Raw genomic sequence first — 72,089 nt, 5'->3', positions numbered from 1 at the left:
TAAAATCTGACATGGATGGTATCTGATATGTGACCCCCAAAGGGGTCTTGACTCACAGGTTGAGAACCACTGATTTAAACTTTCATGTGTAAATCCTTTCTCATTAAAAAATATTTAATATTTCATATCCATTTAACCTTTAGTTACTGTTTTTTTCCTTAATATCATGAGACATAGGTGTTTGATCATTGAAATTAGTCCTTGAAAAAGTAAGTCTTTTTAAAAATCACCAATAGAGCACAAAGGAATAGTAAAAAGCAACTTTTAAGTCTGTAATAACAACATGGTAATTTTGAGTGTTTTTTTCCCCAAATCTGTTTATGAGCTTACTTATCACAGTAGGAAGCCTGTTAGCTCTAGGAAAAGGCAAGGTCTCATTTTTACATTTGAAACACTTAGAGGCCTCACCAGAATTTATCTTTTCCTAAGCCAACAAAACAAACAAGGTGACAGCAATCTGTTTACTATCTGGTTCCTGGAAGGCAACTTAGATTTGTTTCTCGGGGCCTCCAAAGCAACAGTAATAGCGTGCCAAATGCTACAGGATTTCACAGGCCTTAATTCACTTTGCTCATGTTTCTGTTTTACAGTTTTTTTTTCTATTTTCTGCCAATTCTCAGGATCTCAAACTCCCTTTTCTAGAAACCAGGTATTATGCTCAGTACTAGTGACTAAACTTTGATCTAAGTCACCCTCATTAATTTTAACTTCTTTTAACTTCAACATATAATTAAGCAAGGAGACATAATGTTTCCAAAGGTTTTTCAGAATTCCTCATGTTCTTGGGTACTAATGGATCATGAATCAGTGCGTTCCCCAAGCTTACACACTCTTTGTCTAAACCTAAACGGTTTTGCGTTTTGAATAGATGAACATCCTTCAAGCCCCATATTAGGGCCACTTTCCACAGCCAGTGCAGCCATGGGCACCACGGGGACCTCCTGGAAAGGAGAGCAGTAGTAGACAAAGACAAAAGGCTCTGGCTCACTTCCAGAATGAACAACTCTTATTTTTCCCACTGTTGCTTATGTTTTGTTTAGCTAGACACCAGAGGAAGCGTGGCCCGCAGAGGTTGATCAAACGGTATCTTTGACCACCTTATCTGAATTTTTCCTTTTGCATTCCCTGCCCTTGTGGCCTCGCTTTACACTAGGGGACATTCCTTCCAGGCTGTGTTTCCCACCATCGGGGCCACATCTGGAACAGGGTTTGTGCTTGAGAAAGAACTCCAGACCCTCTGGACTCTGAGAAAAATGAAGTGTGTAGTCCCAGCACATTGGAGAAATAAAATGCTCTTAAAATATAAGGAACTAATTTATCTGGACAATCATTGGTACTTAAGATAATCTAAATTATTTTGAATTATATGGACTAAATTATCATCCACAAAGTAACAGTTATTATTAGGTCACCGTATAATAAAAGTGGTAGAATTAGAATAACTTGAAGAAATACCATGATAATAGTGGAAATAGTCCAACACAAGGTTCCAGGTCAACTGGTGTCAATTAAGTAAGTTCTTTGGTTGTAAAATTCTGTTAACATTTCTGTAAAGAATTCCTTATCTTAGCCGGGTGGTGGTGGCACATAGCTTTAATCCCAGCACTCGGGAGGCAGAGGCAGGTGGATCTCTGTGAGTTTGAGGCCAGCTTGGTCTACAAAGTGAGTTCCAGGACAGGCTCCAAAGCCTAACAGAGAAACCTTGTCTTGAAAAACCAAAAAAAAAAAAATTCTTTATCTTTTTTTCTCATGGTTTCTGCACAGATTCAGATGAGGCACAAGGACAGACAGATCAGACACACACACAGCAGACAAGAAGCAAAGACAGGACAGTAACCACAGACTACAGACAGAGGAAAGACACTGGCCAAGATGTAGAGAATTCAAATTTGGACTCACTCTTGGCCAACCTAATCTGAGAGGAATTTGCTTTGTTTTAATTCCTTCATGTGACATTGATGCAGTGACTTTAATTATTTAGTATTTAGACTGATCTCTTTTCAATTTTTGCTGTTTAGTTTCTTGTCTTTTTTTAAGTGCTTTTAAAATATGAAACCAATGTAAAAGATGTACAGTTAAGCTTAAGTCATGCAGTTCACATGCATGGAGAAAGCAAGCAGAGTTCTGAAAGTAGGAGTTCACCCAAGACTTGCCACCAAGTGGGGTTCTCCTGGAGAGCATTGGCTCTCAGGTCCCGGGGCTGGGCACAGAAGCAAGAGGCACAGACTTCTCTTCCCTAGGTTCTCTTGGAAATCTGTGCCCACATTCTTCGTATTCTCAAGATTCCAGAGAGACCAGAGGTGCAGAGTCATTTTCAGCTCGAGCTACAGGAGACCTATGACTGTGACCTTCTCCATTGAGATTAAGCAGCCTCCCTCCAAGGCTTGCTTCAAAGGAATTAGTTCTCTGTGGTCCAATTGACCCTAGTCTTCCCTGATACCATGAGACTTGACAACCCCCCAGCTTTTTTTTTGGAGAGAATACAACATCCCTCTTCTTTTTATTTGTTTTCAGGGTCTGGAATGAAGGGTTGATGACCTAAAAACCTCAGGTGGACTGAGAAGCTCTGGACAGGAAAGCTGACTTCACAGAAAACATTTGTAAAAATTTCTAATCAGGAGAGTCACATAGTAAACCAGCTGGGATCATCCACTTCCCCACTGCAGGGGAACTGACCTGCAGATGGACTTTTCTAGCCCCACATTTCCCCCTTTTCCATCCTATAAAACCCCAACACCACCACACCACATGTGCATCATCTTCCTTCCATAGAGAGAGTCTGGATTTTCATTCTGATTAAAGGACAATTCTGCTTCCGGAGATGACAGTCTGCTTTCATTTCTATACCACCTCCATCAGAACCAATTGTACTGGCTGGTTTTGTGTGTCAACTTGACACAAGCTGGAGTCATCAGAGAGGAAGGAGCCTCAGCTGAGGAAATGCCTCCTTGGGATCCAGCTGCAAAGCATTTTCTCATTTAGTGACCAATGAGGGAGGGCTCAGCCCATGGTGGGTGGTGCCATCCCTGGGCTGCTGGTTCTGGGTTCTACAAGAAGGTGGGCTGAGCAAGTCATGGGAAGCAAGCCAGTAAGCAGTACTCCTCAATAGCCTCTGCATCAGCTCCTGCCTCCAGAATCCTGCCCTGTTTGAGTTTCTATCCTTCCTTCTGTGATGAACAGCAATGCTGAAGTGTAAGCCTAGTAAACCCTTTCCTCTCCAACTTGCTTTGTGGTCATTGTGTTTTGTTGCAGCAGTAGAAACCCTAAGACACCAGTCTAACATCCTCTAGTTCTTAGAGGTCTTCCTCTGACCCCACTAATATTTAGGGAGGACTGAGAGATTAAGTGGGCACACAAGTACAGTCTTCTTGCCTTAGAAGCAGGTTCTAGATTAGAATTTTTAAGGAAATAATCTGTAAGGCATTTCATGAAAGCTTCTGGGTAATTTCTGGGATCTGATCCTGTCTTGAGAGACACCCTGGATCAGAAAGGCAAGGAAATGGGGCACAAGCACCTGATCAGGGAGTAGTCAAGATGATCCTACTTAGAGTTGGTAGAAGAGGCTGCCTTCTTTCCAGAGGTGTGTAGTAGACATCCTGGATATGGAGAGTCTACAAAAGCTAGTCCCTAGATGTGGGTTTTTCATTCCAGCATGGTAGAGGAGCAAATAACATCAATGTTCTGTAAAGATAGATTATAGGGGTGTGAGGTGTGCTGCAATGCCTTGGTGTGTTGCCCTAGTACCAGCATCAAATCATTCTACAATCTGGGAAAGGTCAGAGAGGGAGAAAGGAGTGTGAGCGTGAAGGATATCCCTGATTATTACAACCTTGTTAAGGATTGCTTCCTGTTTAAACAGGAAAGTCTGTAGAAACCTGAGACTTGAATGTTGTTTTTTAAATAATATTTTTTATTAATTCTTTGAGAATTTTATACAATATATTTTGATCATATTCCTCCTCCCAGCTCCTCACAGGCCCAGCCCCAATTGTCCTCTCTCCCTCCTTTTTAATTAAAAAAAATTTTTTTTAGAAGAGACTGTCTTGCAAGAAGTGAGGCTTTTTTATTCATCTCTCATACATTATATTCTGACTGCAGTTCCCTCTCCGTCCACTTCTCCCAGTCACTCCTACCACCTCACCCCTCCTCCCCACCAGATCCACTCCTCCTCCATTTCCCTTCAGAAAAAAGTGGGCCTCCCAGGGATATTAACCGAACCTGGCAAAACAAGTTACAATAGGACTAAGCACCTAGCCCTCCTATCGAAGCTGGACGAGGAGATCCAGCAGAAAGAAAAGAGTCCCAAGAGTAGGCAAAAGAGTCAGAGACACCACCTACTCCCATTGTTAGGAGTCCCACAAGAAGATCAAGCTACACAACTATAACATATATGCAGAGGACCTAGTGCTGACCCATACTGGATCTCTGATTGTCAGTTCAGTCTCTGTGAGCCCCTATGAGCCCTGGCTAGTTGGTTAAGTGGGTCATGCTCTCATAGTATCCTTATCACCTCTGGCTCCTGTTCCTCCCCCTTTTCTGCAGGGTTCCCCTGGCTCTGCCTAGTCTTTGGCTGTGAGTCTCTGCATCTGCTCCCATCAGTTGCTAGGTGGTACCTTTCTGATGACAACTGGGCCAGGCACCAATCTATGAGTGTTATTAGGAGTCATTTCACTTACTTTTTTTTTTTTTTTTGCCAGTTGTGTTTGGTTCTATCCAAGGTCTCTGGACTATCCAGCCTCTGGTTCCTGGTCATCCAGGTAGTGTGAGGCATGGGCTCCCCCTCATGGCATAGGCCTCAAGTTGGACCAATCATTGGTTGGCCACTCTAACAAGTTCTATGCCACATTACCCCAGTACCTCCTGCAGGCAGGACAAATTGCAGGGTGAAGGTTTTGTGGCTGAGTTGGTGTCCCAGTTCCACCACTGGAAGCCATGCCTGGTTACAGAATATGGCCAGTTTAGGCTCCATATCCCCTATTATCTTTGCTAGGGTCACCATCATAGATCCATGCGGTTGCCACTGCAATTGTTCCACATTGCCCCTCAAATTCTAGTCAATTCTCCCCGTAAACCCCCTCCCCCCTGTCTGATTCCTCCTGTTCCCATCTTCACTTTCCCCCAGTCTACTCACAAGAATCTATTCTATTTCCCCTTCCCAGGGAGATCCAATGTGTTCCAAAATGGAAGATCTAGGTAAACAAACAAGAATTGAGTTTTTGAGAAAGTAGCAGGAGGTTAGGAGAATAGAGAGGCCATGAAAAGGAGTAGGGTAGGGGACTAAGCTGGTCTTCCAAAGCCCCTGCAAGAGGAAATCTACTATAGGATCAGCTTGGAATCATTGGTGGGACTGGAGGAGCAGGGCAGAGGGTATATACATGGAATCCATTTTTTGTGTCTGTTAGAGTAGGGTCAAAATTCAAACTGTTTTACTTTTCACAGAGTTCCATCTGTTCTGCTACCGCTTTACTCATTTAAAATTCATTTAAAAGTTTGTGAGTAAGCTTATAGGGCATCCATAAACACAGTTAAAGAGGCAGAACTGTACATCACAGAACCTTTCTATGGAAATCCAGAAGTTTTAACAATACTTATCAAGGCTTATATAGAAAATACAGAAAAGGGGTTGCAAAGACTGAAATAAGAAAATTAAAATGAAACAGTGACTAACTGGGTATCTGGATTTGATTTCATTCAGCACACTGCACAGTTTTTAAACCAATCTTTCCTATCCTTCCTTCCTTCCTTCCTTCCTTCCTTCCTTCCTTCCTTCCTTCCTTCCTTCCTCTCTCTGTCTCTCTCCCTCCCTCTCTCTTTCTCTCTCTTTCTTTCTTTCTTTCTTTCTTTCTTTCTTTCTTTCTTTCTTTCTTTCTTTCTTTCTTTCTTTCTCTCATTTGTTGGTCAGATCAGGGTTGTCTAGTTCTTTGCCATTTGATGCACACAGACATTGATCTTCTGACTTTCAAAACCATTTATGGCATCTGTGGGTTTTTGCTGTTACCGGTGGGAGTGGTGCTGGTTACAGAGTGGTACGCACATTAACTAACCGCTAGGTCAGCCAGGCACAGTTGATTTTCATTTGCAAGTGAGAATCTGATGATTTATCCAAGAGGAAACCATCTTCTTGTATCTCATTGTCTGTTTAATGAACCTCCCTGGCAAAGCACAAGGTTGTAACATGTATGTGTACCTGATGATGAGAGACTTAGATTTGAAACCCAACTCCAACTACGTGACCTTGGGTTTTCATTTCACTTCTCGATTGTGATTACCATCTTTGTTAAATGAAAGTGAGGGACTGTTTTAGAGATTAAGGAAAGTGTATGTGAAAGTATTTTGAAGTATGTACTCCCATAGTTCGTGACTTGTGTAGGATAAAAGCTCAGACTTGAATATAGTTCAAAGTTTAGAGCAATGTCGTTCTCTGCATTAACTACTGTGTAGCAACACAACTCTCTCCGACTTTTTAAAAATGGTCGTATCATATTTAAAGTTTTATACAGAGTAGGAGTAAGGTATGTCATCAAACTTGATTCATGACTTATGTTCTGTTTGTTTCAGGCACTATCACCAATGAAAATAACCTGGATTTAAATTCTTGTTGATTTGAACTTTCAGCGATAGCCTCTAGTTAAGGAAGTTCTACGGTTTCACTTGTGTCTGTACCTTACTATTTACTAAGCAATGGTGTTTGCCTTTGTGTTTCCTGGTGGCACCATTCAGACGGACCATGTACATTGTGAGTGACACTTGCTGGAGCTGCGCAATCTGGTGGCCCTTTTGTGTAAGGAAAACATTTTATTAGTATATATGTGAAAATTTATTTTAAAAAGATACTTCCCCAGAGAACCAACTGAGCACACAAAAGTGTGGTGATACATTGTATATCAAATAAAGCTTGCCTGAAGATCAGAGGACAGAACAAGCCACTAGATTAAACATGGAAGCCAGACAGTGGTGGCACACACCTTTAATCCTAGCACTCATGAGGCAGAGATCCGTCTGGATCTCTATGAATTCAAAATCACCCTGGGCTACATGAGATTGACTCAGTCTAGGAGGGAAACAGAGCCAGGCAGTGGTGACACACACCTTTAATCCCAGCACTTGAGATCTCACACCTTTAATCCCAGTATGTGGGACGTCATACACCTTCAGTTCCAGCAATAGGAAGTAAGTAATATGGTGGGTAGAGAAAGGTGTATAAGGCACGAGGAGACAGGAACTAAAGTTTTTCAGGCTGGAGAGTCCTAGAGGTAAGAGGTGGCTCATCCTTTGTCTCTCTCATCTTTCAGCATTTACACCAATATCTGGTACCGGGTTTTTTATTAAAAGACCATTTAGGAATTCGTGTTACACCAAAGCCTTTCTCCTTATTAATCAGACTCATTAACTATATTAATGATGGCAATTGATTTCTGTTACTAAAATTTATGGTAATTTTGGAATTGGATGATTATTTTTAATTTCAAGAAAAGCATATTTTAAAATATTGTCAGCTGCAGTGACAGCCAGGGAAACTTACCCGTGCCATTTGGGGTTTCTGTCTAGATTTTTTAATTTTGTTTCCTGTTGTTTCATCATCAAGCATGTCTTTCTAATCCTACCACATTTCTACAGCTGCCCATTCATCCGAGCTAACCACAGAAGCCATTTTTCTGTGTCTCTGGATGTTCGTAGCAGAAGGCTTTTATCCCAGGTCACAGTTTTTGTTGTTGTGTTGTTGATGTTGGACCCCACCTCAAGGTTTCTAGACCAATGTTCTATGACTGAGCTACATTCCAACCGTGGAAACCATTCAGTCAACCTGTTATATTTGTCTCTCAGTAAAATGTGCTTTGTTAAGAGGCACTTACGATGGCGCAGAAGTGGGCTGCGCTTATCTGTCCCCTTTAGTGAGTATTAAAGGCAACTGGAAACTATGCTTAATTCACATTCAAGAAAGCTTCATATTTATCTTGCAAAAATTAAATCTGGAAAAGGGATTTCGTTAGTAACAGATAAAATTATTTATAATCACTTTATTTCTTTTTTAAAATACATATGAAACAGTAAAATTATATTTCAAGTGCTTTTCCATTTCTTTTACAAAAGTAATTATGAGCTATCCTTCATAACAGCTTTGAGGTTTCTTTGTTACATAATTCATCTGATCCTGACAAATATGTTCATACACTCTGAAGAAGACACAGTAAAAATACCAAAATACAATGTGTAACATCTTTCAGAGGGTTTACAGAAACATCTGCTCTAAGTAATATGATTATAAGATGTCAAGGTTCGCAAATGACTGGTCACCATGTACAAAAGTTAGAGACGCAAATTTCAAGACTTCAATTTCTCTTCTATAATGTAGAAGTCAAAGATACTGTCTTAAACAATGGCTAAGTATTAAATCACAAACTTCACTTGAAAAGTTACATTAAGAACAATGACTTAAAGGTATTCAAAATAGATGAGCTATGATGGATTCAAATTGCCTGAGGCTCTGTGGGAAGAAGAACATCCGCAGTTCCTATCAGTACACATGGACTTGTAACGGAGTTAGAGGAAACACCACGCTTATGATGGGAGCCAGTTCTTTTCTAGTTTGACTTTTCTTAGTTCTGAACTCACAGTGTTCTGTGGTTTCTCCATGTTTGAATGTGAACCCAGTCATTGCTCTTTTGGGTTAATAGCAGCTAATGTTGACAACCTGCACGTTGTACTCTTTGTTTAAGGAACGAGCTAGAAGTGCAAATATTTTACATATTGGAGTTTCACCTGCTTCTCCTTTACGCAGTGAGCTGTTCACATTGATACTACTACATTCTTTAAATGCAAAGCTTAAAGAACTTTACAAGAAAAACAGCAAATCTTAATGAAACCTATGAGATAATTTACATAAGTATTTATAGAGAATGGTTATTTTGTTGTTTTATATAATCGGGGGGGGGAGTAGCAGTTATTTGGTGTGTACAAAGTTTTCAGCAAATCATGGAAAGATAGAATTCCCTGTCTTAATGTTCAGATGAGGCACACAAGAAGCAATATGGAAAGCCTCAGTGAATCTAACCATTTCATGCATTAACTTTGCAACCTCAAAACTTATTCTTAGTGAGTTTTGACTTATATCTGTAAATTACATCAATACAATAGTCAGTAAATTATTTTCAGGAAACAAAATCCTCATGATATTGAATAATTAAAACTCAATCTCATGTTCAAGAAGTAGGGCATTCTGTGCACAGTAGATGAGACTCAACAGAATGTCAGAAGACAATGGGTTATCAGACATAGTTTCACTGTTTGGAAAGGGTCTCATGGTCTGCATAAAAAATTATTGTTGGCTTGAGATGAAAACATTTCCATATAAATATATCAAGAGCAACTCATATTTCTTGTCACTATAGAGATAAAAATAGGATTTATATAAATAGTTCCCCCTTGGAGGAGTGTATTTAATCATCTCAGACATACAAAATACTATCATTTCTCTTAAACATTTTTTACCTCTTTTTTTCAGTCACTATTTTTTTAGTATTCAAATATTTTCATCAAGTAAATCATTAAGGCTTACCTTGGTCCTTAACTGAATGGTTTTCTCCATCTCTTTAGCACAGTACTATCATGCTACCAAATCAAACTTCTTTTAGTTACATGATAGACACAATGAAAGGAAAATAATGATTTAACTGCATTTTGATCAAATATGCAATGCCACTGTTCAAATGCATATCTTTTTGATTAACTGTTAATGCTAGATGATAATTACTTTAATCTTAATGGACAGATTATTGGATAAATATTGATCTTCTTGGCTAATAGAATACCTAGGAGATAAAGTTTTGTAAACAGCATTTTATTTGATTAATTCCTTTTCCTGTGTAAAATATTAAATTCATTTCCTCCTAAATATTAGATCCTTACAGCAGGTTCAGATAAATCGTATCCTGAGTTATGTCTCTGAGTAATGATTGAATGCTGAGTCATGGACTTTTGGAACATTATTTGAGAATTTATTGCCCACTAAGACTTAAAATACAAAGAGTTCCTTTTTTATGACATCTCAACATCTTTATTTGCTATGTTTTAATATCTTTTTCATTAACTATATGGTTTCTTTAAATTATTTTATTTTCAGGTTTTTAAAAATCTACTTGTTGATAGCAGTACAATTTTAGTCTAAAAACCACAAGCATTGAAACCAACTAGGTCGGCTCAGAAAAACTGTAATTGTTACAAGACCAAGTTGTGACACAAGGTGTCATTTTCTTTATGTTTAACAAAGAGGCCGAATGGTTTCTCAAGGCCATGCCAGCCCAGTTCTCTAACTGTTTGCAATTAAACTGGTTGGTAATGTCTGTTATGACAAAAATCAGACAAATTCTGCTCAAGAATAATATCAAGTAGACTTTTTGAAGAGGTAGAAAGAAATTGATTTGTGTTCAATGCTATGATTTTATGTTCCTATATTGTAATAATCCCTGGCTGCTCGGACATCTCATTCTGGAGTAAATTATTTTTTGTTTTATAGATAGTAGAGTTGGCATGGGAATGGAATTTTGACTTTTTTACTTTCGAAGTAGCCATTAAACAAAAGCTTCAAGAGATGGAGAGGTTTTTTTTTTTTATTGAGCCTAGAAACTTTGCAAAGAATAAACACTACAGGAGACCAAGTGCAGTTGTAAATATCAATTAAATATCACAATCAAATAGTTCAAATACATCTGCTCTAATATAAACCCTGAGTCAGGATCGATCGTTTGTGAGCTCCCTGCAGTAACTAGCATTGTACACATACCACAAAACCACATGAAGGTACATGATGGGCTCCGCTTCCTCCCACTACTTCCCAGGCATTTGTCCTAACATTTGTTCCTGAACTGAGTGTGTATGGATATGGTGAGTTTTATATGGGAAGTACCAGCAACACAGGGTAGCCTGAAGGGGAAAAAAAAATAACTCTTGAGAAAAGTGCATCAGGAAGCCAGTGATCATGCCCGGAGCTTTGGACTAAAATCAAATGTAGGACATCCATGAGGAACATATCAAAACCCCAAACAAATCAACTGCTGGTTTTGTGAAATGATTGTGCACTAGACACATACTGGTGTCTTTCATATCCTGTGTACTTAGCAACTGTGCTGTTATGCCCCAAAAGCAACACTGAATCTTATTTCCTAGATGCATATATTGGTAAGTCCCTGAATGTGACCCTGAAATCAGGAGTTTACTGTATACCTAAATTACAGCTTCATGCTGCATTGACCTACATTAGTTCATGCCATCCCACAAGTTTAGTGGAGGGCATCTGGAACACTGAACCATATTTTAAATACTGAGAAACTAACAGTACCTCACAAGCAGAGAGAAGTTTCTGTGTGTAGATGGGTAAAATGGGGGGGAGTGATACGTAAGGTGCATAAGGAATGTATTTTCTCAGCATGAACTGTTCTAATGAATTTGTTTATTACTCTGAGAGAAAACTCTCACATATTAGCTGAAAGTTTTGAATTTTTCCTCTTTAATCTCTTTCATAGGTTTAGCAAATGCTTTGACGTAATTCTCATGAGAAATAAATGACTTTAATCTTGTATAATTTTGGGTTTTAAATTTTTTTCCAATCTAATTTTTTTTTTTTTGTATTTTTTTTTTTTAAATTTTTATTTTGCAATACAATTCAGTTCTACATATCAGCCACAGATTCCCTTGTTCTCCCCCCTCCCGCCCCCCTCACCTTCCCCCCAGCCCGCCCCCCATTCCAATCTCCTCCAGGGCAAAGCCTTCCCCACAGACTGAGATCAACCTGGTGGACTCAGTCCAGGTAGGTCCAGTCCCCTCCTCCCATGCTGAGCCAAGGGACCCTGCATAGGCCCCAGGTTTCAAACAGCCAACTCATGCAATGAGCACAGGACCCGGTCCCACTGCCTGGATGCCTCCCAAACAGATCAGGCCAATCAACTGTCTCACCCGGATCAGGCCCTCTGAGTGGGTGAGACAGTTGATTGGCCAATCTAATTTTTATCTACTCGCCTCCTATTTAAAATATTCTGGTTATCTGATAGCTCCCTTTTGTTCCTCAGAAGGTTTAGCCTGTTCTCTTTAGGAAATAAGCTGTAATTTTACAAGGAGTAAGTCTGTAAGATCTCGTTTTGAGTGAAAATGCATACTCTCCTGACTTAAGAAATGTCACAGCTATATCTACTGATAAAATATTTCCCTAAATGTTACCACACGAAGATTATGTTTTTTCTTTCCATTTAGCAGCTTGCATTTTACAGTATAACAAAGACGTTCAGATTAGTTGTCTTCTTGACTCTCTCTGTAATGAGTAGGGTTTGTTGTTGGTTTTTTTTGGCTTGACGGGATAGTCAAGTGTTTTCAGACAGATTTATTTTTAATGAGAAAAAGTTTAGTAGTATATTTTCATTAGCTTGACATAGGCATTTTAGGCAGAACTGAGTTTACACTGAAAATCTTAATGTGAGACATGCTTATACTGGTTAACAGTAACTGAATCTTTATGAGAGAAATTTCAAGACTTTTAAAATATATTTCCTAATATTTGAAATAAAGGATTTTTACAAATATAAAAATTCATTACTTGTCAAAAACTTTCTCATCCCAATGAACTTGTTTTAAAATTCCAAATATAAATTTTCTTCCCTTTAAAAAAATCTTATTGTGGAATAAACTTTAAATACGGACACCTCAAAAGTAAGGTTAGAAAAATTCCACATAGATTCCTTCCAATGGGGTCTTAAAATGAGACAATAAAAAGCTGACGTGATTTCAAAGAAAGTTCTCTCTTGTAAAAAAAAAAAAAGCATTTGCATAGTTTTTACCACTAATGGTTTGATCATTAATCTCTTTGAAGGTCAATGCCTTTTATTAAAGGACTAGATGTTTGGTCCCTTGGAATGTATTTGTTTTTATTACGTGTGAAAGTTGTACTGTTTACAACATGCATCTGTATTTTGGTGAGCAACAAGTCCAGCTTTCCTGGAGACTCTCCAGCTCTGGTAATGAGCTCCTGAGAGGGTGGAGGAATCATCACCTGCCTGTCTAAGGACAATGGCACAGAGAGCTTGGCTAGACCTTTGGTTTCTGTGAAGTGTGATCCATCAAAACCATAGGAGCCACATGATAGCTCCAAGTCACGAAACAGACACACCACAGTACTGGAGAACCTTGAAAGACAAAGTTATGACTGTAGCTACTTAGGGATACCAATGCTACACTTGAGGTGAAGACTACTAGAAGTTTTAAAATTACCAACTAAGCATTACAGTAGGTGCCTGAACTAATGTGGACAGTAAGACATTGTAAGCTGGAAGCCTTGTTTACCAGCTACTCAACATAACTTTGTACATTTATATTCAAAATGACTTTTCATTTTGTAGCTTAGCTTAGTGTCCCAAAAAAGAAGCTTGAGGGAGGAACCTCAATGACAAAAATGCTGATTATGAAGGAAAAACTATTATCAGACAAGTGACATTAATTAGAATTTGAAGGAGTTGAACCTATGGAACTAATTTAAATATGTTCACTAAAGTTTACATAGAACTGTGTGTACAGTTGGAAATGACACATTTTACTATTTGATACAACACAGGAATAAACTATATTTAATTTTACACACATGTAGATTCTCTTATCAAATACTTATTTCTTTGCTTAAGCAAAGAATTAAAACATATTAAAACACTGTGCTCATAGATGACATGAAATATAGGACACCTTATGTAACTAAGGACTATTAGTACTCAGGTAAAATGTATTGATATGCTCAAAGTTAAAAACAAAAATAAACCAAGAGGTAAAACAAAAAGAAATTATACATCAAGTTATTCCTTATCATGGGTATATTTTAAGTGAAGAAGTCAAATGTTTTGTGTTTGTGTGTGTGTGTGTCTGATTTGATGAGCACATGATTCTAGGTCTTTCTGTGACATGGTCTTATTTGGAGGCTTTATGGTGTGGACGGTGGCCTTGGAGATGAACAGGATCCTTGACTATCAAAGCTGGTTGCCCGGCCAGGTAACTGAAAGAGAAGAATTTCAGAATATCTGATCCAATGAAGAAAAAGCATATAATGACAATCATGTCTCTCTGTGATTAGTGGATATTCAAGCACAATTTGCAAATTTCTGAAGAGAAGGTTCATGTAACCTCCACACTCTTCTGAACTCACCAAGGCAGAGAGAGAAAACACAAATATTTCCTGTAAAACACAGTGCTTGGAACATAAAAGGTACACAGAAAAATGTCCCATGGCAACTTTTATGTCTTTAGAAGAGTCCCACACTTTATGGGAGATGTTTAGTTTTTTTTTTCTATAATATGACTTACCATAGTGCAGGGTAAGAACAACAGGAAGTTGTAGACATAAGATACTTAGGACAGTTTGCATGAGAAATGACTCCCATAGGCTCACATATTTGAGGACTGTTTGGGAGGCTTATGGAACCTTTGGAAGGTATAGCCTTGTTGGGTGGGCTTTGAGGGTTTACAGCCTCAGTGCCTCTCTTCAAGTTTGTTCTGTTTCCTGTATGTGGATAAAAATGTGCTCTCTCTGCTTCCTCCTCTGGCCTCCTGGCACTGCGCTTCTTAATGATGTGGATATTCCTCGGAACCATAAGCCCAAAAGAAGCTCTTTCTTCCAGAGGTCACTTTTGGTCTTGGTGTCTTATTACAGCAACAAATTGTAACTAATTCAAGGCTGTCTTCCCTTTGCTTTGACAGGAAGGGATTTTCATCTGGGAAATTCATAAACGGAAAAGGCCAGTTTATGAGGTGGGAACCCCAAGTGATAAGAGTGATTCTCATGATCCTTACGTGTCTGTATCTTGAGAGTTTAATGGAGTTTAATTAATGAATTTGAAGTAAGTAGATTTTTCTAAATGAGGCCTTCATCTCTGCCGACCAACTTATTCAGTTCTTGAATAACTATTACTTTCTCATTTATTCTTTCTCTAACAAGAAAAATATAATTTCACTCTTAATTTTTCCTATAATGCTAAATTCAGGCTGTGCATATGTCTGTGGTCCATATAATCTGTTTGTCCACTGAATAGAGACAAAGGGGATGAGAAAAAGATATTTGTAGAGGAAAGTACATTCATCTTTTAATACCAGTTGTCCCTGATCCAGTTACTAGAAAACTATGTGTGATCTAATGCCATATTATGGCCTGAAAGGAGACTGAAAAGTGTTCTTTTATTCTTGTTCTTGATACAAACAATGCCTATGGTTCTTCAACAGACAAACAGTTCCATGTTTATATGTAATATATGTGTGTGTATATATGTATATATATATGTATATATATATATATATAGTTAATATACTTCAGACTGTATGCTTTTCTTTATAATTGTTTAAATCTTGCTCATATGCTCCCATTTCTCCTTGGACCATCTCATTGGCATGGAAGGGCACTCAGCTTCTCCAAGATCAGATATCAGAGGGACAAGTACCCAAGTCCACATCTCCATTCAGCGTGGCTCCCCATGTAGCAAAGCTTTCTTTCCCTTTCTATTCTGGAGCTTAGGGTCCATTTTCAAGCTAAAAAAATGAGACCCAGGGGAAAAAGAGCACAATTATATAACAAGCACTAAAGTGTGTTTTAGACAATACTTACCACTGAGACCAAATAAAATGTACTTTAGCAGGTATTGAGCTATCTAGCAAATACAGTTGTCTCTGCTTCTGAAAGATTTCAGGGGAATACCCTGTGTGATTGTGTACATGTGTGCATATATGGATTTTTGTGTGTATATGTGTATGTGTTTTCGTTTATGTGTATATATGTGTATGTGCGTGTCTATATGTTTCTGTAGATCTATGCCTGTGTGTATGTGTTTATGTGTCTGTGTATTGTATGCATGAGTGTGTGTCTGTGTCTGTGTGTCAGTGTATACCCATGTCTGTGTGCACATGTCTGTTTGTAGGTGGTGCTTGTCTGTGCCTATATATGTGTGTGTATGTCTCTCTGTGTGTGTGTGCATGCATCTTGTGTGTGTGTATGTGTCTATGTATGTGTGTGTCTGTGTGCATGTGTGTTTGTGTCTGTATATGTGTATATGTGTGTGGTGGTTTGAATGAAAATGGGCCCCATAGGCTCGTATATTTGAATGCTTGTTTCCAAGTGGGTGGACTGTTTAGGAAGGATTAGGAGGTGCTGCCTTGTTGGAGGAGATGTGCCACAACTTTGAGCCTTCAAAAGCCCACACCAGGTTACTCCAGTCTCTCTCTGCTGTGCTCATGGATCAGAAGTAAGCTCTCAGCTTCTGCTCCAGCACCTTGCCTGCCTGTCTGCTTGTCTCCATGCTTCCCACACCGATAAGCATAGACTAACCCTCCGAACCTGTACATAAGACCCAACTAAGTGCTTTCTTTTATAAGTTGCCTTGGTCATGGTGTCTCTTCACAGCAATAGAAAAGAAACTAAAATAACATGTGAATGTATGTATGTACGTGAGTTTATATGTCTGTGTATATATGCTCTGTAAGTATGTGGGTCTGTGTATGTGTGTGTGTCTGCGGGTCTTTATATGTGTATGTCTGTGTATGTGTGTGTGTCTGTGGGTCTCTATATGTGTATGTCTGTATGTGTGTGCTTGTCTGCTATATGTGTGTCTGTGTATGTTTGTGTCTGTATCTGTATTGTCTATATATGTGTGTGTCTGTGTCTTATGATTTACATTAAATTATGAAGTCAAGTAGAGTGTTTGGACATTTATATATAAATGGGATCTGTGATGGCAGTTTACCTCCATGGCCTGAGCATGACTTGTTCACTCAGTTTCCACAAAATGTCTTGAATAGCTCAGCCACGATCTCATTCTTGTAACTAAGCTGAGACTGAAACCCGGTCCTACTGATACATTCAGTCAGTTACAGTGCGCAGTCTCTCTCCTATTTTAAAACCAAAGCTTAGTGTACCAAACCGCAACTTACCCCTCAGAAAGGCTGTTATTATTTACTTATTTTGTGGCTATTATAAGTATTCATTTTATGGAAATTCACAAAGTCCTTCATCCTCCTGTGAACACATTATGTATCAGTTTATGTTGTGGCTCTTGAAGAGGCTCCAGCAACTGTCTTTGTTGGAAAGAAAGGCGTCCAGCCAAGCAATACTTAGTATGTCCAGTAGACTAACTCTGACTAAAAGTTCTAAGCAAAAATGGTTACTCATCCTTACTAACATAACTCAGGTGTGGACACAGCCGTTAAGACCTCATATTGAGTCAATCTGTGCAATACTGTGCTCATCATCATCACTGTAAGTTACTCCTATTGAACAGGCATCGCTAAAACTCAGAGGAGGTCAGGTCACTCACCAAAGCTTTATAATGAAAGCCACACAGCATGGCCAGGCCTTGAACGCAGCTAAGTTGGTGCCTTGATATTTTAATTTCTATATATTCTTTCTGACCAGAATTGGATAGGACATATGTGTCCCTTATACAGATGTATCAGACAGCAGTGCTTTATGAAGGATTTAAAAATGGACAGGGGCTTTAGGTAAAGTGGCTTTTTTCACAGAGAAGCAGTATCAGAGCTCAGTTCCCACTGAGTAATGAACTTAAGAAAATGGCCCCTGGTCACTGATGTAAGCCTAAGGCTATGGAAGGAAATGACACACTTCTTTCACAGGCTTACTGAATAAGAAACCCTAGACATCTAATCATTTTTTTAAATGCCCGAGGCAGACAGAACTTTGAATAGATGATGTGAGAGACTCTGAAAAAAAGTGAAAGCATTTTTTTGAAAGGTGAATAAGTGAAATGTCAAATGAAAGTTAGCAGATAAAAAATATTGAAGTAACATCAGTGTAACTGAGGGCAGAGGCAACATCCACATCCTTACCTCCAGCAAAGGGTGCCAATGTGTGATTGGTTTCCGGTGGTATGCCAACATTTCGTTCCAGTGGTCTCGCCCAAGACCCTCGGCATCTAGTCCAGTTCGACACACACCTATGACCTCATTGTGTCCCACCCTAGGATTGGTGGAATATCAAACTTTCACCATCATAATTCAAAGGTAAGTGGAATGTTCCACATTTCAGTACAATTTTTTTTTTCAGTACAATTTTTTTTTTTTTTTTTTTTTTTAGCTGAGGATCGAACCCAGGGCCTTGTGCTTGCTAGGCAAGCGCTCTACCACTGAGCTAAATCCCCAACCCCCCCTTTTTTTTTTGTTTTTTCGAGACAGGGTTTCTCTGTGTAGTTTTGCGCCTTTCCTGGAACTCACTTTGTAGACCAGGCTGGCCTCGAACTCACAGAGATCCGCCTGCCTCTGCCTCCCGAATGCTGGGATTAAAGGCGTGCGCCACCACCGCCCTTTTTCAGTACAATTTTTAACACATCATCAAGAGCAATAGATTCCACATGCTATGGCAGTCTCCAGACCCAGATTTCACTTTATATACTTTCAGTGATCCATGGCCAATCACTGTCTGAAAATACCAAATGAAAAGTTCTAGAAACAAATAACACGTCAATATTAAATAATGCTTTATACAGTATATTGCTATAATGGTCCTATTTTATCATTTGTTATTGGTAATCTCTTCTCGTGCACAATTTATAAAGTAGGCTTTATAAAGATGTGTACATGTAGGAAGATCTGTACATGTAGGAAGAACAGACTATCTGGGACTCACTACTGTTGGTTTCCATTATCTATGGAACATCATGGAACATATTCCCTACAGAGAAGAGATTGTTATGTACCAGTTTTGATTAAATGAAAATTCCTAAATAAAAATTAACTAGGCCAGGTGTGGGGCATGGCTGAGAGGTGGAGACAGGAAGATCAGAAGTTCAAGTTCATCATTACCTACAGAGAAAGTTTTGAGGCCTACAAATACACACACACACACACACACACACACACAAACACAGACAGACAGACAAAAAGGCCCACAGATAATTAACTAAATAACATCAACACACAAAATAAATGTATATTAAAACCTCACAAAGCTGTTCAGTTCTCTGCAATGCTGACAATGAAAGTGTGTGCACGGGAAACCAGCAGACCCCTGATTTTGACGATGCTGCTCTCTGGGAATGAGGCCTACTAAACCCCCACACTGTAAAGAAAATCCCACTCTTTTCTGTAACGGTGGTTAGACTATATGCCAAGAGGACAGTACTCACTTTCTTGCATAATAGTCTCTATTTTACTGACTCTAAATTATATGGGTAAGTATGCTCTTGCTGGCAATATAATTAGGTGGGGCAGGGTTGTGTTTAGTCTCACCACTATGATTTATCATTGCATAACAAAGCATACTGTTTGACGTTACTATTTTCTATTTATGCCCCATTTTTACTGCAACCAATAAAAATGATAGCTAATATTTATTTTTATTTTTAAAATTTTTGATATTAAAGTATAATTATACCATAATCTCCTTTTCTCCCTCCAGACAGTCTAATAGACTGCTCTCCACTCTCCTTCACACTCATGGCCTCTTCTTTCATTAATTGCTATTGTATGCATATATGTATATGTATATATATATATATATATATATATATATATATATATATATATATATATAAATTCCTAAATATAAGCTCTTCAGTCTGTATAATGTTACTTGCATGTGTGTTTCCAGGGCTGACCATTTGGCATTGGACAACTTATTGTTGTGCTCTTCCCTGGAGAAGACCATCTCTCCTGCTCTCTGCTTTCCTCAGTCGCCTATAGTTCTTGGTGTAGGGTTGGGGCCTAGTAGGCTCTTCTCTATCCTCTTTGGCAGATCAGCTGGTGTAGTCTGTGTTCGGCTCACATTTAGGCAGCCATGTTGGTGATATTTCATGGGTGTGGCTTCTGACATTACTAGGAGACAGTCTCCCAGCAAACTGCCTGACCCTCTGGCCCTTATGATCTTTCTACCTGCTTTTCTGCTTTGCTTCCTGAGCCTTGGGTGTGGAAGTATTCTGTAGATGTTTCCATTGGGACTGGGGGTAACTAATACATTTGAGAATCTTCTATGTAAAGATAGTTTTCCAAGAATTTTGAGTTTAATGACATAATTAATCCCAAGTCTACTACTCTGGCTCTGCATAACATTACTAACATCTCATTTCATAAACAAACAAATCAGATGCTCAGAAGAGTTCCTAGGAGTTAAAGGCAGAAGCTGGATCCCATCAGGAAAGTCAAAACAGCACCTGACAAGCAAGGCTTCTTTCTTCCTAATCTTTTCGAGACCAGGTCTTATGCAGCCTAGGCTGTCCTCGGACTTACTATGTAGCTGAGATGAGCCTCCTGCCTCTGCCTCCTGAATGTTCAGGTTACATGTCTCTGCCATCACCACTTCCTTCACAAGCTGGTTCTTGAAACAGTGTAATCTGAAAGGCTTTCTACAGAGTCACTCGGATAGGCCTCTCTAACTTTGGGAGTGATTTTAGGATGCTCCAGTACGTTTTTCTGGTCTCCTATGAAGTTTCCCAACAAGGCTATTTGGAGAAATGATTTCTATCTTCCTGATTTAGGTGGCATTAAGATCTATTGCCTTAACATCCGGTCAATGACAAGCTTAGCTGTACCTACCCAAACTCACTGCTTTGAGAAGTCAATAGGGGTAGGTGCTAAAGCAAAACAGGGCCATTCATGATAACATGCACAACATTTTTAAGATTGGAAGTGTGGGATAATTCAAGATTTTTTTTCTACCATGGAAAAGCCATCACAGGTGTTTTTCCTTTAGTATATAAACTCAAATAGATCAGAAAATCATTTATTTGTTTATTATTTCTAGGGGCTGACTTTGAGACACTGAATGGTACATTACTACCACTCCTCATAGTTCAGTGAGTGTTCTCTTAGGCATTCTAGATTCACATTCTACACAAGTGGTAGAGTTACCAACAGAGCAATGTATAAGACCATTGAGCAGATGACGGCTATGAAACTTCCAATTCCGTCATCACCCGCGTTCCACAGCATGTTAACAGTTTCCCAGTGGAGAAAGTGAATCCCAGAGACTTGCCGGCCCTCCAAGCCAGTGCACTCTAGAGCTGGGGTGAGCACCCCTTTCCTTGTGGGGTAGCCCCACTGTGAAGCCAGCTCTGGATTGCAGTATTTGTCATTCTGAAGAAAGACCTTTGAATAGTTCTTTTGCATATCATGAACTTCATACTACTTCCAGACTCACCCTTCCTTCAGCTGCAGGTGAATGTTAAATTAGACTGCTTTGGAGATGAAACCAAAACAAAACTATAACTGTAGATTCTCATGAATCATGGCCCTGTTGTTGTTTAAGTTGGATCTGCTGTAACAGTGAGTAACCTGGAAAGCAGATGTGACCCGGCTATGACAATCTGAAGAGCTGCATCGGGACAAGCAGCCTCTACCCACCTGTCATAATCCATGACCGCAATGCACAGGCTGACCTGGTCCACATTCTCTGGAGGGATGTCGAAAATGATGGCTTCATTGTACACAGGGTTGAGAGTGTTTTTCTTTGTAGTTGTTTTTCGTTTTTTAAGTCTTCGGCCCTCACACATCAAAGACACTTTGACATAAGGGTCTATGAGAAGGGAGGTAATTTTACTAAAATTAAAGCATCCAGGCTATGCACAAAACACTGTATTTCATTTTTACTAGATAAGAAAGTGTGTGTGAGCCCTTCGGCATTAATAGTTTTAACATTAAATCACTTACTTTGGGACAACAGATTCTTGATCTTATTTTGTCTCTTCCTATAGTCATAACTTTTACTTCCTTAGAATCAGATTTTAATTTGTCGGGCAAGTATGTATGTTTTAAACTCTAGAAAAATGTATCTGTATATTTCAAGGAACAAAAGGTATTTTCTTATGGGAATTGTGTATATACATGTAATAGGGCAATGCTAATATCTAACCTGCTCAGAAATACTTTTTTTTTTTAACACTTAGAAGACTATACTAAGGAAGACATTCTTTGAGTGAGCCACAGCATCTTAACAAGGAAGTAAAATCTTGTTGCCCTCTGCTTCCCCCATCACATCTCTGATGACAGGTATTCTTTGCTTCTCACAAGATCAACAGCTCCTTGGTTGACTCCTGTGCCTGCTGTGAGGTGGAAGGAGCTAATACTCCCAAACACAGACTCTTGTGAGGAAAAGCTTCATATCACCTTCAAATTTGACAACAACTCTAACACCGCTCTGCTTGGCTTAAAATGTACCATAAAAGAACAGAATAAACAATAGCTTGTTGGGTGCCATGTTGAGGTTCAACAATATATACTGACCCAAAGTTTTTCACCAAAATACATTTAATTGTCCTTCTACCTCTTTCTTCATCCTATAACTTGCAAACTTTTAAAAGGGAACAGGTAGCTCATGATGTAGCCCCCAAGTTAAGATGTCAGTGGAATATGCATAAAAAGCCTCCCCGATAATCGGTCCCTTCCCTGGCTGCCTGCTGGTTTGCATTGCCTCAACAGTCTTCAGGCAAATACTGCAGCATAAGTTTATGTTCAAAACTGTAAAAGGAAGGGAGAAGGAAGCACCGGGTGTTTCACTCCTTTGTCTAATTTCCCACAGGAGAAATTTCCCTCAAGAGTTTCTTGACATACTGTTTTTGTTAGTTTCTTTAGATGTTCCAAATTTTTACTGGAAAGGGGTCAAGAATGCAAACGCAAATGGTGAGCTTACATTTTATCTGTTTCTCTGCAGACAAGTAAAGGAAATTAATTCAATTTTACACATATCTTTGTATGGACTTCATTCACAGCTGAAAGTCTAAGGACCTTCCCTTACAAGCAGACTAGCTGGGAGAACAAAGTAAATTGGGCATTTAGATAGACTAGATCAGGAAATAAAGGGAGGAAGAAAGTAAGAAAGAAAGAAAGAAAGAAAAGAAAGAAAGGCAGAACCAAAGTTCAAAGTCAATCTATTGATAGTTTTCAAAAGATTTCACAATTTTAATGTTACCTTAAAAAGGTGATTTGTAACATTTTGATTTGTAATCTTTCTTTCTGCTTTTATTTTATCCTGTAGCAGAGAAATAATTAAAAGCCATATGGTTTTAGATATGCAAAATTAGTAGGGATGTGCCACTGACTTTGCTGTGTACTTACCCGATGACCCAGTAATGTCCATGGCCTTCAGATTTCTGCATTTGATCACCGTCAAAGTCATACGCCCAGCGGTTGGCAAATAGCAAAGGGAAAACATGATTTCGCCCAGGTCTATGCTTTCCTAGATTGGCAATTGGCAATGTTAGCAACTTCAAACAACAAACCGTGAAAGCAAAATGACATGGAATATAAGTGAAAAAAATTCACATTATTAGACTCTTATAAAGTTTGAAACAATTTCATTGAGGATTCAGATATGTTGTAACGAGATTTTTATGAATGGAATTAGTAAAAAGAGTGTATCCAAGTTGCTCACTTACCATCTGGAACTTAGCAGAGAGGACTAGACTGCTGATCCCACCCACTGCCCAGCTTAGTCTCAAGTTTGTCACAACGAACAAATGACAGCCTGACTTACTCAGAGGCGGAAGCCAGACACAGTAGGCACCTGCTAGGAAATGAGTCTTCATTTTCTCTTGCCTCTGCATCCAACCAAGCCAGAGCAGGACTTCTCTACAGTACTGACAAAGTATGTCATCTATTACTGACTCTTTTGGGGTCTACTGTGACTGTTCAAGCAACTATCTCCCACCAGGATTGAATGGCTTCTAAAACTCATCTCTCCATTAATTAAGCTTCACATATCAAAGGGATCATTTATGAAACGAAAAGCAAATTTTACACACACACACACACACACACACACACACACACACACACACACACACATAGACAGAAAGACAGAGACAGACAGACAGACAGACAGAGAATGACTATAAGCTCCAATGTGCCTGTAAAGTTCTTGATTCACAGCTCTTAGTGTGACCGTGAAGAGCTTCCCTCCCATGTGTCTTCATTTAGACAACACACTGAAAAGCCCTATACACAAACCCACATTGCTTGGCTCCTACCTCTCTACTTCATCTCCAATGTACCAACCCAGTCCTGTTATAAGCACTGTAGCCTCTTTCCCACAAATCATGTGACGCTTGCCTCTGCTTTCAAAGGCGCTGCTTGTTGGAACTTAACCCTCCCTCATGTTCAGTTGCTTGACTTCTTTTTCTTTTATTCCTGTCTCTGTGTCTGTCTGTCTGTCTGTCTGTCTCTCTCTCTCTCTGTATGTGTTTGTGTGTGTCTGTTTTTCTGCATGTCTCTTGGTCTCTCTCTGTCTCCCCCCACCCCGCCTCTCTCTCTCTGTCTCCCTCTCTTTCTCTGTGTATACTTATTGCATGTGCACTTGTGTGTTCATGCATGTAGAGGCCAGAGATTGATGTTAGGAATCATTCCTTATTGATACTACCCTAGTCTTTAAGGCAGGGTCTCTCAATCAAACCCAGAACTCACTAGCACAATATAGCTAGTTTTGCAAGCCAGCTTTCCCGGGTAATCTGGTCCCTGCCTTCCAAGGCTGGGACTTACTGGTGAACCACTACAACCACCTGCTGTTTATGTACATTCTAGGGATCTGAACTTAGGTCCTCGCACTAAAACCAATGCAAGCCCTTAAACCAATGAACTATATCCTCAGCTCTCAGCTGGTTGACTTCTCTGGGAGGTGGCTGCTTAGACACACTTAGGGAGACATCCTAAGGCAGCAGCTGCCTTGTCTTCTGCCCATGCCCTTCCCAGCTTCTTCACAGATTTCCATAACAACCACAGCATCATCTGGAATCATCTTCTAAAATCCCTCTTGGGTTTCTTTCTCTGTTGCTCATATGTAACGTCCAAGATAGCAGGGCTCCTATCTTGTTTTCGATATTCTAGAAAGGCATGGTGCATTGCTGACTGCTCGTACTTAAAAAAAAAAAAAATTGTAGTCCTGGACATTCAACCCAGGATTCAAGCATGCTAGGCAACCACTCTACCATAGCACTATAACCTTAACCATTTAGTACCATGCTCTTTGAAGGAATTAATAAATGACTTAATTACTTCGGATACAAACTGACTTGTATTAAATTTAACTTGTACACTAGAAAGGTTCCTAGCATTCTGACGTAGATTTGCGGGCTGTCACCGCATAGATGGTGAACAAGTGAAAACCGATGTGCACAATGAGAATTAAGGATTTTGCTCTAAGCGTGGAGTAGAGGGTTCGATGAAATCATTCCTAAAGAAAAAAATTTGAAGTGGAATTTAATTTGCAGAAAATAAATTCCTAACTAGTACTGAGGACCACAGAATTAGGTTCTTAAAAGTTCCTTGTTTCTTGGGGCTGGAAAAATGCCTCTAAGCACGATGACTTGAGTTCAGGCCTTCAAACACACGTCACATGCTAGAGAGCAAGAACTGACTCCAGACTCCTTCAAGTTGTGGGCTGACATCTGACTGCTGCAGTTCACGCTGGCATACACCTACCCATGCCCCCACACAAAATAAATCAGAAGTATAAAATATTTTTAAAATCCTTATTTCTCTGAAGAATGTAGTCAGAAATTTGATTGGCATCACATTCAGCATTTGGTAGTATAGCAGCCTTCGTGGAGTTGGTTCTTCTAGTCCATGAGCTTTGGAGGGCTTCCCACCTTCTTGTGTCTTTTTCTTTCTTGGATGTGTTAAAGGTTAATTGCAAAGGTCTTTCCTTCCCTGGTTGTGTGTATTCTTTCTCCCCTTTTAAATGGGAGTGTTTCCTTGATCTTTTTCTCAGCATGTTGCTCACTGGTATATTGGAAGGCTACTGACTTTTGTCTGTTAGTTTGTATCCTGCCACTTTCCTGAAAGTGTTTAGCTTTCTAAGGGTCTTTAGCATCTCTTATGTACAGAATCCCAGCATCTGCAAACAGGAATACTTGACACCCTTCTTTTCTACTTATCTCTTTCTCTTGTCTTACTGCTCACTAAGACCCAAGACTTTCAAGCACAATATCGAACAGCAGAGAAAGTGGACAGCCTTGTCTTGTTTCTGATTTTAGTGGGAATGCTTGGAGAGTTTTCTCTATTTAGTATAATGGTGGCTACAGGTTTGTAGAAACACAAAAGATCCCATAGAGTGAAAACAATCTGGAGCAAAAAGAATAATTCAGGAGCAAAATAATACTAATTTTAAGTTATGCTGTAAACTACCTCGACCAAACAAGCACCGTGAGATCGGTGAGTAGAATAAAGGACCTGGATAAGACCCCGCAGCAACAGCCACATTATGGCAACAATACATAGTGGAAAAGAAGCCTCTTTAACTAATGGTTCTGAGAAGAAACTGGATATGTACATCCAGAAGAACGAAACGAAATCCCTATTTCTTATCCTGTATATGATCAAATCCAAACAGATCAAAGACTGTAAACTCTGAAACTGTTAGAGAAAACAGTGGGGAGAACATTTCAAGATATTGGCACTGGAGAATTTTCTGAATAGAAATCCAGTCAATTGGGGAATAAGACAAATGAGACCTTATCACATTAAAAAACCTTCAGCACAGCAGAGGAAACACTTGAGTGAAGAGACAGCATATGAGAGTGGGAGAAATCTATGTTGCTTGCATATCAGATGGAGGATTAATGTCTAGAATATACAATGAATGCAAAAACTAAATAATAAAGCAAAGAACCCAATTAGTAGTTATGCGAGTAAAACAAGCAGGAAGCTTTCAAAAGAGAAATGGTCAGCATACATATAAAAAGATGCTCAACTTCACAAGCCGTCAGAGAAACACAAATTAAGGGCTAAGGAGATAGCTCAGTGGAGAAAGCACTTTCCAGAAAAGCATAAGGTTTTGAGTTCAGATCCATAGAACCATGGAAAGCTGGGCATAATGGTATGCATTTGCCATCTCAGTGTTCTGACAATGCCAAGAGGTGAAGTTGGAATATGACGCCTGGGAACGTACAGGCTAGCTATTCTATACACGGGCACAAACAAGAGACCCTGTCTCAAGGTGGAAGGCAAGGACCAACACCCAAGATTGTCCTCTGATATCCACACATGTACCATCGCACATGGGCACCTGCATTAACACATGAGAATGAACACGCACACACACACACACACACACACACTCACACACACACACACACACACACACACACACACACACACACGCACACATACACACAATCTTGATTCTCTATCTCTCCCAAGTCAGAATTGCAGTCAGTATGAAACCAAATAACAGCCAATGTTGTCATTCATTTTTACACCTTGACAGTGAATGGCACATTATCTTCCACATAATAAATGTTGTGTACCAAAAACCTGTTGCCAACATCATGCTCTGTGGAGAAGACTTCAAAGCATTCCCACTAAGATCAGAAATAAGACAAGGTTGCACATCCTCTTTATTCCTACTCAATATAGGGCTTGAAGTCTTATCTGGAACAATAAAACAGAAGGAGGAAATAAAAGGGATGTAAATAAGAAGAGAAGTCAAAGTCCTTCCATTTGTAGACAACATGATCTTATACATAAGAGACCCTAAGGATTCTACCAAAAGTCTCTGAGAACTAAAAAAACAGCTTCAGATAAGGAAGAACACAAAATTAACACACAAAAATCAGTAGCCTTCCTTCATATTAATGACAGTGTACTGAAAAAAAAAAATCAGTGAAACAATCCCATTCAAAATAGCCACTAAAACAATTAAATAACTGGTAATAAGTCTAACAAAGGAAATGAAAGACTTCTTGTTGTAGGATGATCTTTTTATACACTGTAAAGATACGTCTCTGCCTAAAGTGCCTGCTGATCGGTTTTATAAAAAGCTGAATGGCCAATAGCTAGGCAGGAGAGGATAAGCGGGACTTCCGGGCAGACAGAGGTACTGGGAGGAGGAATCTAGGTATGCGGATTTTGCCAGCAAACTCACTGCAAGTCAGATGTCCTGTGTGGAAGAAAAGTAAAGAGCCACATGGCAGAACATAGATTAAAAACTAGGGGTTAATTAAATTATAAGAGCTGGTTGGAAACAAGCCTAAGCTTTCATAATGAATAATAAGTCTCTGTGTCATTATTTGTGGGCTGGTGGTACAAAGCAAGTATGATGAAAAAGCTTTCTATAACAAACTTTTATAAATAACTTCCATAACAAAGCTTTTAGACACCAAAGAAAGAAATTGGGGAAGACACTAAGAGGTGGAAAATCCTTCCTTACTCATGGATGGGAAGATTCAAAACAGTGAAAATAGCCATTCTACTAAAAGTAATCTATATATTCAAAGAAATCACAATCAAGATCCCAGGGACACACTTCATAGACACACACACACACACACACACACACACACACACACACACCTCTTAACACATGTATGGATGCAAAAAAAAGACCAACAATAGCTAAAGTAGTCATTTGCAAAAATAGTATTATGTCAGGTAGCACTGTACCAGATTTTAAGTTATATGCACAGAGCCACAGGAATAAAAACAGCATGATCCTGGCAGCAAAAAAAAAAACAAAAAACCAAGAAACCAAAAACACATAAAACACATGGATCAGTGAAATCAAATAGAGGAAGCAGATATATGTACAAATAAAACTACTTGTTTTTTTGTTTTTTGTTTTTTGGGGGTTTATTTTATTTTATTTTATTTTTATTTTTTTCAAAGAATCCAAAAATATACATTAAAGGACAGAGAGTATTTTCAATGAATGGTGCTAGAAACTTGGACATTAACAGGTAGAAGAATGAAACTACAATCATATTATCTTGCCCTGCACAAGACTTAATTCCGTACATGAATTAAAGATCTTATAAAGTCCAGATACCTCAGAATTGTTAAAGGCAAAAATAGGGATTACAATGTATATGCTAGGTCCCAAAGTGGGCTCCCAACTCCCAGAAATGGCAGTGCCATGGCAATGTCCTAAACGACAGTGTGGGCTCAGTTCAGGCTGGACTCTCACCAGGTAAACAGAAGGATGGCTGCCTAAAACCAGCATTTCTTAGAAACCTTGACAAGTGGGTTTCTATTGGTCCGGAAAAGTCGTTACTTCCCTTATCTGTCCCCTACAGCCAACTACCTCCAGAATGGGCATCTAGTTCCCTTTTAACTCAAAGCCTTCAACAGATCAAAGCCCCATGCTAGTTCTCAGGCTGTTCCAGCTAACTTGCCTACCTCCTGCTGCAGCATGACCCCTTATAACTGTCAAGAATCTCCCTATCATTTTTTTTTTCTCTCTGAATCCCAAGAGATAGCCCTGGCAGTTTGAATAAACTTTTCCTTTCCACCCATGGAGGGGTCTAGCTAGTGATTTCACTGTAGCCTTGATTGCAATATAAATATAGGTAATGATTTTCTAAACAGGATTCCAGTAACATGGGAAGTAAGACCAATGCTTGACACATGGAACTTCATCAAACTAAAAAGCTTCTCTACAGCAAAGGGAACTGTTAAGGGAGCGAATGAAATGGGAAAAAAATCTTTTCCAGCTAGTTATATATATCTAATGCAGGATTAATAACTAGAATACACAAGAAATTCAAAAAACTAAATGCAAAGAAAACAACTGGACTGAAAAATGGGATTTTGGACTGAGCAGGAAGTTCTCAACAGAAGAATCACAAATGGTTAGGAAACATTAAAAAAGTAGTCAACATTCTTAGGGGAAATGCAGACTAAAACTAGTCTAAGATTATATCTGATTCAAGGGTACTAATGATAACAAATGTTGGCATGGATATGGGCAAAAGAGAACTTTATACACTGTTAGTGGAAATGCAAACTGCTACAGTCTCTTTGGAAAGCAATCTGGAGGTTTCCCCAAAGACTGTAAGTGAATCTACCACATGGCTCAGCTGCACTAGTCCTTGGCATATACCCAATGACTCTATATCTTTTTGTTGTTGTTGTTGCTGGTTTTTTTTTGTTTTTGTTTTTTTGGGACAGGGTTTCTCTGTGCAGCTTTGTGCCTTTCCTGGAGGAAAACTCACTCTATAGTCAAGGTTGGCCTCGAACTCACAGAGATCCACCTGTCTCTGCCTCCCAAGTGCTGGGATTAAAGGCGTGTGCCATCACCACCTGGCTATGACTCTATATCTTAATACAGAGATATTTACTTTAGTGTATCAATGTTTATTGCCACTCTATTCACAATAGACAGGAAATAGAATCAGCTCAGATGTCCAGATTAATAGAGAATGGAAATGTGACAAATATACACAGTGGAATTTTATTCACTTTTAAAGAAAAAATGAAACAAAAAATTATACTGAATGAGGTGAACTGCCTTCAGAAACAAAAATGCTCATGTTCTCTCTTCTATTCAGATCCTAGACTTGATTCTTCAACTGTGGGTGTTTAACTTGGAGTTCCTCTCAAAGCCAGGACACTAGAATAGAGATGACAGTTCTAGAGGTGTCTTGCCTTAAAGGAAGTCAGTGGTAGCACATAGTTGAAATAGCACATAGATAAAATGAAGGAGAGGAGACAGTAAATTGGATACAGAAAGATTCAAACAGGGAGAGGGCTGGGAAGATGAGGATGTAGGGTAATGAGGTAAGGAGTAATTAAAATGAAATGAGTATTAAAAATTAACTGACATGATCAGGAGCATTCAGGATGGTATGGCAGGAAGGTCCTGTGAAGGCTGTTCAGGGAGAAAAATCATGAATAGTCTTAGCCAGCTGTGAACCCTGGCAGCCCTTAGGTGACATAGTGGCATTAAGTCATGGGGATAATCAACATAATTTTTAAAATTAAATTTAAAGCCTGCTCCACAAGAAGGAATGCATCTTTGGTACTGTAATTCCTGGCTGGGGAAGCCATAGTCCCAAGGGAAGAACCTACTACTAATATTTTGTTACATGAACACAAGAGTGCCTTTTAGAGGCACATGCTCTTGGCTCCATCTTTAGGCAGGGACCCTAGAATTGTGCTACCAACTTCACTCATCCCCAGGACCCAAGTGCAGCCCCTCTCCAGGTAAGAGACCAGGACCCACACTAAGAATTCTCCCCAACCTCATGACCTGCCCGAGGACCATGTGTCTTGTGCTGCCTTCTTGCTTCCCTTCAGGTAGAGACCCCAGACTCCTGCTTCCAACTCAATGCATCCTCACTGAACACTCTTGGCATGGACTTATTATTTTAGTTAGTCATGTTTATATTTATGCCTTATACCATAGATTGGTGCAGTTCTTGCCTCTCATCAGAGAAACTTCTTATTGTAATGGACAGAGGTTACTACAAAGACCCACAACTGGACAAAATACAGAGAATAATTGAGTGTAAAGTGCCAGTCCTAAATGGAACATCTGCATCTTACTCCTTGCTTCAAAGGCTCCAGGACCATCTTGGAAGAGGTGGTTAAAAAATCTTTAAGATTTTTTAGATAAAATCTTTAAGATTTTTATCTTTAAGATATATTATGTGAGAAAAAATATATCTTGTATAAAAGGAAAAAATGAAAAGAGATGAGAGATAGAGAGGACTGTAATAGTTGGGAAGGGAAGGGGGAGTATATGGAGAAGGGGAAGTGTTCAGGAGGAGTAGAAGAGGGTAAATGGCTGAAGGTATGCTCAAAATACAGTGTATATATGTATGACATTGTCAAAGAATAAGTAGTTTGATAGCTATTCTTGGTTATCTGGAGTTAACTAAAATTTAAGCAGCTGGATACACCTGTGAGGGATTTTTCTTAATTGAATTACTTGAAGTGGGAAGACCCACCCTAAATTTGTATCTTTTAGGTAAGAAAATCCGCCTTAAATCTGGGCCATACCTCTGGTGGCATCCTGTATAAAGGGCATGGAAGATGGAAGCTCTTGCTCTTTGCCCGCTTGCTCTCACTCTCTCTGGCAAATTAATTTCAATATTAGAGCCTTCTTCAGGAATGTGAAGACCACCTGGGACACCTATCCTCATGGACTGAACAACCACTGGATTCTTGACCTTTTCATTGGGAGACAGGCATTGTTGAAATAGAAGTCTTTCCATCCATTCAGACATTCTGGAGTCTGTTGGATGCTGGTTCACAATTTAGACTGATTCCAGGAGACTCAAAGATGCATTGAAGCCCTCCAGTTAAAGTAGGGGCCTATGGAGGTCAGGTGATTAATGGAGTTTTGGCTGATGTCCGACTCACAGTAGGCCCAGTGAGTCCCTGAAATCATCCTGCAGTTATTTCTCCAGTTCCAGAATGTGTAATTGGGAAAGATAAACTTAGAAGTTGGCAAAATTCCCACATTGATTCCCTAACCTGTGGAGTTAGGGCTATTATGAATGAAAAGGCCAAATGGAAGTCTTTTGAGTTGCCAGAGAAAATAGTGAATCAAAGACAACACCACATTGCTGTGGGATGTCCAGTATACTGTAAATATATGTTGCTATGATTGATTGATAAATAAAATGCTGATTGGTCAGTAGCCAGGCAGGAAGTATAGGCGGGACTAGCAGAGAGGAGAACTGGGGGAACAGGATGGCGGAGTGAGAGAGAAATGCGGCCAGCCACCGTGAGGAGAAGCATGATGTAAGACACTGGTAAGCCACGAGCCACATGGCAAGGTATAGTGCTGTGGGATGTTCTGTATGGCAAATGTGTTGCTAATTAGTCAATAAATAAAACACTGATTGGCCATTGGCTAGGCAGGAAGTGTAGGCGGGACAAGGAGGAGAATAAAGCTGGGAAGTGGAAGGCTGAGTCAGAGAGACACTGCCAGCCGCCATGATGAGAAACAGTATGTGAAGATGCCGGTAAGCCACGAGCCATGTGGCAAGGTATAGATTAAAGGAAATGGATTAATTTAAGCTGAAAGAACAGTTAGCAAGAAGCCTGCCACGGCCATACAGTTTGTAACCAATATAAGTCTCTGTGTTTACTTGGTTGGGTCTGAGTGGCTGTGGGACTGGCAGGTGAGAGAGATTTGCCCTGACTGTGGGCAAGGCAGGAAAACTCAAGCTACAGTATAGCTTTATGGAAATGGGTTAATTTAAGATATAAGAACAGATAGCAAGAAGCCTGCCATGACCATTCAGTTTATAAGTAATGTAAGAGTCTGAGTGATTATTTTATAACTGGGCTGCGGTACTGTGGGGCCTTGGAGGGACCCAGAGAGAAACTCTCCAGTTACACCACATCCCAGGAGGAATTACAGAAATTCGTGCAACCATCAAGGACTTGAAATATGCAGGGGTGGTACTTCACATCCCATCTCCCTTGAACTCTTCTATCTGGCCAGTGCAGAAGATGGATGAATTATGGAGAATGACAGTTGACAATGAAATCATGAATCAAGTAGTGACTCCAATTACAGCTGCTGCACCAGATGACAGTGCATTCCTCACTTGAGTGTGTTACTCTGCCTCATGTATGAAGTGACTGGGAAAGCTGCTAGCTTTGAGTGGAACAGAAGAAGGCTCTTCAAAAGTTTCAGGCTGCTGTGTAGGCTGCTTTACCACTTGGACCACATGATTCATCAGACCCAGTGGTACTTGAGGTGTCAGTGGCAGCTAGGGATGCTGTCTGGAGTCTTTGGCAGGCTCCTCTAGGTAAATCAGAGGAGATCTTTGGGATTTTGGAGCAAGACTCTACTGTCATCTGCAAACAACAATTCTCCCTTTGAGAGACAGCTCTTGTCCCGCTATTGGGTCTTAGTTGAAACTGAATGTTTGACAATAGGTCAGCAAGGTGCCATGAGGCCATCAAGAGCTGTGAGTCATAATCTGGGTACTATATGACCTACCATACCATAGAGTAGGACACACACAACAGCCATCTATTAGCAATTGGAAGTGGTATATATGTGATCAGGCCTGGGAAGGTCCTAAAGAGACAACCAAGTTATAAGAAGAAGTTGCCCAAATGCTTTCTATGGTTTCTACTCCTGTTACAATGCTGTCTGCTTCCAAGCACGCATCTGTAGCCTCAGGGGTTATTCCATATGATCAGTTGACTGGGGAAGATAAGACTAGAGCATGGTTTACCAATGGTTCTGCACATTATACAGGTGCCACTCGGAAGTGGACAGCTATAACATTATAACCCCTTTCTGGGACAAGCCTGAAAGATACTATCAAAGGAAAATCTTCACAGTGGGCAGAACTTCAGGCAGTAACCACGGTCTTACATTTTGTCTGGAAGAAGAACTGGTCAGATGTGTGATAGTTCACTTACTGATTACCTGTAGCCAAAGGATTGGCTGGATGGCCAGGGACTTGGAAAGGCCATGGTTGAAAAATTGGTGAGAAAGACATCTGGGGAAGAAGTATATGGATAGATTTCTTCAAATGAGTGAAGAATATGAAGATTCTTGTGTCCCATGTAAATGCTCATCAAAAGGTAACTTCAACTGAGGAGGAATTCAATAATCAAGTAGAAAGGATGACCAGTTCTGTGGACAGTCAGCCTATTTCCCTGGCCATCCCTGTCATTGCTTAATAGCCCCATGAACAAAGTGACCATGGTGGCAGGAACGGAGGTTATGCATGGACTTGACCACATGGACTGCCACTCACCAAGCTGACCTGGCTACAGCTGCTGCTGAGTGTTAGATAGGCTAACAGCAGAGACCAACACTGAGACTCTGATATGACACCCTTTCCCAGGGTGACCGCTCAGTGACTTGGTGGCAGGTTGACTACATTGGACCCCTTCTTCTGTGGAAAGGACAACGATTTGTCCTTATTGGAGTAGATACTCATTCTGGTCATGGATTGGCCTTTCCTGCATGTAATGCTTCTGCCAAAACTACCGTCTGTGGGCTTACAGAATCCCTTATCCACTGTCATGGTATTCCACACAGTATTGCTTCTGATCAAAGAATTCACTTCACTGTCAAAGACGTGTGACAGTGAGTGTACCATGATCACAGTATCCACTGGTAATAACATGTTCCCCATCATCCCGAAGTAGAAGACCTGATATAACAATGGAGTGGCCTTTTGAAGATAAAATTACAGGGTCAATTAGATAGCAGAAGCCTGGGTAGGGACCAGGGTTATCTAGAAGGTGGTATATGTTTTGAATCAGCATCCAATCCAATATATGGTATGGTTTCTTCCATAGTCAGGATCCATGGGTACAGAAATCAAGGGGTGGAAAAGGAAAGAGTTCCACTCACTATCACCCCTAGTGACCCACTAGAAAACTTTTTGCTTCTTGTTCCCACAGCCATAAGTTATTCTGGCCTATATCAGGGAGCACTCCTGCCAGGAGACACAATAAACATTGAACTAGAAGCTTGGACTTCTCCCTGACTACTTGGGGCTTTTGGTGCCTTTAAACCAACAGGCTAATAAGGGAATAACAGTGTTAGGAGGGGTAAATGATCCAGATTACTGAAGGGAAATTGCTTCTCCACAATGGAGGTAAGAAAGATTATGCATGGGGGTTTGAGATCCTTTGAGCGTTTCTTGGTGCTACCATGTCTTGTGATTAAAATCAACGAGGAACTACAATGACCCAATCCAGGCAGCCATTGTTGTAATAGTTGGATCATAACCTGTAAAGTACTCTAATAAATCCTGTTGTGGAATATTAGTTTAAGATGTGCTATATTTGTTTATGCTGTAGAATATTTTTTTAGTGATGCAAAGATGTGTTGCATTCTTTTATGTTGCATTTGTTTAACTCTGTCTGTAAAACTGTGCTACTTTGCTTGTCTGAAAAACCTGATTGGTCTAATGAAGAGCAGAATGGCCAATAGGTAGGCAGAGGAAGGATAGGCAGGGCTGCCAGACAGAGAGAATAAATAAGAGGAGAAATCTAGGCTTGAGAGAAGAAGAAGAGTGAGGAGTAAAAAAAGAAGGAGAGAGGATGCCAGGGGCCAGCCACCCAGCTACACAACTAGCCACAGAGTGAGAAGTAAAGAAAGAAATATAGAATAGAAAAAGATAAAATTCCAGAGGCAAAAGGTAGATGGGATAATTTAAGTTAAGAAAAGATGGCTAGAAATAAGCCAAGCTAAGGCTGGGCATTCATAAATAAGAATAAGTCTCCATATATTTATTTAGGAGCTCGATGGCAGGCCCCTCAAAAAGTAAAAAAAGCCAACTAAAAAAAATCCCCCATACACACACACACACACACACACACACACACACACACACACACACACACACACATTCTACCAGCTCTGTCTCTCTAGGCAACCATGACTAATACAAATATATCTGAAAAATAAATGATAAAAATTACAAAACCAGAATCATCTAAACAGTTTTATGAATAAACAATCACATGTCTAACTGATCATGTTCTTTTCTTTCATCACACAATCTATTAATTTTTCTACTTACTGGCTGGTGAATCTCATCATTCAACGATTCATTTCATGGTTTCAAAAACAATATAATTTGGCTAACTGTCATTGACAGGTAAACATAGACACGAAACTGTTGAATTGGTCAAAGCACCCAGTGGAGTATGCAGAAAGCAAAACACACAATGAGTGTGCAGCTTCCGGAGGCTCTGAGCCACCATAGTGAAGCTCATGTCTTATGTCACAGAGTCCTACTTAAATGCTTACACTGCATATGGTGAGGCATTTTAAGGGCAAATGAAAGGATGTAGTGGTAAAAATGATGTGGTGTGTCTGCACAGCAATGCCACACAAGTTGAATCTCCTAAGAAAGGATGTTTTTTGTTCAAGAAGCCTAGATATGAATGAATAAAAGGCACAGTTATCTAGGAGACCATCATGGCTACAGTCATGAGAGATGAATCTAATGAAGGTGAACAGCCATATGGCCTTAAGCAGAGTTCCACAACATAGATGACCTAACACAGACCTGTGCATGCAGCTGTGATGTTCTGAGCTATCCTGTGCACTAACTGAGCACCATGCCCTGGCGCTCCTATGTTGCTAGCCCACCACAATAAGCAGGAGGAGTTCCAATTACTGTCTCGTAGCGCTGTGGCTTCTAAAGCCCCATTTAAGCCCTACCATGTGGTGCGCAGTAAATAACCCCGAGTCAAGTTGAAAGGGCTTTAAACATTCAGTGTAAATACAGGAAATGTACATTACAGTTCTTCTCCCCGAGGAGGCCACAACTTCTTGTTAAAATACTTATTTATTGTTACTTTAGAGAAAATTCTAACAAGAATGTTTATCTGCCACGTCAGTCTACCAGAGGTGAAAACTCACTTGAAATCTAAGGAGACAATTAACAGTAGAAATAAAAATAGTTGTAAAGAAATAAAAAGTACCTATAAAGACACAATGTAGATAAAAAGAAGCAAATGTTCTAAAAATAACAATAATCTTGAGTCATTTTGGATATGGTAATGAAGAAGGGGAAATAACCCTAAATACACAGCAATTTATGTTCTTATCATTTTACAAGAAGGGTAAACAGAAATTAACATTAACTGATGACCTGTGTCATCAAGATAAGGAAGTGCATTTTGTGTATTTTACGTACGTAGAGAATTATGCACCATTGTTGCAATTACTGTTCTCTAAAGCGCTTAAAATAGGCTGACTTCTGAGGGATGCCCGAAAATTTGCTCATGCTGTGTCACTCTCTGCAATATTATTGTAAGAGTTCCCCTTCTTAGAACTTTACAAACTCTTGTATCTCTGGGAAAACAACTATTTGAAAACCTACTGGAAAGTCTAATACTTGGCATTCCATAACTTTTCTTCCAAAGAGTATCTTTAACCAATTTAATCCATGCACACGCTAACTTAGTGAAGTGTTTACTGGGACAGTACTCTAAGAACATAGTTGGGAAGTGAAGGGTATGAAGAAGGGTAACAATGATGCAGATTTGTGCACTTGATTTCTTTGTCTTGGTTGCACCGTCATTTTATGCAGGTGTAACAAATTAAAGTGATGAGACGTCACAAAGAGTAAAAATTATATTACATATATATATATGTATTGTGATAAGTATTCAAAAATAAGCATGATTAGTACACATGGGAAAAAGAAATGTCATGATATTCAGTGAGGCTTAGGATAGGCAGCTGATGGCTTCTAAGGAAGCCAGAAACCAGAGATGTTAGTGAGCTGAAAGAGTAGGAACTTGGCAAAGTGGAAAGAAATGATGGAGATGAAACTGTAAATCTTCAGGATGAGTGAGATTGGCCAATCACAATTTGCCATCTGAGGATAAGGACCTGTGTTCAAGACCCAGCACCTAAAACATCCATGCAAAAGTTTGGTGGGGCAGTGCACCACTGTAATCCCAGTTTCAGGGAAATAAAGACAAGGGTATCTCTAGAGCTCACCGGCCAGACAGTGTTCCTAAACTGTTGAGCTCTAGCTTTAGGGAGTGACACTGTCTCAAAAATATCGTGGAGAATGATTGAAGAGGTTACCTGCCTCAAACTGTGGCCTTTCATGCATGCTAACACATATGCATGTCCATCCACACACGTATGAATATGTACACAGATATTAACAAAACCGTACATCTTCCATGTATTAATTCCCAAACATAAAGCAAAAAAAATTGATCTCCTTAAACTTGAGTTTAGTTGGAAGTAAAATGGGAATAACTTTTACCTTACAAGGTCAAGCAAGCACTTTATGTAAACAGATACAATAACAATAGCAATACTATTTGCAATACATCTTTATCTTTTGTGACCTAGGTTTGGAGGAAAAAGAGAGAAGAGGGAAATTAAGTGAAACAGGGATGGGGGTTGTTGGCTGAGAAAAAGTCTCTGAATTCAGGGATATATTAGGAAGTAGACTAATGAAGACTTATTGAAAAAAAAAACTTCAAAAAGCCACTGGTTGCTATGGTTACAGCAGTCATCACTTCTACTTAGCACCCTAAATGTAGCCTGCCTGCCACATTTCCTTGAGGATAAGAAAACAAATGGGTTTCTGTAGTAGACTGCTAAAAGCAAGACGTGTTACTAAGTAGATCAAGTGAGCGCCTTCATCAAATTACTAGTCCTTTGTCCACGTTCAAGAAAACGTATTTATAGTGAAAATCAGAATGGTGTACTGCATTCAAAGAACCATAAAATTCTTATTATGTTTTTATTAACACACCTCATGGAATTTAATCTTGACCAATCCACCTACCCTTACTTGGCCTCTTTGTCCTTGGTATAAAATGGAGGTGTTCAGTGAGGTGAAATAATTTGTTTTCAAGCTCAATGTTTATAACTGCAAGCACTAGTAAAAAACGAGGCCCACGGAGGATGTCTAGTTGAAGCATGTTCAAGAATGTCTGAACCTGGGGTTGGAGAGATGGCTCACCACGCAAGAGAAGTGGTTACTCTTCCAGAGGATCAGGGTTCAATTCCCATCACCCACCAGTATCTCACAATTGCCCGCAATGCCAGTCTCAAAAGATTTCACACCCTGTTCTGACCACCCACAGATACCAGGCGTGCACAGACAAATACGCAGGCAAAAAAGCTGTACACATAAATACATTAAAATAAAAACAGTAATCTCAGAGTAAGAGTTTCAGGCTTGTTTGCTACAGTGGATGGAGAATCAGAAAAGCCTGCAAAGGATCAATTGGCATTAATAGCACAAATTTAAGAGAAGAAAAAGTGGTCACAAAACATAGATATTGCTTCAATTGCTAGAAAATGTGCCTGATGAGAGAGGCAGTAATCCTCAAATCAGTCAGCATTTAGGTTCATTAAGTGGAAATTAATGAGGAAAGCCATAAAGGTTAAATGGATGTACAGTGTTATTTAGATTGCGTGTGTATAGTTAGGATGTCTGGAAGGAATAAGGACATTCTAAAGAGACCAGGTGTTCCTCCTCGTTCTAACATTCGGGACTATTGAAACAAGGCACCCAGGGACTTGGGATTTATCTCCAAGAAATCTCATGCTGGGAAAAGGGAAATGTTGAATCCTGGTGCCCTCCAGAGAGCGGAAGCTCACCTTCTGAAAGGAGATGTCACACGTTAACAACAACTTTTTATTTATTTATTTATTTTGAGACAAAGTTTCTCTGTGTAGCTTTGCGCCTTTCCTGGAACTCATTTGGTAGCCCAGGCTGGACTTGAACTCACAGAGATCAGCCTGCCTCTGCCTCCTGAGTGCTGGGATTAAAGGTGTGAGCCACCACCGCCCGGCAACAACAACTTTTAAGATTGCCTGGCAGGGGAGACAGATTGGGTCAATGTTGGGCAAGACTACGTAGTGATACATCTGTCTCTTCCTTCAATTTAAAATTTACCCTCATGTCAGAACCCTGAAGATGGACTTGGCCAAGGGAGGGGAGGAGTGTAGTGATGGTGTCACTGGATGTTTTTATCCCTTTCCCCAGTGTGACCACCTTGAATCTGCCTTTACTGCTTTTTTATTATAGCCTGTTTGCTTAGTTGGTTTACTATGTATAGCTGGCCAAATATGGCTTACTAGGGTCATCCAGTTACGGGCTCTGACCTTCAACAACTCCAGTAACTCTGGGTTCTGCTAAAATCCTCAAAGGGATGTGGTGTGTGTCTTACAGAGATCTTACAATATAAAGTCCAAACTTCATATCAGGACACACACAGGTCCCTGAAGGTTTGGCTTATTATTATTATTATTATCATTACGAATTCCTTATTTTTTCTCTCACAACCCCCAAACTCTGATTCCAACCATATCAAATACCTTATCAGTCTTTAAAGATTTGTTCATCCATCACCATGCTCACATTTACTGAGAACACCCCCAAACACCAGGCACTTGGCTAGTCATGGTGACACAAGTGAGCAAGATAAATGCTGTCTCCCAAGGTTCTTACAGCTGATTCTGAACAAGTATCTTGACCTTTCAAAATGTCACACAATTAATTAGGGGACAACACAGAATAAAAACACAGGTCTTTATCATCTTAAAGCATCTTAGGGGCTTGTGGTTTAAATAATAGAACGGCGATTAAAAAAAAAAAACAACCTATCTAATTCTTGCCAATGTTTCTAGTTTTCAAAGCAGGGTGGCAAATAATCTGAGGGAAAGCTAAAGTAGATTGCCACGGTGAAAGCCTCCACAGAGCCTCTGAAATGGGAGGATGGACAAGGACCAGGCTGTGCAGCAAGCATTTCCAGGGCAACGTCTTTCAATGCAATTGGACATTGATAACACTAGCTGTATTTTAAATGGCCTGTCCTCTGAAGCTCCTAATGAACTTGGATTTTCTGGGGTTTGGTGGTGGTTGCTTGTTTTCCTGGTGTGTGAGACAGGGTCTCAGTCTGTTCTCTCTGTAGCAAAGGATGCCCTCGGACTGCTGATCCTTCTGCCTCTATTTCTCAGCTGGGATTACAGGTGTGTGCCCCTACACTCAGTTATGCTGGAAATTAAATTTCAGGCTTTGCATACAAAGCAAACACCCAGCCAACTGAACTTTATCTCAACTTTAATTTTCTCTGCTGTCAAGATGAGTTCCAATTTTCACAGCTAATACAAATTAGTGGGAGGAAGGAGATTTTGCTAACCTGCAGTCTGTGCCAGTAATACTGCCTACTGGTCTCCTGGTTAAGCAATGAGACCAACACCCCAGTCACCAACCTTTCACCACAAAGGAAACTGGAATGTAGTCATTTTGAAAATTGTATCAGTGAGTATATTATCTCATAGTTAAAGTCTAGAAGAAAATTCATTAATAGCAAAATTTAAAAAATGGCATCATTGGATATGATCTAAAAATGGACCCTGTGATCAATCGAGTACAACTGAAAGTAAAATGAAGAATATAGCACCAGAAATGAGAAAATCTGTTTAAAAAGATTTAAGTACTCAAAAAAATTTAATAATAAATGCTATAATGTATTTATTTATATTCAACTGGAAGATCAGTGGGAGCATTCAGTACTCCAAATGACTGGCACTAGGAACAAGATACTCCTTTTAACTTTTCAGGTCAAGGTCAACTCTTTTTCATAATACTTGGCAAATACTGAGTTAGAAAATGAATGTTAAGAAGTAGTTGTGGTGATGTATTGTGTACCCTAATAACAGGGAACAGAACAAGCCACTAGATTAAACATAGAAGCCAGGCAGTGGTGACATACACCTTTAATCCCAGCACTTGAGATCTCACACCTTTAATCCCAGCACTATGTGGGACATCACACGCCGTCAACCCCAACAATAGGAAGTAAGTAACATGGTGGGTGGAGAAAGGCACATAAGGTGTGAGGAGACAGGAACTAAAGCTTTTTGGCTGAGGAAGCTCATTCGGCTAGAGGCCTATCAGCTGAGGGCTTTTCAGTTGAGGAGTTGGTGAGGTAAGAGGTGGTAGCTGTGGCTCGTTCCTTTGTCTCTCTTATCTTTCAACATTTACCCCAATATCTGGTTCTGAGTTTTTTATTGAAAGACCATTTAGCAATTCATGTTACATCTGGTACCCATTGTTATTTTAGACAAAAAAAGGGGAAATGTGGTGATATATTGTGTATCAAATAAAGCTTGCCTGAAGATCAGAGGACAGAACAAGCCACTAGATTAAACATAGAAGCCAGGCAGTGGTGGCACACACCTTTAATCCTAACACTCAGGAGGTAGAGCTCTGTCTGGATCTCTGTGAGTTCAAAGTCACCCTGGACTACATGAGATTGACTCAGTCTAGGAGAGAAACAGAGCCAGCCAGTGGTGGCACACACCTTTAATCCCAGTACTTGGGAGTCGCACGCCTTTAATCCTAGCACTAGAGAGGTTGAGACAGGAAGTGATATGGAGGGTGGAGAAAGGTATATAGGCATGAGGAGACAGGAACTAAAAGGCTTTTCAGCAGAAGCATCCCTTTCAGCTAGAGAGTTTTTCAGGCTGAAGAGTTGGTGAGGTAAGAGGTGGTGGCTGTGGCTTGTTTCTTTGTCTCTCTGATCTTTCAGCATCTACCCAAATATCTGGCTCTGGGTTTTTTTTTTTTTTATTCAAAGACCATTTAGCAATTTGTGTTACAAGAAGTAATAAATATATGAAGACAATCTGATGGTAAAAAGTAAAATGGTTGACTTTAAAATTAATAAATCAAAACAAGTTAATAATCTAACCTGAAAGCAATTCTCTAATTCCTCTTCTGTAATTCTGGGGCAGACACACGGCCTTATAAAAGTGAACTGAAAAAAAAACTCAATTTTTTAAAACAAAATTTATGCTTCATTGAAGTGTGTCACAAGAAAATGGTTAAGTAAATGGATAACATATTTAGATAGCATGTATTATGTGGCCAACAATATTGTTCAGCAGGTGAAGGCCCTTGCAGTGCAAGCCTGGGAATCTAAATTTAATTCATGGAAATCCATGTAAGGGTAGAAAAGGACCAACCAACTCCACAGATGGGTCCTCTGACCTCCTCAATAAGTTTATGCCATGGTCTGTGTACCCACATATACTGCGCGCGCACACACACACACACACACACACACACACACACACACACACAGAGCACATAGTTTGAAACTTTAAAATGATAGAGATCATGCACTGAAACAAATTATCATGGAACAAAATCAGTGTGAAAATAAAAATTCAGAATAATCACAATTATTTCAGTGTATCCAGAGCAGAAACAGGAAAGTAATACCCCAAACATTTACATAATTGGTAGCATTGTTGATTACTTTATTTTTATTGTGTTTTTACTGCTTTAAAAATTTTCTGTACTAGAGTTGATATCATTTTGTAACTGAAAAATACCTGTTGTGAAAAAAAATAATTCTAACATGGGGAATTATCTTTTGATCCTTTAGCATCCTATGGTACTGTAACCATGTACATTCCCTGGAAGCTTTTATAGCCATGGGTTGTTTCAGATCAAACCACGTGACACATCAGTGCACATCTCAGGTTTGACCTGTGAAACAAAGTCACTTCAGATAATGAAATTCAGCATCAACTACGGAGAAACTGGTATTGGGAACAGATTACACGTAAGTATTTTGTGAAAGAAACGTCTTACAATTTGGAGTAACGCGTAAAAACTGCTTTGCTTATACACCTGCTAATGTTCCCTATGCTGTATTAGGTTCACATGTTATATTGCTGTGGGATCAAATACCACCTTGGCAGGAACTTGGGGTTCAAGTTCTACAGCTTTATAGAGTTAACTCCAATAACGTGGGCAATGATTGATCTTAAATAGCAGCAGAGATCAAAGAGAAGTTGGTGGATTTATTGCTTACCGTGGTAGCACAGTGGATATCTTTCCATACTGTGGCTTCCCTGGAGAGATCAGAGACTTCGAATAAGTTATCAAGAATCACTTCCCCAATCATGTCGTGTCTGGAAAATCTGTCAAAATCATATATGCTAAAGTGTAGTTTCCGGTTGCTTAGCTGATCGTAGGCCACTGGAAACTGAAATATCTCATCAAACAGAGGGTTTAGTGTCTTCCTGTGGACACGCGTCTGAAATTTCTTTTTCCTGTCTGGAAGAAGATACATCTTCACGTAAGGATCGGAAGTTCCTGTAAAATCTTTAGCTGGGAGATCTAAAGCTTTGATAATATTAACAACTAGGAGTTCATTTTCATAATCATACTGGAGCGTAAAGTTAAGTTTCCCACACGTTTTCACATCGTCTTTTCTGTTGCCCTCGGAGTCAACTGATTTCTGCTTATAGAGCTCTGGCTTTATCCTCCCAATGCTGGTCCTTGTTTCTCCTCTTTGTAAAACAGGCTCAGTGCCCATGCTAAAGTCAACACTGGAGACGTTCATTTGCCTTGGTAGGTGTCTCCTGAAGGAATTGTGGCTGTACACACACATACACACATACACAAAATCATTTTGGTTAGTCATTTCTGATGGTAGTTATCAAGTGGCCTATACACCCTCCCCACCAGCCAGGATCAGAAAAAAAATGCTATTGTCCATGTGTAGGATTATTAGACCTATGGCTATATCAACAGTGTCCCACACTCAAATGCTGCTAAGAGCTAATTTGAAAAGCCAGAGTGACAATAGTCAAAGAAAAAAAAATCTAAAATTTGATAAATAATTGAAACACATAGATATACATTTTAGGGAGTTTCTGCCTTTTTTCACTCATAAACACATCATTAAACGCCATTGTGAAGAAACAGCATTCTCAACAATGTTCTATTCCACAAACATCATGCATGTCTTCATTCATCACTCCCATCTAGACTGGAGAAAGTTATCCACTTGGTCGTCTTCTTTACATCTGGATATTTAAATTTCACGTTTTAGCAACTCCACTACTAAACAAAACCCTATAAAAACATATTCTTACATGCCAATTATTTCTCATCTTTAAAGTAACTAGATGAATATTTACTTTTAAAATTTATAGAGTTGTGACAACCCGAGTGAGCATATCTCCCTTGTTTAACTTGGAGTGGGCCACAAAACTTTAAGGACAAAATAAGAGTTAACAATTTTAATGGGGCAAAAATAAGTCTTAAAAATTCCAACTGAATATATCATACTCATTATTATCCCTACACATTTCCAAATATTAAATATACTAATCTTGTGAGTGTCATGTACGTATAACTTGAACTGAGATCCATTTCCCTTATACATCCTTTGTGATTTCGGTCTAGTACGAGCTAGGCCAGTCCATGAGCCTCTTGCAGGCTTCATTCCAGGTCTTTTTCTTTTCAATCTAGCCATCAAAAAATTACAGTTTTGGATTATAATTCCTGGTTGAGTTAGAAAGTTCTGCAGATATATCCCGGCTACAGAAGATTCTACCCCCATGTCTCTAAAGCTCCAAGATTTCAAAACAGATGTCCCAATAACCCTCAAACTCAAGCAAATTCATGATTTCCTCCTTTTTGCTGCCACAGCAAATTCCTCTCCTACAATCTCTTGCAGCACTAAATAATGTGTTGTATTAAGTAACCATAAAAATACTGAAAAAATATTCATGTATGCCTTATATAACATTTTCACTTAAACATTATATATAACATGCTTATATACATTAAACTTCAAAACTTACTTGCTGGAAATATCTTAAGGTATAATTTTAGAAGTTTTGTTTTCATTTATTTAAATAGCTATCTAAAATTGAAATGGCATAAGGATGCTGAATTTATAAGCCAAATTATAATGATTCCATGGTGTAAAAAAATTCTAAGTATATTATTAAAATATATTTTGTAATATGTTTATATATTCAAAATATATTTAAAACAGCAATATAAATATTGTAACAATTTATGCTATTATATAATAATAATGACTAAATTAAAATTTGACCATAATTGAAAGGTTATTATTATTATCTTTGGTTTTCTGAGGAAATAATATTTTTATACAAAGAAATATACTACAAATCTCAGGTCAGATTAAAATTTATCTATTAAACTATAGTTAATTTAAAAATCAATACTCCAGTTTCTATAACTGTACATATATATGTAAACATATATATGAAAATATTTACTAAGACTTGACTGTAAATCCTGAAGCAATCTGTCTCCTTAGATCTATTCCATTATAATTAATTAGACATTCCATATAATGAATATTGACCATAAACTTATTCCAAAATAAAAGGTCAGAAGCCTACATTATATTCAGAGTAAGGCCAGAGAGAGTTTATGAGACAGCAGGAAAAATTTCCCATAGGCTCCATTGTTGTTATGAAGCATTGAAGTGACCCACTATAATCCAATTTGCAAATCAAGTCTGGGGTGCTAATCACTACATAATGGGGCAACCCTTAGCTTCTTAAGAACAATATTCCTATTAAAATCACTTTCACTTGTCCAACAATTTTGATTTGTACGAATAGAAACTGAAAGATGTTAATTACTGAATATTATAAGCTTATTTCATAATTTCAAAGACTTTCCAATATAATAATTTAATTCTCTGTGCTCTCAAAACTTGGAATTTTCTTCTTTATACCTTTGAATGTGATGTGCATGGTTGTAAAGCTACCGATGAGACTCACTCCTGCAAGGTTCCTTCTAATGGGATAAAAACCGTAGTGTCACTTTCATTCAAGGAGCATTGTCCTAACTGCAGGGTGAATGGTGCCCATTTCAAGTCAGTTCAGCGAGTAGGTTAACAAGAGCACTCATTGCTACAGTGTTGAACTTGTAGCTCCATTGACAAAACACAGCTTTCCTCTCTTCCCCTTTTCTTTTTTTGAATGGCAGTGATTAGCAAAATTTCAAACAATGAAAATGTGAACCATTGCACCTCTTACCCCTCAAACTTCTGGAGGCCTGTGCAAGCACTCTGGGAGAAGTGCTGGACTGTAAAGGACTATGACTGCGTGTGTGTGTGTGTGTGTGTGTGTGTGTGTGTGTGTGTGTGTGTAGAAAGGCCAACTGCACAAGCCATTGAGTGTATGAATTTTTTTAAAAACTTTATTGCTTGCTAGAAACCTAGCCTAGCCTTCTCATGTGGTTGCTGACGCTTTCTCTACATTTCTTACTCTACTGTGTCTTGGTCTGGAATACTCCATAGCTCTTGTCCCCCAAGTTCAGAAATAAAATGCCACTTCGCTGATTTGTCAGCTGAGCACTTCTTCATGGTAATCACCTGTTCCTAGCCCCGTATTGCTAATCAAACCATTCCCTTGAAACTACATTATTTTAGTCTCCTGGTTCCATATCACTTTGGACACTTCCGTTCTAATTGTCACCATATACTTGTTTCTTCCCAAAGTTTGATTTCTAATTTTGCTGTGGGATGTTCTGTATGGCAAATGTGTTGCTAATTAGTCAATAAATAAAACACTGATTGGCCATTGGCTAGGCAGGAAGTGTAGGCGGGACAAGGAGGAAAATAAAGCTGGGAAGTGGAAGGCTGAGTCAGAGAGACACTGCCAGCCGCCATGATGACAAACAGCATGTGAAGATGCCGGTAAGCCACGAGCCACGTGGCAAGGTATAGATTTATAGAAATGGATTAATTTAAGCTGTAAGAACAGTTAGCAAGAAGCCTGCCACGGTCATACAGTTTGTAACCAATATAAGTCTCTGTGTTTACTTGGTTGGGTCTGAGTGGCTGTGGGACTGGCAGGTGAGAGAGATTTGTCCTGACTGTGGGTCAGGCAAGAAAACTCAAGCTACATAATTTCAATGATCTACTCCCCTACAGTGATATCTTATTTCTTAAACACTATCAAGCAAATAGTTAGATTCTGTCTTGTCATTAACTGGAAACTATTCCACAGCTCCAACTTTGAGCATACTTCCAATCAATATTTCCTACCTTTCCATGTTATTTTGATACTGAAGAATTAACATCAAGAATAGAGAATTAATGATGCAGAGTCAGAGAGGAGCATTTTTAAATGTTATGAAGGTGAAGAAGACATAGCAACAAGTGATGATCTGATATGAGACCAAGGCATTGGTTGTTGTCTTAGGGAGGGTTTCCACTATTGTGATAAAATACCATGACCAAAAGCAACATGGAGAGGAAAGGGTTTGTTTCATCTTATACTTCTCAGGAACAGTCTATTACTGACAGAATCCAGGGCAGGAATTCAAGGCAGGAACCTGGAGTAACTACAAAACCAGGAAAGTAAAAAGGCACCATTGCCAGGGTGGAGGAGCATAGAGACGGAACTACCAGGGTACAAGTGATCTTAGGGGGAAATGGGGAGATCAGTGGGGCTCTAATTAGGGAGGAGGAGGGAGATAAACACAGAAGACAGAAGAGGGAAAACAGAGTAAGGATGTCTGAAAAAGTCATAACGAATAATACAATTATTATCTGCATAAAATACTTACAATCAATATAAGTAAGTTGGTGCATCATACTTTAAGTTAAATTTTCCTATCTTGGCTGACAACGCTCCTTCCAAGAACTGAAGTCTGTCAAACAAAACCTCAACACCAGTCACAAGAAGACCCCTTTTGAGTCAGGGAGTAGTCCAAAAGACTCCCCAAACCTTATAGACTACTGTTATTGCCTTTGGCTGTTCCCTTGCGATGGAAGTTCTTATTGCTGAAGAATCCATGCACTTTAGACACAAGGCCCAGAAGCCTTGAGATGCATATGACCTGAAAGCCTACTTATTCTCTGAGGACTAGCTTTTATGGCACCAGAAGCTGCCATGTAAGCTTCCAAAGGAGGGAAGCAACCACCAGACCTACCCAGCTATGGCACCTATGAACCACAACAATGAGTAGCATGATAACTCTGAAGGTGCATTAGTGCCACCTTGGAGGCAGTCAACAGTTCTCCAAGACTTAAGACTCACTCAACAAGTGGGAAACCATGCCTGGTTCTAGAAACCCAGCTAACTTAGGACTAGTGAAGTCATAAATCTTAGAGACTCTACAACTGCATCAGTATGCCAGCAAAATCACTAAAATTTATAAATATTTGTCCTTATACCCACAGACAGGTGCAGTTCTCATCCCTCATCAAGGAACTTCTCTTTGCAACAGAGGGAGACAGCTACAGAAAACCACAACTAACCAAAACGCATTGATGTGGAGCCCAATCCCAAATGATAAAACACTCCTGTACCTAAGGCTCAGGGAACACTGTGGAAGAAGAGGCAAAAAAGATACTGAGATCAAGGAGTTTGCTGTGAGACAGTGTCTCCTAGAAATATCAGAAGCTGTACCCATAAAGTCTCACCAATATGATGGGCTAAATGTGAGCTGAACAAGAAAACCATAGGCATGCCAAAGTGGATCGGGGAAGCCCAGGGGGCCTCAACCCTACACAAAGAACTACAGACAACTAATGAATGTTGAGAGCAAGAGAGATAGTCTTTCCCAGGGAAGAGCACAAAAAGTGGTCAGCCCTGAAAAGATGTAACTTTACATAGACTGAGCAGGTTGTGTTTATAGGAATATATATGCATATAGACATACACATATATAACAACAATGAATGAAAACAGAGTCCATGAATTTAAAAGAGAGCAAGTAAAGGTATATAGGAGGACTTGGAGGGAGGAAAGGGAAGGGGTAAATGATGTAATTGCATTAAAAACTCAAATTTAAAAAAAATTATCAGTGACATGATTAATATAACAAATCTTAGATTCATTTTACATTATTTCTAGAACCTTCAAAAGTGTTCTGACTGAATGTATTTTGGCCTTAAATTTCTGTATTCAGTGTGCCAGTTTAGGCTTTCCCTTTATGGCAACACTCTTTTGACCATCATGAGCCCTGCTCTTGGGAGAGCTGAGCTAGATTCTGAAGAACAGATGTAATCCTGAGCTGAGCTGACCTCCTCCTATCTGCCACCTTTCTGTCCCTCCCCTCCCTTGACCTCTGGCACAACATCCCTGGACTATTGGAATTACCTCTTTTCTTTCCTGTCTGCCATTCTGCAGTACTTTATTAGACTGTGGTGTTCATGATGTCAAAAATTACTATTCATCTTCCGATATTTTTAATTAAAAGCATGACAGGGCCATATGAATGGCTGTTTACATAAATGATTTATGCTAGGGTCCTTGTGACGAAAACCATGAAACATTCTAGGACTCATCTGCATCATAAAGAAGCAGCCAGTCAACCTAAAATTAGTGTTAATTTTAATAAAAAATACTATTTATTAGAGCCAGAAAACTAAAATAGATTCAAACCTGAAGAATTTGTTTTCTGATTGTTGTGTTAGGTACAGCCTCAAGGTAAGAAGTTACTCTTGGAGCTGGAGAGATGGCTCAGAGGTTAAGAGCACTGACTGCTCTTCCAGAGGTCCTGAGTTCAATTCCCAGCACCCACACGGTGGCTCACAACCATCTGTAATGAGATCTGGCACCCTCTTCTGTGTAAATAATAAATAAATAAATGTTTGGAAAAAAAAAAGAAGTTACTCCATTTGAGAAAAGCAATATGTGCACTCACCGAATACACCCCTTTTACAAGAGAGCTTGTGCACTGACTTCATGACCACACGTCTCATGAACTTTCAGCTCAAGGAGATTGAACTTAGTTTTGTCTATTGTTCTGGGCAAACATTGGTTCTTGATATCGTAGCTAGCTACATATTTTTCAAATGCTCCCTTTTATTATTATTATATCTTGTTTTCTATTTCTTGCAATGACCTGGAATGAGTAATTTCAGTTATTTTGTTCTCTTTTGAAAGAAATTTAATTTATATAAAAAAACCTTACAGTAAATAAAATTACACAGTACTCACAGTTTTACATAATTTTTCATTTTCCTTGTAACAAGGTACATTGAATTATTCTTTGTAAAACTGTGCATGGCCATTTCATGAATTGTTTCATAATCAGTCATAGCTAATTCTATCAGAACATGTAGTCAGAATTTATCTTATACATAGTTCCCCGCTTTTGTTCATGTTTGATCAGCTCTCTCGTGTTTTCTAATCATTTTGGTGGGTCCTTAGAATCCTTTAACAGTGATGAACCTATGTGACTATTCATTTAATCTTTACACCATTAATGAATAAACAGAAAATTGGTTTTCATACTCATCCTGTGAGCACATCACCATTAACCTCCTTCTAATTGAGCACAGTGTCCCCTCACCACCTGATGTCTCTCAGAATAAACTGAAATGAGGCAGTGACCCATCAATCAAAAGCACCCTTTGACAATTGCCGTGTACCCTACCTACACAGTGCTGGAAGACAGGAGGATATGAAAGTAGGTTACACGTCCTTGTAGTTTGAGAATTTAGCATTTAGTTCTATGAGCTCAGTAGTGAGACACTATGCTAGATTATAATTTCCACTTTAAGTAACAGGGATAACAGCCTATGTCTGGGAAGAAAAGTAGACTCATACATTTTCAGTAAAGATTTTAAAGTAAATAAAAAGATGGTCATTTGCTCATCGAACAACATGAGCAAAAATAGACAGGGAGGCTAAGGTTTTCAGAAGACTTAGAAGTGTTACCCTTCCTAGTATGTAACCATTTGGGTGGGCAAGACAAGGTGATGGAATTTATGCTTTGACTTTCAAATTCACTACATTGTGCAGAGTTTCTGCAGTGCATTCTCTACTACAAAAAGCAGAATAGAAGTGAATACATATCAGGGAAATGCACAGAGCTATCCATGCAGAAACATCCAGAATTCAGGTAAAGTTAGATTATAAAATTTTGCAGTTTCAAGTTTCTGAACACTCGAATGAGACAAATGATCACTAAAGTATTACCCAAGTTTTGATAAAAGACTTCGTGTTTCTTTCCTTTATGAATTTGCTATATTAGTTTCAAAAGATACGTCATCCCTTAACAGACTTTCCCATAAGCAGCTGGCAAGTTAATAATCCTGAAACAGAACTCTTGGAAACAAGTGATGTCTACTGAACATATATTTGAAAGGACAGCCTTTGAACATCTCAGCCATGATTTTAAGGCCTCATATACTTTGATTCCAGCTGACTCAATCACTCTTTTTTTTTTTTTTTTTTTTTTAGCAGTATGTTGTATTCTATGACTTCGTGTAAGTGTTTCCATCAGCAATACAGTGAAGTCCCCACGGGAAATTTATGGACTCCTGTTTGCCTCTCAGCTTAGTGACACTTCTTCCTGACTCCGCTGGAAACAGCCTCTCTGTGCTCTGAAGTTCGCCTTCTCCACCACACAGGTGACATTTATAATTACTCAACTTGAAGTCGATATCACAAGATGTCAATTTCTTTACAGAGCCTCAGAGTCTTGGAGTGGATAGAGGACAGAACGCATTTATTACATCCAGAAGTACACATATAAGTGTTCTGAGTGAATGTAGGACCAATCAGGAGGGCATATGAGAATTTGGTAACAAAGGAACACAAGTGAAGCTGAGTAGTTTGTCCAACAGCTGGAGGGGTCAAATGTCCAGGGATTTGAAAATGGGGATGAGAAATCGAAAAATTTCCCAGTGTCCAGCAATGCTGCTAATTTCTAGACTTGTCAGACTGTTGTTTCAATAGAGAAATGGATAAATGAGCCTTGAAAGAACATGATGTCATCTTGTCTGAACTAATAAGATGTGGAAATGGAAAATTAAAGTTAGGTTTATTTTGGACACGTGTGCATGGATATGCATGTAGCTTTGATTTTTGCCATGTCGGGCAAAATTGGCATTGGAGCTGGACAATTTGATTTATTAAAAAGCAATCTTCAAGTCATGTCCAAGGCGACTGCAGAATAAACCCTGCAATCTCCTCTTCTTCATATAAAGGAACACACAACATGATGAAGTGATCGATGGAGATGAGGAATTTTGAGAAGTACGAGGGATGAAATTTTCTACAAGGCATTCATCCCCATGCCAAGCATATTTGGAATCCTGACCCCAGTCACTCACAGTAGCCACACCCAATTTCAGACCCTTAATTAAGTGGAACAAGCGCAGGAAGATATTTTTCAACTCCAAACTACTTGTCTTCAGCTGACTTTGTAACTCAGTTTTCTTTGTATAAAACCCACATTATGTTTAAAAATTGAAATGTTCCATCCATCTAGATAAGTCTGAATTACCAGTCCTGGAAGCTTTCATTTTGTCAGGCAAAATATTTAATCTCTCTGGGCTTTGGGTAATTCACAAATAATAGAGACCATTCCTAATACTTTCTGTAGGAGCGTGAAGGCACAGCGAGGAGGGTTTCTGTTTCCTCCCTCACAGCCTCCCATCTAGACAAGGACACTTCAAGAAGCAGATCAAACAGCAACATTCAGACCAAATCACTGATTTGTGCAGTCTTTCTTCACTTAGAAAATACCAGATGTGGACAACCTTTTTTATGTTTTCTAAGACTGAGTGAAGAGAAGTTTTCTGACTTAATTGCTGTTTTTTTTTTCATATAGTTACTAAAAAATCTAAGATTAAATTATTTCTGTTGATTGCAAGATGCCATTCCATAGCCAAAGCTCAGCCTTCATATGTGTTTTCAGTACATAGTCTTTTATTCTCCCTTAATTAGGGATAAGCAGATGGCCTCTAAATACTCAAAAGATAGTATTTTGGAGATACAATCTCACCTTTATGGTGTTTCCCAAATCAGAGCACCTTCCTTGTCTTCATCACCTGAACTTATGTGGGGTATATACTTCTCAACTCAAGTTGACTAATTCTGAACATCATGTTGCCATTTATTCATAACTGTTAGGACAGTGGTTCCTCTTATCCTATTTTATGTTCTCTGGTCTTTGTCAACTGTTGTCTTGGTTACCAGTGGCCAACTGAGGGCTGGAAATACTGAATGGAAAATTCCAGAAGTAAACAATTCATAAATTTTAAAATGAATACTGTTCTGACTGGTGAGATGAATTATCATTCACTTTGCTCTGTCTACCAGGGGATGCGGCTCACTCTACTGCCGATCACATCCATGCTGTTCATGTAGCCTGCTTCTCAGTCACTAACATGTCATTTTGGTGGTCAGATACACTGCTGTATCTATGTACCACCATGCATATATTCAAGTTACTCTGATGTAAAAGTCCAACACTGTCACAATACCTGCATCATTCATTACCCTTTATTGCATCACGGAGGGAACATCGTTCCATTTCATGACAAGAAGAAAGCTATTATATAGATAATAAAATACAATACTTTGAGACAAGGGGGCCGGGTTCATACAGTTTTAATTATCGCCATTCTATTTCACTATTACCCACTGTTGTTATCGCTTTACTCTAGGTGTGTAAACACAGGAAAATACAGCATCTATAGAGCTTGGTGCTTTCAGAAATCCACTGGGGTCTCAGAACACATCCTTGGTGGACAGGAGGGACTGCTCCTTTTAAAAACTGCTTTGTGGTTTTCAGGAATAATAGCATAATAGTCAAGGAGGCATATAGGATCATTTCATACATGTGCACAGTTTTAAATGACCATAAGTGCTACTGGTTAAAAATGTTCTCAAAACAAGTAGCTAGCATCTGTGGCTTGATTATAACTTTTAACCAGCACAGGAGGGACAGTTCTACCTGCGTTCCTTGTCTGAAGTTCCTTATCTCACTGGTTACAGTTTCTTACTCATCTCTCTGAAACACATTTCAGAAAGAGATGCGTGCTGCATGGTATGCCTGTGACATTCAGGCTCCTGTAGAATTGCCTAGTATGAAGTTCCATCTACATGGGCTCAGATAAAGAATGCATTTTTATGTTTGCAGTTCAGGTGCTAACGAACTGCCGACTAAAAGCTATCCTCTGTTTTTACTGCGAGCGGCTCGATAGTCCTCGTGTGTGTGTGTGTGTGTGTGTGTGTGTGTGTGTGTGTGTGTGTATACTCACGCTTCTGTGATACACATTTTCAATGACTTTTTGTACACTACTTATTACAAAACGAAATTGAAAATTTGCAAGTGGCAGCTGTGGGCTGAGGACCTCTCAAGGGCAAAAGTTAAATAACTTGTGTACTGTGATGTCACTGAGATAGCTCCCACACTACTACCAAGTCCTTTTCAGATGCCGCTCCGTGTCTGCTTCTTTGCCTTTCATTTTCCCTCTGCATCTCCTCTGTGTCCTCCCCTTTGTCTTTTGAGCACCTTATGTACTTACGTTTCCTTTCCTCCCGTTTCTCCTTTCTTTCTTCTCCCACCCTACCCCAACCCCATTCTTGTTGTTGAATTTTCCTGTTTCTTTTCTGTTCTCTCCCCCTACTCATGCGTTTGCTCCTCTGAAACCACACCCATGGGATCACAAGTGTGACCCTTCCTTACCGCGATGAAGACGTGGGCTCAGTGGTTTGTCTTTGTACACGAGCATGTTTAATTAAATGTTCCTTTAAAGCCGTCTGTACTTCCGCGGGGATATCAGGGGACGTGTGGCTGATTTTTATTGCAGGCTCAATAGCTTTGGGAGCTGGCTTTTCATTTTCTTCAACTTCTTTTTTCTCTTCGGCCTCAAAAACTTCCGTTGGAGCGCTCGAAATGCTCTGTGGGAGGGCACTGGCGTTGGGAGCCACAAGCTTGCTCTTCCAGCATGGCCAGCACAACTTCCAGAAGACGAAAAGAGAGACAACCAACAAGGCTAGGCCGCAGAAGCTTACGACAACTGCCAACAGGCTGACTGAAACGTCTGGAAAAAAAATCATAACCGAAAGAAATGTCAGTAGACATCATAAATAAGAAGCACAAATGGTGATATGAATGGAAATGTATCAGTTGGATTCAGGGAACACATGCATATCATACCCAAGCATACCACAAGGGATTCAAGATTTTGCAAGTGAAGGTGGTTACCTTGCCTCCTGCCACAAAGCCAGAAAGTTAAACTCTGAAGCTGTGTATAACAGAAACTATTGCTTCCTCTTTTACTTAATGATCTCCTTCCCCTGTCTGTGCAGAGAACATCATTAAGTACTGAGTCCATCTTTCTGGACTGTAAGTGAGAGTAACACCATGCTGGAAAAATATAATAAGGCTTTCAAACTCAGTAAATGTTTCCTAATAACTTTGTATATATGCCACTTAAAGCTAGTACGCATATAATTCTAAGTCCTGAGTTAATAAATGAATTGGGCTACCATCTGAATGTCTGGGCCCTCCTAAAACTCTTATGTTTAAATCCTAAATCCCAAGGCAATGTCATCAGGATGTGATGGTTAACTTCAGTTACCTTGCCTGAATTTAGAACCACCCTAGAGATTATAAGGCACACCCCTGGGCATGTTTATGGGCATTTCCAGACAGGGTTAAGTGGGGCGGTGGGGGGGGGGAGGGGGGAGATAAACTACCTAGAATGTGAATGAATGACATCATCCCATTGTCTAGAGACATAAATGAACAAACAGGAAAGAAAGAGAAAGTCAGGTGAGATTTGACATTCTTCTTCTCTGTCTCTTGCACCATCGTCATGAGCTGAAACACAAAGTAAAGCGTTGATTTCCTCAAGTTGTTCTCTCAGATATTACATACACAACAATGCAAAGTGCTAAAACATAGAAGATACAGCCTCCGGGGAGGGGACTAGGTCTTGAAGGGAGAGCCTTTGTGAGCGGGATTATAAGTGCTCTTTAACACAGGTCCAAGGGAGCTCTTTTGTCCTCCTACCACAGGAGGTTACAGATAGTAGTTGCCACCTGTGAATCAAGATTAAGGCTCAACTACAATGTATTTCCTCCAAAATGCATGCATCAGAACTCCTAGTTCTTCAATGCCAGGTGCTGGGAGATAGGACCTCGTGGGGGGTGTGCAGGTGACAAGGATAGAGTTTTCAGGAATGGCTCCACTATAATACCAGAGTTTTACCTCTTTGGGGACTAGACTATCGGGTTTGATAGTGGATCGTTAAAATCGCGAGGCTGCTCCTTGCTTTGCGACTTTAAATGTCTATTAGGAGCCAAAGTGGTAAGAGGCCCTCAGTAGGTGGAGGTAGACTTACCAGCCTCCAGGATGATGAGCCAAAATGAATCTCCTCCCTTCACAAATTATCCTCTCTTAGGTATTCTCCAGTGATAAAAAGAAAACAAAGACAGACTCTCATGAGCTACTGAATCTGCCAGTAACTTGATCTTGAACTTCCCAGCCTGCAGACTCTGAGAAACAAATTCCGGTTCTTTCTATGCTGCTCAATTAATACTATTTTGCAATAGCAATCTGAATAGGCTAAAATATTGTTATTCAGGAATTAAAACATATTCCCATTAAATAATTATAGTATGAATATATGTTTATTATGTAAAATGATAGAAAGAAATGCATTTATAGGTTGAGGCTGAATAAACAGATAAATGAAGAAAAGCAACAAAGTTCCCTTTAGAAGAATTCTAAGCAATTTTTGTATATAGTCTACATATACAGGAGAAAGCATAACTCCTCACGTCTTTGGTGTGGACTGCACACCTTCATGGTGACATTCCCTCCAAGAATACTGTTGGCAACGAAAGTGATGGAAGTCCACAGTAATGACTTGTGGCCACAGCATGCAATTTTGACATGGAATAATGTAAGCGGTCCTTTACATCTGTAGTCATCATGCCTCATACCAAGTCTAATCATGATAAAAAACACTAGGCAAATTCCAAAAAAATAGACATTCTAAAAACACCCAGCCAATATTCCTATAGATTATCAAGTCATCAACAAAAGTTCTGTGAAATGTCTCTGTCAAGAAGCATCTAAGCAGGCTTAACCACTAAATGTAAATCATCTTGGATAGGGTCCTAGAATAGAAAAAGGCCATTAGCCAAAGGTGAAGGAAAGTTCAAAGAAAAAGGTGTGGGCTTTAGCTAATCTCCCAATACCAATATATGAATAATAACAAATGTGTCATTTCAATGTAAGGCATAAGTATTAGGAGAAACTGGACATGGATATGATAGGAGTCTCTACTATGTTGTTTTTCTATAAGTCACAAACTGTTAGAAAACATGAAGTCTAAACAAATACAAATTAACCTTCCCATTACCCATTTCTATCTTTCTTAAGTGACCCAAATTAGCCATATGGCATTATAGCATTATTAAAATTTTGAATGTCAAATAGATTCTCAATAAAGGACAATTTTTCTAGATTTGATTAACCTTATACTTTTCTATTACCAAATTTGTTTGCCCTCAATATCAAATATAAATCCAATTTCCTTTGTTTGTTTTAAGTAAAATTGTTAGGAATATATCACAAACTGATTGTGTCTGTCTCTTATCCTTTTCTAAATTTATCTCTTGATGTAATCACAGTCAGTACTTCAAAATATGACTATATTTGAGAAAAACGACTTTTAGCAATTATGGTAAAATCAAGAAATATGAACCAATCTTACTCCATTGACACATTTAAAGAGGAGAAGAGTTGAGGACACAAATACATACAGATAGAATATCACAAAAAGACATAGGGACAGTAATTGCTGACTGTCTTAGTTAGGGTTTCTATTGCTGCAACAAAACACCATGACTAAAAATCAAGCTGGGCAGGAAAAGGTTTATTCAACTATTCTGTATCACTGTTCATCATCAAAGGAAGTCAGGCTAGGAACTCAAGCAAGGAGGAACCTGGAGGCAGGAGCTGATACAGAGGCCATGGAGGAGTGAGGCTTACTAGCTTGCTCATCATGGCTTGCTCTGCCTGCTTTCTTATAGAGCCCAGGACCACCTGCCCAGGGATGTTCCCACCCACAGTGGGCTGGGTCCTCTATCAATCACTAATTAAGAAAATGCTCTACAGACTGACCCATAGCCCAAACTTATGGAGGCATTTTCTCAGTTGAGGTTCCCTCCTCTCAGATGACCATAGTTGTGTCAAGTTGATATAAATCTAGCCAGCACACTGGACAAGGTCAATAGCCTCAGAAGAACTCAACCCTGCAGTACCTTGACTCAACTCTAGCTGCCTGGATGGGGAAGTAAGTTCCTGCTTATGACGTTCATTCTGGAGTATATTTTCATGGCAGTCCCAGTACACTAATGCTGAGTAATTCCAAATTCCTTTAAACACTGTTGTGGATACAGCATGTCACATTCTTTGGAATTAACCACTGATACTAATTGGATACATGTGTCTAAGCTTAGCACCTACATACAAAAATATATCTTATAAAATCTTAAATATTTACAATTACATAATATTATTTTAATATAAATTGTTTATTGCATAATTCTTCCTTTAATTTGTCTTTTCCCCCAGAAATGGGTTATAATTTCATGTTACTGTAATTTTTTATAATAATTCATTAAGATCTATAGCTTAAGCCCATAAGTGTGTATGGGAGTGTAACACAGCTACATTAAGCTTCTTCATATCTTTCTCCTTGTATGAATATTTGTGACTGATTTTCTAAAGCAAAGGTCTCAAAATAGAATTGCTTGGTCATAGATTATATACGTATTTAGTTTTACTAGATATTTTCATAGTTCCAAAATGAGTTCCACACTTGTAAAGGAGATGCCATATGGGTTTACAAAAGCTTCTACAATTTTAGAAAAATATTGTCTCTTAATTTTTCACTAATCTTCCAAAGCTTTGTTTTTTCCTGACTGAAATGGGAAGCCATTTTGAAATGAATAATTTTCCAATTTTTTTCTACTACCTAATTATGAAAATATAATGTCTCTAACATGCTGTGATAGGCATTAATATTTCTCTTAAATTTCTTTATGCTTATTAGAGCAACTACTGAATGCTTCCTATTTGTAACCTATTGATAAGGAAGGCTTTATTTAACATTTTAGAGTTTATTTATTTATTTTTTTACTGTTGTATTACATATTATCACCATAACTTGAGGAAAAGAGAAAAACCTGTGAGGATAATGTGCTTTCTGTCTATTAACTATATTTTACAAGATGAATAAAGATAATGACATGTCTGCTATGCTTCTAAAATATTTCCTAAATTTCTTCTCTTGGAAGCATTATCACAAAAGCAGCAGGGCTGCAAAGTGGGCCTACATAAGAGGTGCTGTAGTCATGTGGGCCCTGGTTCAGTGGCGGGCTGACGTCATTCCAAGAATGGTTAGTAACTGAAAGGTAATTGTTAGGCTCGCGAATTCCGGCCCAGCACAAAGGCCCTTGATATCAGACTTCTTAGCTTTAGAACTATGAAGAAAGTCTTTATTTACCAACTGTGTAACCTGTGTTATTATGGGAGTAACATTGAAAACAGATCCAACTCTGTGGTCTTAATGTATTTTCTGTACCATTTACCTTATATTATTCTGTATATTTAAAAGTTTTCAACAAGTTATTCTTACAAAGTTGGAGCCAAGAACCAAGATGTAGACCCGTAGGATTATGTGGGATGGACATAGTTTTCAGTGGTCACTGGAAATATCTCTCCTTTTCCTGATGGCTACAGGTTTGAGTGAAAAATCCTATAATAGCACTGTCTCAAAGAGATGGCTTTGGCATTGAAAGTATTCATTTTAGTTCAGAGCCCTGTGTAAACCTGAGTATATTTTCTATTTTTCTTCTACTATTTTTTTCTTTCTAAAATATCACATCATTTTGGAAGCCATCAAATATTTCTGCAAACCACTGGAACATTTCTGATAATGATAGGTTACGCTATCAGCACAAACGGGATAGCAGAAAGCAACAAGTCTTATTCTTGCAGCTGAGATGTTTAGGTACTCTGCCTCTCTCAGTCTGTGTCCCTCCAGATAGATCCAAACTTCTTAGGACATCTGTCAGCACCTGTGTGATTCTGCCTCTGGCTATGGTCCACTTTGCTTTTCAAGAAAGACATGATGGTCCTGAAAGCTGGTGTGATAATAGTCTTAGGACAGGAAAAGTAAAAAGTTCTTATTTAGAACTATTGTTTTTTCCAGTCAATTGTCAATCAATTTAGGATAGCCTATGGGAATTCAAGAGAGTGAAAAAAATAGAAAGAGTCTATAAAGAAAGGATGGAGAAAACTATATAGATATAGAAAAGTACAGAGTGGTTGTGCATACACCTGCTTGCTTCAGAAACCTGGAAGCCATGATTGCTTTGGTACAAGAGTCAGCTGGAGCTGTCCATGTCTCTGGCTTTTGCTTGTTTGCTCTTTGGCTCCCTAGAAGAATGTGATAAACCTCAAGGGCATAAATTCTTATATTTATGAAATGACACAGCCTAAGGGTGGGTCTGTCCTCAGTAAGGGGATTCATGCGAGGAGACAGGCTAATGGGTAGAGGTTTCCAAGCGAGAAGCCTGACATGTGGTTGGAGAATTGGAATATTTGAATTTGTAGTCTGTGGCAGTGTTGTTCACCCCAGTGGTGTGAGTTTGGGCAAGATCGTTAAAGAAGACAGGTAAGGAGGAGATGGGGAGACTGCTAAGCAAAGATGCCCAGTGTCTGTGCATAGGTGACAGTCTGAGCACCTTGCCTTTGAATCAAGTTACCCACCACAATGGGCAAGCTTGAAGGGTAGGCTCTCCGGAGCTGAAATTTTCCAAGTCTCTAGACAATTTAAAAGATTTCATTATACAACTGTCATTGCATTATATCTTGATAGGATTGGCGGTAAATAACGTTTACAGAAATTAGGTTAGGCTTCCAGACAATCAGAGTAGAACTATTCAAACTGTGGTTTGAGTACATACATTTGCATAAGTATTGTCCTATCGCTATGCACATAGGCATGTCTGCGTGACTGTACACATTCTCTTCCTCTTTATCGTGTTTTAATACAGCAAAGTAAAGCATCAGAGTTCTGAAAAGAGATGAAAGATTATCTAAGAAGGCATGGGTCTTCAGAAACTTCCAGATGAATGGAATTTTAGATGAAGATCAAGTGATTTGGTCTTCACATTTCAAAGTTCGAGATTCACTGTGGCTTGTGACTATGTCAGATCTGACTACCTTCAACCTACACAGCTGGTGTTAGTCACTTAGAAAAGCATACAATGAATGTCATGCCCTCAACTCAACAGCCTCTGCTTTGTCAATGCTATTTCCACATGTGCCTTTCTGGATTATTTTAGTTTTTTTTAATGTTTTGGTGAGAACGTCATTTATGAGCAATGAATGCATCTACATCATACCTGTTCCTCCCTCCCCGCTCCCCAACTCCTGCTGTGTCTCCTCTCCCTCTCAAATTCATGACTTCTTATTTTAACTTTTAAAATTATACTCAGTTTAGCTTTTCCAAATGTGTCAAAATGTGATTTTTAAAGTTAATGAGCAACTCACAGACTCTAGATCATAGACCACACCTTTGTTTATGACACCATACCACAGAGTGACAGAGAAGAGAATAAAACTCAAATCAATGCATTTTATTAAATGAAAAGACACTTGGGGATTATTGATGAAGTTAATTTATTTATAATATTCGTCTGGTGTTCTCATTGTAATAGTTAAGTCACAGTTCTGGTTTCTGTAACAAAGGACCAAGTTAATAGTGGCTTACACAGGAAGATTTTTCTCTCATTAAGGGAGAGAGACTGCAAACTTAAGCAGCCAAGGGAGGATTCAGCAATGTTAAGGAGTTTTTGTTCCACTGGTCAGTTTTTCTTTTCCAGTTTTACACGGAAAGCTACCATGCCCACATTCCCAGTGTCTGAATGAAAATATCCAGGAGAAAGGAGGATGAGGGGAGACCTCATCACGGTGTTGAAGGATACAGCCTTGATATTTGGAACATCATACTGTTGCTTACATTCTGATCTTCCCATCTTCACAATTTAGTCAGACTTTCACATCACAACCTCAACTAAACACAAGGAGTTCTGTAACTATGAGGGAAAGGGGATCTGACCACTGGCAAGCAATTACTGTTCTTCGTTTCTACATTAGACATGTAATGCAATCAGCATGCCCTTGCACAGTGCCTCTGAGGAGTTCCATTTTAATTTAATTTCCCCTTGCCCTTCCTTTGAGTTACAGTAAATGAAAAAAGTTTGCATTAATATCATATTTATGATGATAAAATGTGTATTTTAAAATATCTCCCGTTGCTGAGGTCACAATATATCAGTGATTCTCAACCCCTTTGGGAGAGGTCACATATCAAATATCCTGCATATCAGATATTTACATTATGATTCATAACAGTAGCAAAATTTATGAAGTGGTAATAAAATAATTTTATGTTTGTGGGTCACCACAATGTAAGGAACTGTATTAAAGGGTCCCAGCGTTAGAAAGGTTGAGAAACACTGCAATATTTATTACTAGCTATGGTTTTTTAAAGTTTCTAATAGCCAGGAAGCTACTGTGGTGTAGTTATGACTGCCCCAAAGCAAAAGTATCTACATACAAATCCATGTAAGAATTTCAGTGTGGAAAAATGTACTTCAGGTAATATAGTACTTCATCCTTATACACTAAGTTCTTAGTGTAAATTGGTAATAAACGTGATGAATAACATCTATTTGGCAACATTACTAACACTCAACATTTTGTACAGAAAGCTATATAGAACAATAACTAAAGGATTTTTATATTAATTTGAATTCCTTTTAGAAAGAAATGAAGCTCCAATCCTCTCCGTGACACAGTCTGAAAATGGCTAAAAAATAGTTACAATATTGATTCTGAATTAAAAACCTACTCATAAGTGAAGGGTTTTCATACCCCCAAATTTGGTTTCTCTGCCAATGCAATAAATCAGATCAGGCCGAAATAATAAGACCAGGTTTAATCTGAGCAAAGCAACTCCCGGAGAAAGGAAGCAGGAGAGAAATCCCCTGGCAGGTCTGGAGACCACGTCTTAAATACCTTGTAGGCACGGTCCTGTGCATCTCTTGGAGAGGATCCGACCCTTGGCGGGCTTTCTGAGGGGTGGGGTCTGGATGGGAGGAGTAGGGCTGGAGCAGAGATTCCCAACAATAAGAATTGGACTCAAGAGTTTTAGCTTTGAAGCCTGAGGCATAGCTTAGTGGTAAGAGTGGCCAGTCTACACAGGACCCCAGGTTCAATTCCCCACACTGTAAAGGAAAATATAAAGAAGTTAAGTTTTAAAATTACTTCAATCTACTTATTTCTTTTGGATTTTTTCTTCTTAACATGTCTAGGAAAGTGATACATGATTTAAAAAAAAATCTGAGTTTAAAGGACACCTTTCTACATGTATGATATTAAAATTTCATGTGGTAAGAAAGCACTGAATTACCACACCTAAGGCTCAGGAAACAATCCAGAAGATGGAGCAGAAGAGCCAGAATATTAGGGAGTTTGCTGTGAGACTGTGTCACCTCAGAATGTCAGAAGCTACAGCTGTAAAGTTTTAACCAACATGACTTCTTAAACATGAACTAAGCAAGGTCAACACAATGGATGCGCCAAAGTGGATAGGGAAAAGCCCAGGAGGCCCCATCCCTATAAAAACCAACCAACCAACCAACCAGCCAGCCAACCAACCAACCAACCAAACAAACAAACGAAAAACTACAGGCAACTGAAGAATGCCAGGAGTAGGGGAAACAGCCTTCTCCAGGGAATAGCACACCAATTGATTATCTAATACCAAATGGTTAGCCTAAAAACACACATACAAGTAACATATAGACTGAACAGGTTCTGTTTAGGAATATACATGTGTATATATACCTATACATATGTGCATGTAACAACAAATGAAAAAAGAGGCCATGAATTTTAAAGATCACAAGGAGAGGTATGTGAGAGGGTTTAAAGCAGTGGTTCTCAACCTATGGGTCGAGACTCCATTGAAGCTAAATGACCTTTTCACAGGGGTCGCCTAAGACCATCAGAAAACAGAGATCTATGTTATAATTCATAACAGTAGCAAAATTACAGTTATGAAGTAGCAATAAAAATAGTTTTATGATTGGGGGTCACCACAACATGAGGAACTGTACTTAAGGGTCACAGCATTAGGAAGACTGAGAACCACTGGTTTAGAGGGAAGAGAGGGAAGAGGAAAATGATGCAATTATATTGTGAGCTCAAAAGATAAAAGAAATAACTTTTTAAATAAATTAAATATAAAAGAAAACATTGACTCCTACTTTATTGACAATATTCTCTTAGTTTTTTTGGTGCCATATAAAGTATTTCACACAGAACATAAAAACTCAATACATACTTGAGTGAAAGCACAAGACTAAAACTCTTTCAGATATATTAACAACTCCCACTGCAGTAGACTAGAAATGACAATAAAATTGGAATATTTAGACTATTGCTCCTATAATTCTGAGTTCTGAAACAGGACTAAGGGAAGACCAAGGAGGAGATGACGGTTAAATACTGGCTGTCATGTTTCTTATTCAACAATAACAATTTATAAATGGTTCCATTCTCCCTTCTATCCCAGGTGACTCTGTCCTTCTGACTACAACACCATCATAGCACAACTTCACAGAGGAGAAGAAGGAGGACTTCAGAGAGGATGGGAATTAACTACCCCACAGAACTGAGTGGAAATGGTTCTCCAGATGCTCCATTCTCTACATAAAATGGGGTAGGATCGCCAGACCAGCACGCATCCTCCAGAGCACTTTAAATCACCCTTAGATTTCCTGCAGTACCTAAAGTCATGTAAATGCTGTCTATATAGATAGCCGCTACATGGTTCAAAGAGTAACGGCCAGGAAAGGAACCTGCACAGCCTAGGTGCAGTTGTGTCTCTGAGTGTTATCTATTCACTGGTGCGGAGCCCATGGACTTATGGGGCTGACTTTGTACTAAGCACCCAGGTAATAGAATGTGTGCAAGCAGTTTTTCATGACCAACTATTGGACCCATATTCCTCTCAGTTCTCATAGCTCAGGGGGTCCTTATGATATATCCTATAAAGCAAAGGAAATCTATTGGTAGTAATAAAAAAAAACCCTATACCTTTACGCAGGGGTTAAATTTCTAAACTTGGTCAGTACAATTGGCACTGTACAATGAGAAATGAGAAAGTATAATTTACTGACCTTTATTAAAATACTCGTTATCAGGAAATCCAGTCTCTTCGGTGCATGAACTAATTATGTTTCAGAATCTTTGAGAAGAGGAATTTAGCTCCTTTGCATTGTCACACAGTTTTTATTGTTTCACAATAATAAATTTTAGTAATAATATAGATCGTTAGTTCCTAAGTTTGGCAGGAAAATATACTAATCAGAGTTTTTACTGATTTTTTAAAATTACAAATTAGAAAAATAATTAATTTTGTTCTAACGTCTTTCTCCATTATATATTTATCTATGAGCACTTAAAAAGAGCCATATGTGAAATTGTATGAGTTCAAAATTACATACATTTAATAATGCTTTATCTTGGGTTGGGGAGATTGCTCAGCAGAGGATCCAGCTTTGGTTTCTAGCACCTCATGGAAGCTGACCACCATTTATAATGCCAGTTCCAGAGGATCTGACATTCTGGCCTTTGTGGGTGCTGCCCACACATGGTTCACAGACTTATATGCAGGAAAAACATCCATATACACACAATAAAATTAATAATAATGTTTCACATGGTCTCATTGTTAATATGAATCAATTCTATTTAGACCAGAATATGGGCAAACAAATAGTTGCATATACTTAGGCGCACATGAACGCATATGTTCAAGTATGACAAATGAATAACCCATGTTCTATTTGCGTGGTAGGAAATCTAACATAAAAAAAAGACTCTGCCTTTGAGGTAATTGTAAGTGGGAAAATTTTGTTGGTTTCTTCTCATGTGTTATAGGGAACAGTACATAGTAAAAATTCCACATTTACCAGTATTTGCTGTAACAACTAGGATTTAAGAAGGCTGGAATTTAGCCGGGCAGTGGTGACGCACGCCTTTAATCCCAGCACTTGGGAGGCAGAGGCAGGCAGATCTCCATCAATTTGAGGCCAGCCTGGGCTACAGAGTGAGTTCCAGGAAAGGCACAAAGCTATGCAGAGAAACCTTGTCTTGAAAAACGAGGAAAAAAAAAAAAAGAGGCTGGAATTTAAGGCCGAGGCTCTTAAATACATTCATCAGTAACTAGTGATTTGTTTTTGAAGTGTAAACTCTTTTTTTTTTTTTTTGCTTCTGTTTTCATATCTACAAAACAATGACTCCTGGTTAATGCTAGAATAACTAACAAAAGTTTTAATGGTGGGTTTTTATTACATCAAGTGCTTTCTACTTAAGCAAAGCCACATGCTTTCCTTTGCTACTGGGATCATTAAGGAAGCCATTTTGTTCATTCAACAAATTATCAGTCAAGTCTCTAGTATGCGCCCCGGATGTTTCCAGCACTGGGGATGTTACAGTAAACAAACCTCTGTCTTCAAAGACATAATAGTCTAGTGATTTAAAGTGCACATTAATCTTATCAATGTAAATCTAGAGAGTCTTATCGTGCTTTCAAAATACAGACAATTGCCACCGAGTGGCTCTAATTCATGACTTTTTTTATTTTATAATGGTACAAGAGGTAAGGTAGAGACCCTATTTTGAATTTGGAATGCTGGCCTTTTCTGAATTTAGCAATATTGGTATAACCTTCTTGAGATGCTTGGCTGTAGGCTGAAGTAATGATTTGTGCTTATTTAGTATAGGTTAAGATAAAATGATCACAGTTTCTGCTCAGTAGGCTGCGTTTATTAAGTGCACTTTAGACTTTTATTATCAGCTTCTAATTGGGACACAACCTTGTTATAACTCAAAGGGTAGCTCTTTTATACAGATATTCCTACTTAGCTAGAATTTCAATAAACTCAGTACATTTACTTTATGATACTTTACTCACTCAGCAAATATTTACTGAGTCTTTAGAATGTACCCAGATTTTTCTAGGCATAGAATTATGGACTTAATGTGCACATTAACTGTATCAATGTCGATTAGAAAGAAAATTTTTGTTAAATATCTGCTCAATAATACACTTCTAGTGAGAGAACAGAACGAACTTGGAATAATTTGTCCATTTTTTTTTAGAATCTATATTCCCATATTGAAATTTCACAAAACCAAATCTGAAACACTGATGGGTTAAACGCTCATTGAAATATTTATATTAAGGTTAGCCAACCACAGCTGTGATGTGAATGTGGCTGTGAACTTCAATGGTCTTGATTAGCTGTGGATTGGGAGCTCTGACTTTCAAGCAATACAAGTTTCTTAAACTCAATAAACGTCTAAGCAACAATCAAATACTGTCCAGAAATGAGCCTAAAACCACTTTAAAATGATTATGTATATCATTATAGTATATTTTAGAAATAATACCCAAGACCAAGCTATTTTTTTTTTTTTTTTACATTTCCCATAAGCTTTCTTAATTATATCATGTTGTGCACTAAGTGAATTTGTAGGATAACATATCCATTTTGGGGAAGACAATCAATCGATCAGTGTTTTTTTGTTGTTGTTTTTAAACTTCTTCCACATCTAATTCTCTTAAAACTTACACACGATGGACTTTGTAGTACTAGTAATGTTGATTCATATAGTGACTTTTACAAAGCATTTTAAAAGGGCAATTTAATTAGCATTAGCTGCTACCTAGGCTTGGTTGGCTGGACTGTGGGCCCACAGGGGCCACATCTCTGTCTTAGAGATATACTCGAATTCTAACTCCCTTACTGTGGTAATGCCTTTTTATCTGAGATTACATTAACCTTTCTCTTGCTATTACTACATGAAAAAATGAATGCAATTTTAAATATCAAGATTGTTACTGTGATGTAAAATCAACACCATGAACTGGTCCCTTTAAAAGTGAGCCACTGCCGGGCAGTGGTGGCGCACGCCTTTAATCCCAGCACTCGGGAGGCAGAGGCAGGCGGATCTCTGTGAGTTCGAGGCCAGCCTGGTCTCCAAAGCAAGTTCCAGGAAAGGCGCAAAGCTACACAGAGAAACCCTGTCTCGAAAAACAAAAAACAAAACAAAAAAAAAAAAAGTGAGCCACTACTATATCAATAAAAGTCATTGATGCTCTCCTACCTACGATGCAGTCAACATCAACTATTGGAAGTGCTTTCGTGTAGGAACCTTAACGAAGGGAACACACTGTAAGAAAATCTACAGAACAACGTGCATCTGAGTGCCTAACTGATGTAATTAAGCATTTAGCAAATAATCATTGACTCTGCTTCAGTGATCCATTAATAGTGGAATGCCACTTTAAAATTAGAGCAGTTTGTTTTTAATTGTTTTGCAGTTTACAAAAGGAAAGAGCAGAGGAATCTTATCTTCATTTGTCATATGCAATTTGGGGACTACTCCTCTCTACTGAGAGCTATTTTGTATGTTCACATATTAGAATATCCCACTTTCATAATACATGTTTTCCTTAAAGGGAGAAAAATATTCACACAATTGTTTTAGAGCCATTTTTCTTCATTTTCGTTTCCAAGTGAATGTCTTGCAGACTTAGGACTACAGTGATGCACTGTAGTGATTAGGAAAACCTCAGAACTCTTTCTCCAATTTATATGCCGTGTTTTATCCTGAATTCACACAATCGCACATTTGGACAGTTTAGAACCGAGTCCTGTTTCAGTTTCCAATCTTCAAGCAATTTCTACATTGCTAGACAATGAGAGCCGGGACATCACTTCTTGGTGTGTGGTCACAAGCGCCAAGAAAGAGTAAGAACTAGGAGATACAGCCTCAGCATCAAATGTTAGTGACCAAAACGCATGTCCCTGGAATTGAGTATTCTCGCTTCCTGCACTCTGAGCCTTGGCTTAATGGTGGCTTAACGACATTTCAGAAGAGCTTACTCACTTTCTTTACAGAGGTCTCTACAGTCTCAGCACTTCGGTTTTTATTACACCCTTAGCACATCACGCATATCACACACGCACACAAGCACATGCACATTGCTTAAACGGCCCCTTCCACTGTTCAGTTTCATTTAAGAATCTGACACCCACTAAACAACAGAAATGACATTGGGTTGTGTTTACACATTCAAAAAAAAAAATGACTGCTTCCATCACACTGACAGCAGCAATAATGTATCATTCTGCTTCGTGAATCCCTCGTTCTGACAGGTCCAGACAACCCCCCTCTTTGCTTCTGTTGCCATCGGCAAAGCGTTTGAAAACCTCGGAGACAGTCCATGTAAACAACCCTAAGTGCCAGCTAAACCGAACCCATTCCCACCCCACAACACTTTCTCTTCCTTTGTCTAGCGATCAGGGTGAATGGTGAAGGAACTGTGTTCTTCTATCTTTGCGCCTCTCTTCCGAGCCTGACTTTGCGGTTGCGTTTACCTGTTGCCCTGGTTATCCTCCCGCTCAAGCCAGAAATCCTTGCCCAGAGACCAAAATGACCGGAGAAAACCAAGTGAATGCGACAAGACCCTACATAAGGAAACAGGGCATCTCCTAATGCCATCAAGTGACCCTGGGGTCATTTGATCACATCTACCCCGCTCCCCCCCCCCCCCGCTCCCCCTCCCTTCTCCGTTTGCTTCCACGGTTCTGGACGCCAGTAAGTAGTGTGGAAAAGATTTAGCATCTCTTTTCCGTTTCCTTGACGAGTGACCTGAGCGTCAGTTATCCATAATCCCTACCCTTCAACCACCGTTGCCAAGAAGCCCTAGAAAATGACATTATGCATCATGAAAGGCCTTGGGAGCTTCGGAGAGCTCGACAGGTTGCATCTGAAAGTTACAGCTGAGGGATCCTTTCTGTCTTTAGGGCCGACTCAGGCCGACCTCTACGAGCAGGTTCCTTGAGGCCAAGCGCAGATTCACCAGCCAGGCTGGATGGTCCAGCCGCGACCTGCAGGACACGCGCCAGGGCACTGAGTCCCTGGGGCGCCAGAGCAGCAGGTGGGAGAGCGCGAGAGCCTCCTGGGAGCAGAGACCCAGCAGGTGCTGGCGACAAACCAAGCGAGCAAGTCGCCGCGGCCGGGCGAGACGGGGGGTCCAGTCAGGAAGGTTGCCCCGAAGATACCCCTTGTCCCGGGGCAGCGCAGGTCGAGCCCCTTACCTGTGCCACCTCCTCCCTGGCTGGCCCTGTCGGCGGGAAAGATGCCGGAGCACTTGTCCCACTCCACCTGGCCCGCGAAGCACAGCTCGGTGATGATGTGCAGTGCCTTTTGGCACAGGCTGCTCACGCCATCCTCCTTGCGGAAACTCATCTTGGCTTCTGTTTGCTGCTGCTTTGATTTCCCTCGGCCCGAGGCTGAGCCCTAGGAGTTGCGAGTTGGCCCCATGGCGGGCGAGGGCGCAGGAGGGCGGCGCGCGCCGACGGACGCTGCTGCCAGGGCTGCGCTTCTCCTCGGAGCGCTCGGAGACGCGCGGAGCCCAGCCGGCGGGGAGCGAGGGGCGGCGGCGCGCGGAGCGGCGCCTCCCGGCTGCTGGGCGGCTCGGCCAATAGCAGGCTCGCGCGGGCAGCGGTGGCAGCGGCGACCCGGCCCTCTCGCGGGTCCCACACACATACCTGAAGCCCGTTACCCTCTTCTCATCTCCCCCTTTCAATCCAACTTTCCCAGCTCTCTCCCAGATTATGCATCTCTTAAAAAAAAAAAAAAAAAAGAAAAAAGAAAAAAAGCTCTTCCCCATTCTAGACTTGATGAAAATATTATTTTTTCCCTTTTAAAAAGAGTAATCAAAAGACAGGTCCACCAAAGCAGAATGACACGTGTTTAAAATTTGTTTTCAAAGGACTTGGGACAATGATGATTTAGGGATAGGGAGCTTTCTAGGTGAGAGCACTTAATCAGCAGCAGTTTGGTTCCTCCGAAGCTGGTTTACCCGACGCTGTGAACATGACATTTTTAATTCATTGCGTTTAACCCTCTCTGGTAGATAACAGAACGAAGCATGCCACCCGTCAGGGTTTTATTTATTAAAATCATAACTGGTGACTGAGAAGCGCGGCTTGATCCCCCTTTCTCTTCTGCTATGGCTTAAACGGTGCAAAGACAAGACTTCCGTGTTAAAAGGAGGAGAGAGGGGGGATCAGGTTAAGTGCAATCTACTGCAGGCACGCGTTTAATTGTAAAGAAATTGCTTCGAAGTCTTTTTCTCAGCCTGTTTAGAACAAA

The 72,089-nt window shown here is 39.4% G+C and overlaps 1 protein-coding gene across 1 annotated transcript; it reads right to left on the bottom strand.

Annotated features, from left to right (window-relative positions):
• Positions 1–12,739: 12,739 nt before the first annotated feature.
• Syt10 (synaptotagmin 10) lies at positions 12,740–71,245 on the bottom strand. Its single transcript, XM_059247374.1, has 7 exons — positions 71,030–71,245; positions 55,443–55,800; positions 44,038–44,605; positions 23,071–23,191; positions 21,361–21,532; positions 17,854–17,983; positions 12,740–14,023 (listed from the first exon to the last, which is right to left on the bottom strand). The coding sequence occupies exons 1-7, from the start codon at positions 71,178–71,180 to the stop codon at positions 13,952–13,954; spliced, it is 1,572 nt and encodes a 523-aa protein (XP_059103357.1). The 5' UTR covers positions 71,181–71,245; the 3' UTR covers positions 12,740–13,951.
• Between the last annotated feature and the right edge of the window lie 844 nt (positions 71,246–72,089).

The sequence above is a fragment of the Peromyscus eremicus genome, chromosome 20, assembly GCF_949786415.1.
Source record: "Peromyscus eremicus chromosome 20, PerEre_H2_v1, whole genome shotgun sequence".
Lineage (NCBI taxonomy): Eukaryota > Metazoa > Chordata > Mammalia > Rodentia > Cricetidae > Peromyscus > Peromyscus eremicus.
The sequence above is the reverse complement of the archived record's forward strand: the minus strand, read 5'-3'. Positions and strand labels throughout refer to the sequence as shown.

Coding starts and splice junctions, on each gene's coding strand:
- Syt10 (XM_059247374.1), bottom strand. CDS start 71,180: ATGAGTTTCCGCAAGGAGGATGGCGTGAGCAGCCTGTGCCAAAAGGCA. Junction 23,192..44,037: donor ATATCCACTGTGCTACCACG/GTAAGCAATAAA, acceptor TTGCCAATCTAG/GAAAGCATAGACCTGGGCGA. Junction 14,024..17,853: donor ATTGGCACCCTTTGCTGGAG/GTAAGGATGTGG, acceptor CTTCTCTTTCAG/TTACCTGGCCGGGCAACCAG.